This window comes from Eulemur rufifrons, chromosome 19 (genome assembly GCF_041146395.1).
Source record: "Eulemur rufifrons isolate Redbay chromosome 19, OSU_ERuf_1, whole genome shotgun sequence".
Classification (NCBI taxonomy): Eukaryota; Metazoa; Chordata; class Mammalia; order Primates; family Lemuridae; genus Eulemur; species Eulemur rufifrons.
The window spans coordinates 46,228,537-46,299,017 of NC_091001.1; the positions used below are offsets into that span (position 1 = coordinate 46,228,537).

The 70,481-nt window shown below is 47.8% G+C and overlaps 3 protein-coding genes across 3 annotated transcripts; all 3 read left to right on the forward strand.

Moving 5' to 3' along the window:
* Positions 1-5,165: 5,165 nt before the first annotated feature.
* IL36RN (interleukin 36 receptor antagonist) lies at positions 5,166-8,551 on the forward strand. Its single transcript, XM_069495013.1, has 4 exons — positions 5,166-5,194; positions 6,553-6,638; positions 7,989-8,116; positions 8,327-8,551. Exons 1-4 carry the CDS (start codon positions 5,166-5,168, stop codon positions 8,549-8,551), a joined length of 468 nt encoding a protein of 155 aa, XP_069351114.1.
* Positions 8,552-18,292: 9,741 nt separating this feature from the next.
* Positions 18,293-20,833, forward strand: IL1F10 (interleukin 1 family member 10). The gene is made up of 4 exons (XM_069495105.1): positions 18,293-18,324; positions 19,902-19,987; positions 20,188-20,315; positions 20,621-20,833. The coding sequence occupies exons 1-4, from the start codon at positions 18,293-18,295 to the stop codon at positions 20,831-20,833; spliced, it is 459 nt and encodes a 152-aa protein (XP_069351206.1).
* A 40,218-nt stretch (positions 20,834-61,051) lies between these two features.
* IL1RN (interleukin 1 receptor antagonist) lies at positions 61,052-66,925 on the forward strand. Its single transcript, XM_069494297.1, has 4 exons — positions 61,052-61,382; positions 63,148-63,236; positions 64,329-64,441; positions 65,565-66,925. The coding sequence occupies exons 1-4, from the start codon at positions 61,267-61,269 to the stop codon at positions 65,778-65,780; spliced, it is 534 nt and encodes a 177-aa protein (XP_069350398.1). The 5' UTR covers positions 61,052-61,266; the 3' UTR covers positions 65,781-66,925.
* Positions 66,926-70,481: the final 3,556 nt, after the last annotated feature.

Here is a 70,481-nt window from a genome sequence, read left to right on the forward strand (position 1 = left end):
TGTCTTCTCAGTGTCCTCCTTACATAACCAGGAAAGGAGCAGGAGAGGAGGAAAGACAGTGGGGGCAGGAACAGGTGATTGTGGGTTTGTGCTCGGTGCTGACACAGCTCTTCACAGCCCGTCTCATCCAGTCCTCACAACACCCCAGTGACAGGGGTGTTACTTTCCTCTTTAAAGAGAAACAAAATGAGTTGGGATGAAACATCAAATCAGAGATGAAGCAAATTTACCAAGGCCACAAAGATGATGATGGTGGTGGTGGTGATGATGATGAAGCTAACATTGAAGCACCTACTATGTGTCAGATACTGTTCTAAATGCTACACATATATTAACTCATTTAATCCTAACAACAGTAAGTACTATTTTTATCCCCATTTTGTAGGTGAAAGCTCCAAAACACAGAAAAGTTAAATAACTTGACCAGAGATACATGCTAGTAAGTAACATGCTTAGGACTTGAACCAAGACTGTCTTGACCAGAGTTCAGCAACTTTTTTCTATAAATGGTCATGTAGTAAATATTTTAGGCTTTGCAGACTGTACAGTCGCTGTCACAAATAATCAGCTCTGCCATTGTAGTGCAAAAGCAGCCATAGAAAATATGTAAACAAATGAGCATGGCTGTGTTCCAATAAAACTTTATTTAGGAAAGCAGTGGGCCAGTCTTGATCCATAGGCCACCTGGCCAGCCCACAGTCTTAACGTCTACATCAAGAGAATGAGAACCCCAAATCAAAGCTCTCTGAGAAATAAAATATTAATCATGAACGAACTGTTGGACGATTCCCTGGACTTTCTTATGTGATATAGTGTACAATTAATTCAGTGTTATTGCAACATCTATTTATTGAAGACACACTGTATACAAGGTACCACCCTAAGTGTTTGGGATACACCAGTCAACAAACTAGACAGGAAACACCTCCCCTTGTGTGAATATATCCTCCAGCAGCACTGGTGGAGGAATCCAGTAATAAAAAAGTAGTACATGGATGAATTATACAGTGTGCTGAAAGGTGGTGAGTGCCATGGAAAGAGATGGAGCATGGTAAGGGAAATGTGAGAGCAGGAGAGGGAAGTGTGGATTGGTGTATGTGGGCCTCATGGAGAAGAGGGCATTGCAGCAAAGCCCAAAGGGAGGAAAGGGAGTGAGTCATGCTGACATCTTGGTGAAGAGTTACCCGGGCAGGGAGAAGACTGGTACGGAGGCCCCAAGGCATGAGTGAGGCGTGAGCATGCTGGGCGAGTTGAACACGTTGGAGGAAGAGGAGGAGGCCAAGGTGGCTCTGGGGGCCGAGCAGGCATCTCAGAGACTCTTGTTAAAGGAAGCAGTGGTGGGGCTCAGCCTGTTGACCAGAGGCATTGGGAAAGCCAGGGGTGTCCCAGCAGGAGCATGCCTGACTTGTCCAAGGAGGAGCAAGAGGTCCATGTGGCTTGAGTGTCCTCCATGGGGCAGTGAAAGGAGGAAGCCGGGAGTTAATGGGAGCCCACTTGTATGGGGCCTTGGAGGCATGGGAAGGTCTTGCCGTCTACTCTCAGAGATGTGGGGACCTGAGGAGTGACATGATCTGACTTAGGTAGTAAAAGGATCACTTGACTGCCATGATGTATCTTGGGGTCAATAGCTTTGGACTCAGACTTTCTGGATTTGATCCTGATTCCAATACTAATTATTAATCCACTATCTGGCAATATAATTAATCTTCCTATGCCTGATTTCCACATTCATAGAACAGAGATAATAATAGTAGTTATCACATAGGGCAGTTAAGAGCCTAAAATGAAAAAATTCAGGTAAACCACAAACATAATTCCAGAGACGTAGTGAGCACCAAATGAATATCAGTTATTTTCATTATTATTCATCTCTGCAGCAAGAATGTATTGTCTTACTATAATAAGCTGTTCATTCTTATACACTCACACAGGTGAATTTACCTGCACTGTTAAGTCCTCATCCCTAAAGCAAGAACAGGGTCACATGTACCTCTGGGGTACTGCCATTCTCACAAAGGTGCTGATAAGTTACCATGGAGAACATTGCCTCTCTGCAGGCTGTGACACTTTCTGGGGTATATAAAGTCCACAGGGAATTGAGATGTTTTCTGAGAAGGGAGGGTACCCACTGAAGATGATGAACAATGAAAAAACAACAGGAGCAGAAACTGCCAACAGTGATGACAAGGTGTATTCGTTACCTATTGCTGTGTAATCAACTATTTGCAAACCTAACAGCTGAAAATAAGAAACATTTACTGTTTCACAAAGGCTCTGATAATCAGGAATCAGAAAACTGGCTTTGCTGGGTGGTCTGGCTGAGGGTTTCTCATTGGGTTGTAGGTGAGGTGTCAAACGGGGCTGCAGCCAAGGTATCAAATGGGGCTGCAGCCATCTGAAGGCTCGACTGGGGCTGGAGGATCTGCTTCCAAGATGGCTTACTCTTAGGCTATTGGCAGGAAACTGCAGTTTCTCACCACGTGGGCCTCTCCACAGAGCTGCTTTAGTGTCCTTATCACATGGCAGCTGGCTTCCTCCATGGGAGTGATCCAAGAAAGAGCAAGAAAGATACTGCAATACCTTTTATGACCTGGCCTCAGAAGCGACACACTGCCACTTCCACCATGTCACACGTTCACTGGAAACAAGTCACTAAGTCCAGTCCCTACTCAGCGAAGGGCAATTAAGCTCCACCTCTTAAAGGATGAAGTATCCAAGAACTTGTGGACATATTTTAAAACCACCACATATGGTGTGTAAATTTGATGCATTGTCCTTAGGAAGTGCCAGAGTTTACTTTTCAAAAGTCCAAAACTTGACTGTCATATAAACATACAGTGAGCATTGTCAAAGATTTACTATTACTAATAAGCAAGGGACTCAGCAAGATGATCAAGATAATTCAAGGAGTGGAGGTCTACAGGATCAATCAAGAAAGAAATGCTGGAATTGATTGTGTTACATTTTTAAAAACTGCTTTATGACTTGCAAGGCAATAAAACTTCACCCTTTGCAGTTATCTTTTGCAATTTATCAATCTTCTCTTAGTTCACATCTAACTTCAGAGTCTGGGGCCTAATTAGTTAAGTCAAACGAAGGGTTATGCTCCCCAGGGAACTTATTGTTGGTGGGGCCTGTTTCTCATTGAAAGCACTCATGGTCATAGTTTTGTCTTATTTGAAGTCTGGAGAATTTTTCTTAACCAAAGTTTGTTTTATTTTTCTCACTCTCACCTGCTTAGCTCATTCATGCATCCGTCCATTCATTCATCCTGTGTTGAGCCATCTCCCTGTTCCTTCAGCAAGCTTACTGCATCTCTGGGGGCCCAGCCACATGCAGGCATCATTTCCTATTAGGCAGAACGTGAAAAGAGCTTTATTAGCCCCACAGAAGTGTCCTGTGGGCCCACGGCTGCAATTCACTGGGGTCAGGGGATCAAGGAAGGCAGCCTGGGTAGGTGGCATTTAGCTTTTTTAGGTGAAACAATAACCACTTCTCCTACAATCACTTTGCAAATCAAAGCCTGTTTGCTTAAAACCATTTTGCCTTTAGGCCAACTCTTTCTGGAGTTTTGTTTTATTTTTTTGCAACTGTTTCAGTGTCATTTCTATTTGGTCAATTTATAGTCAATTTAATAATTTTGCATAAGGCAGCGTCTACATTAATTTTATTTTTCTGAAAGGTGTTTGTCATATTAGTGGCCTGTAAATCGTGGGTTATTTTCTTTCTTTTGACCAACTTGATATTTATTCTTGAACATTTGAAAGGCTTTTTGGCCCATATGTCTGAATGCTCTTTATTTAAAATTTATGTTTTAACAATAAATATTTATCGATGGTACTCAAGACATATTTAAGTTGTTTGTTATGCACTGACCTTTCTTTTAATTCAAATCCATGACAGAGAGTGCATGGAGATATTAAAACTGCCTTAATTGTTTTACCATCACATATTGTTTTATCAATTACGTATTTAAGAAAGGTCAAGTATGGAATCACAGACAGCATAAACTAGATTTTATTTCTTAAGGAAATAATCACACACATGAGCAAAGATGTTGATACAAAGATGTTTATCATGACATGGTTATCAAAAGCAAAAAGAAAAAAAAAAGAGAAGAAAACAATAAAAAGGACCAATGATAATAGATTGGTATAAATGATGTTGTAGCTATACAATGAAATACTATATAACTATTCAAACTTATGATGTCAATATTCATATGTGGTATGGAAAGATATCCTGCTATTTTGCTACGTTAAAAAAAGCAGGTTGGAAGGAGTGTAGGTTCTATGAAGCAGCTGTATGAGAATCTGTCCATTGTCACATGTATATAGGCATGTGCAGGAAAATCTGTTGTCATTGGCTTTCTGGTGATGCACTCACAGAAAACAGGTGCTCATGGGTTTCCTTTTGCCCATCTGGATTTTCAGGTTTTTCTACAATGAACGTGTAGCCTAAACATTCCCTAAGCAGGAGAGCCCCACCTCCAGCGTCTTCCACAGGCCTGGCAAGGGCAGAAGAAAGGAGGGACAGAAACAAGGAACGAAGAGGGAGGGACGGAGGAAGGGAGGGAAGGAAAGTGGGAGAGAAGGAAAGACGGGAGGGAGGGAGGAAAGAAGGTTATTCTGAAATCTGTTTTCCTTGTGCTGCTATCTGCACCGACTGCCTCGGGTCTGGAAGCCTCTAGGGTATAAGAGCTGAGTGCTCATAAATAGCTAGAAAGCCCCACAGGAAGTTCTTCAGAATTGCTGGAAGGAAACTGCCTCCAGAAGCTTCCCTCCCCCAGAGAGGTAATGAGCAGCAGGTGTTTCTGGAGGCTTGGGGTGGTGTGAAATCACCCCGGGAAACCGCTCCTCCCCGGGCTGTGGCAGTTTCAGGGCGCCTCCCTAAGTGCCTTACTTAAAAGACTGAGGCATCCTTGGAGGAGCCAGCAGACTCCGCAGTTTCCCCCAGGAGAAAGCAGCATTCCCAGGTATCCTTTCCGGCACTGGCAGGACTGGCGCTCTCTCCTGACCCCACGTCCAGAATCTCCTGCTCTGTGGAGGCTCTTCACACGCGGGCAGCTCAGGAGGCTGCTCAGGTGGGACTCGACCTCTGTCCCCACCTTAAATTTTCTGTTATTCGTTTCAAAATAGGGGCATCTACACACTGTGGAGCTCAAGATGGTCCTGAGTGGGGCTCTGTGCTTCCGGTGAGTATATGAGGCTCTGGTTTGGCGGAGACCCATGGGGGAAGTGAGTTCTGGGTAGACCTGTTTTCCAGCTGTTTGAGAAGTTGTGACCGGTCCCTCACTGCCAGGAGAGAGGTTCTTCCAGCCTTCTTCAGATTGGGCAGGACTGGGGCAGGCCGCCTCAGGAGGGGTCCCTGATGCTAAGGGGGGCAAGTGAATCACTCAGTCTAGAGCTGCAGCCTGGTCTGTCTGTAGCAAGGAAGGGAGTCAGGGGAGCTGCTCAGATCTCCGCTGTTGCCACCCAGCATGGTGAATTGATGTCAGCCCACCCACTCTGGGCCCCTACCTCCTTGCTGCTCATTGGGGGAGAAAAACAAAACAAAAGCCACTATTCAGTCAGTCCGTCCATCCACTCGCATGTCCTAAGCAGACACTCTGCATCGCCCTGGACTTTACAGCAGTGGATGAGAATGGCCCTTTCTCTGAGTCTAGGATGACATCTTTCCCAAAGTGTATTCCAAGGGACTCCAATCCTAGGAGATGCTTTAGCTGTGGAGCTTTCTGATCAAGTAAATGCGGGGAACGCAGCTTTCCATGTCCTCTTGTGAGAGAACCACTGCGCAACTCGGCGTGTCAGTGACTCTGAGGCTTTCTGAAGTCATGCAATTTGTTCAGTCTTGTTTGGCCACACATAAAACAAATTTTTACACTACATACTTTTCTCCCATATAATACCTGCAGAAACCCGCTGTAGGATACATCTTCCACCTCACAGGATGTCAGAAAATCAACTGAGATCATAGATGAGAAATAACTTTGAAAAGTAAAATAAAAGAATTTTAAATTTACAGAAATTCCTCACTTAGTAGGGAATATATGGCCAAGTGGAAGCACATGTACCTTGAAGTCTTCAGTAATAAAGACTTGAAGAATCAGATTTTAATCTGGAAGGGGCCTGGGTACTACCTCTCCCATGGTCTGAGTCCAGCCGTGGGGAGGCTCAGGCCCAGAGAGGGTGAGGGGGCTGTCCGCTGTGACTCAGCAACCACGGACTCAGCAACCACGGAGGCAGCGCCGGCATGGGAACCAGGGCTCTGACTACCAGTCCAGATTTCTTCCAGCAGCACACGGAGGAGACTGGTTGGGGTAGAAAAGGTTGAATAGGTGAAGGAGTAAACCCCAGACTTAGATGGGATGGAATTTGAGAGAGGCTGGGAGAGTTTGAGCAGGGCTGGGAGAGAAGGTTGTGCTATTACTTCCAGCACAGTTGGGAAGAGAGGGGGACAACGTGCCTGAGATGAGGGGGTTCTCTGGAGCCAGGGCACATTGGGGTGCCCACTCCTCCCCTAATGGAGTCTCACCCCTTCCCTATGTTTCAGAATGAAGGATTCAGCATTGAAGGTGCTTTATCTGCATGATAACCAGCTCCTAGCTGGAGGGCTGCATGCAGGGAAGGTCATTAAAGGTTGGTGGCAAAATGTGACCCGACTTGCCTGGGTCTCTACACACTCTGAGGGGAGGGGGCCTGAAGAGGGCTTGGAACAGTCATGGGAATTCTCACAGACCTATGGCCCCCGTCCCTGAGGCGTTAGTTAGGGTGCTGTAATCCGGGCTCCCAGCAAGGACAAATAAAATACTACACCTCCCAGCGAAGTGGAGATAAAGCCTGGTGCCACCTAAAGCTTCTGTGCAGAGGTGGGAATGTTTTCTAAGAGAAATGGTTCGTCATTCCCTCACAGGTAGACTTGGGTCAAACGTTCCACTTTCCTGGGAGCTAGTGCTGAGGAGAGAACTAGAGCAGGTTCTCTACTTTTATTCCCATATGGGGGCAGGTTTCTGTCTCCACCCTGGGTCCCCTCTGATCTCTGAGAGTCTCCAGTCACTCAGAGTAACAGAGAACAGGTGGCACTATCGGGCCTCTTGCTTACTCACTCTGTCCCCAACATTACAACAGGCCCTTTGCTCTGAAGCAGTGCTCACCTGTCCACCCGGGGCACCCTTACTGAGCACAGAGGCCAGGCAGGCCCCTCTGCTAGGCCATGTGTGCGCATGTGTGTACATGCAGGCATGTATGTGTGAGCATGTGCACACGTGTGCACCTATGTGTATGTGTGTGCACGCACAGGTATGTTTGTATGAGTGTGTGCATGTATGTATATTTGGGTGTGCATGCAGGCAGGTATATATAAGCACGTGTCTCTGTGTATGTATATATGTCCATATGTATCTTTGTGTATAAGCATGCACATGTGTGCGCAAGTATGCATGTGTGAGCATGTGCACATGTGTGCATGGATGTGTATGTATGGTATGTGTGCATGTGTGTATCTATGTGTGTATTTCCATGTGCATGTGTGCATGTATGTGTATGAATGTATGTGGAGGGGATGTCCAGAGAGGACTGAGGTCCGCTTCTGCTCTCAGGAATCCCTCAGGGGTAGAAGGATGTCCAAACAACTCTAATGGGAGGCTTATCGAGACAAGTTGCAAAAAAGAGGCCTGAAGCCAGGGGCATTGAAGGAGGGGTTGAATCCACCTTGGGGTTTAGAGAGGACTTGAAGGTTTGACCCTGAACAAGGGGTTGGGATGGGAGGTAGTACAATGGGCTACAATGTGGTACAATGTGACTCAATGTCCACTCTGGGCCAGCTGGCAGGAGACCACCCTTCCTTCCCCTTATGACAGCCACCAATAGGCATTCCTTCTGCACGGCTGGGGGCAGGACAGCTCCCACTGGTTCTGCACCCCAGGGTCCAGGATGGAGGGAAGGGGAGAGAGGTAGCCAGGGTCCCTGCATCTGGCCTCCTTTCTGTAGGTGAGGAGATCAGCGTTGTCCCCAATCGATGGCTGGATGCCAGGCTATCCCCAGTCATCCTGGGCGTCCAGGGAGGGAGCCAGTGCCTGTCGTGTGGGATGGGGCAGGAACCAACCCTGACATTACAGGTGAGTCCAGTTGGGGCATCCTTGCCATCTGGCAGCTAAGCCAACAGACGAGGAATGCACTGGGGCTGGGCATCCTGCACCTCTCAGGGACGCCCTGGCAGGCTTCTCTTGATGGCAGCTCTGCCTCCCCCCTGATGGCCCTGCCCTGGCCCAGCCCTGCCCTCCTGCTCCCCCTCCTGCCCCTCACCTGCCCTGCCCCTCTGCTGGCAGCCAGTGAACATCATGGAGCTCTACCTCGGTGCCAAGGAATCCAAGAGCTTCACCTTCTACCGGCGGGACAGGGGGCTCACCTCCAGCTTCGAGTCGGCCACCTACCCGGGCTGGTTCCTCTGCACGGCGCCTGAAGCCGACCAGCCTGTCAGCCTCACCCAGCTTCCCGAGAATGCCGGCTGGGATGCTCCCATCACGGACTTCTACTTCCAGCAGTGTGACTAGGGCTTCGTGCCCCCCAGAATCCCCTAAGCGGAGCCAGCTCGGGCAGGAGGTTGGTGGAGGAGGAGACCCGTGGGCGACCACCCCTCTGCTCTCAGGGCCCCTACCTCAGGCTTACTGGGTACCGGCCACTCTCTCTTCTCCTGGTTCCTAGTTTGGGTAAATTCTGAGATTTGAGCCTCAGTCTGCAGTTACCTCCCCCATTGGGTGGTGCTACTGGTGTGGAAACTTGTAAAAACTACATGGGATAAGCTGGGAGAAACGTAAAAAGATTTGAAGGGGGTGGGGTGGGGGAGTGGTGGGAGTTATTCATGCCCAGTGGCAACTAACCCAGTGCCCCCAGGCCCCGCAGGCCAGCCCAGCCCCGGTTGAGCCTCACAGGACCACCAGCCCCCACGATGAGGTCCTGTCATTCATTGCTGTGCAGGAGAGGGAGGTGGTCACAGAGTTAGGGACCCACGGTCCTCAGCCCAGCCCCTCCCCCGTCCGTCTCTTTAGTCCTGCTGCCGTCAGCATCATGTGCTACCTTTTCCACCTCTACCTTCCTCCTCTTCCCGCGGGCATGAGAGACTGCTGGTGTCAGAGGAAGTGGCTCCAGCTCAGAAGACAGAAGAAGGGCAGGACATGCCATCCCTCACTAAAACCCAAGGTGCAATAAAAATCCCAGAGGCCTGTCCCTATTGACATGAAAAGGTGCTCATGACATACTAAGTGAGAAGAGCAAGTTTTAAAATAGTGTAAATAGTGTATCTTGCAATTTCACTTTCATTTAAAAAAAAATACCTATCTCTATTATTCTGCATAGGAAAAAGTCTAGAAGAGTTTACTTCAGTTGCGGCATTGTCGGGGTGGTGGCAGTATAGGTGATTTTTTGCTTTGTTCTTTTTATTTATCTGCATTTCCTAATTTTCCTACAATGAAGATGGATTACTTGTGTAACAACAAGAAAAGAAATTAACCTTGGGGTAAGCAGAGCAGACATGGTTTCTGGTCGTCCTTGGCCTCCACTTCCCTAGAGTGAAATGCAAATTGAATCGCGCTCTGCTGCTCTGGTTGGTAGCAGCAGGGATCAGGAAACAGATCTCAGCAAAGCCAGTGAGAAGAAGCATGTGATGGGCTTGTGTGGCTGGAATCTCCTAGGTAAGGAATTTACAGGAGAAAAAAAATCAACCTGTAATTCTTTCCTGGGATGGAAAGCCCTTTAAGAGGGCTGCTGTACTGGTTGAATAGTGTTCCCCCAAATTTACATGCTTCCTGAAACCTCAGAGTGTGATCTTATTTGGAGACAGGCTTTTGCAGGTACAATCAGTTAAAACAGGGTCACGCTGGATTAGAGTGGACCTAAATCCAATATGTGGAGAGGACACAGAGACGCAGAGCAGACATAGAGAAGAAGCCTACATGATGACAAAGGCAGAGATTGGAGTCACGCTGCCCCAAGCCAAGGAGCACCGAGAACTGTGGCAACACCAGAAGCTGGGGAGAGGAAGGATTCTTCCGCAGAGTTTTCAGAGAGATCGTGGCCCTACTGACACCTGGTTTCAGACTTCTAGCCTCCTAAACCAAAGGAGAATAAATGCCTGTTGTTTTAAGACACCAAGTGTCCGGCAAATGGTTACAGAAGCTCTAGGAACTTAATACAGCTGCCAACAGTCCCCGCCTCCTGGTGTTCACGTCCTGTGCATCCCTCCCATGTTGTACCAGAGTTGTCTCTGTGACCAGCAGAATATGCAGCTTCCAAGATTAGGTTATAAAAGACACTGTGGCTTCTACTTGAGCCCTCGTTCTCTCTCTCTCTCTTCTCCCTCCCCCTCAGTTTCTTGGCCACCCGCCATGCTGTGAGCACCCCATAGAGAAACCCTTGTGGTGAGAAATGAAGCCCCCTGCCGACAGCCACATGGGTGAGCCTAGGAGTGGATCCTCCAGCCCCATCAGGCCTTCTGCCACGTGCTGCAGCCCAGCTCACAGCTGGACTATAGCCTCAGGAGAGACTGAAGCAGAACCGCCCAGCTGGGCTGTGCCAGGTTCCTGCCTCTCAGATTCTGTGAGATAATGACTGTTTGTTGTTTTAAGCTGCTCAGTTTTGAGCTACCTTGTTACGCAGCAATGGATAACTAATATGCAGGGAAACAGAAATAAATGCATTTGTTTTATTATGATTGTAATTGTCTCCAATATTTTTATTTTCCCTCCTCAAGTGAACAATGCTTTTATTTACCCAAATGTTCTATTTAAAAGCTGATCATACTTACTAGCTCTGTGAACTTTGGCAAAAAAGAGAGAAAGATTAAAAAAAGGTGATCATATGAAATTTGTTGAATATTCTCTGTTTCGCAAGGTTTAGATCTTCCTTGGCTGCCTTTGCACCTCTAGTCCTACGTGCCAGGGACTGGCTCCAGTATCCACACCTAAACCCTGAGGGATGAGAGCAGAAGCCAGAGGAGGGGCCTCTATCTGAGTCTTAGGTATCCTATCTGCACCTCACCTGTTGGACCAGCCTGGCAGGTTCAAAGTCTGCTGAGGGACTGGAAAGGAGGTGGCCAGGACATAAGGGGCTGCCTCTATGGGCCTCAGCAGCTCCAGCCCAGATGCAGTTGAAGTCCTTGGGCAACAGGCAGCATAGCTCCTATGCCGGGCCTCTCAGGGCTGCCAAGAACATGGGCTCCAGGTGCCGGGCTGTGTTTCAGACCCTGTTGATACTCATTCTCTCTGTCCATGGGCCCAAACACAGTCTCATGTTGCTCTGTCTAATTTTGCACTCTCCACCCATCCCCTCTGCCTAAAGAAATCCTTCGTCTTTCAATACCCTGCTAAGATGTCACCTCTGCCAAGAAGCCTTTGCTGAGTTAAGATCCCAGGTCACCTGCTCTGGCAATGCTTTGTGCACACTTCCCTGCATTGTAGTAACTTGACTTGGAGTGTGTGGTCCCTGGGTTGACCTTAAGGTTAGGGCTGCATCAGTTTGTTTCTGAGCACTTAGTGTGAGGCATGGCACAGAACTGGAGCCCAGTGAATACAGAATGTGGAAATTATTCCTCCACCCTGGAATATGCTCTCCCTCTCCTCCACCCATCTAAACAGGTCCACCCTTAAGGGAGCAGCTTAATTTCCACCTCATCCTTGAAGGTTTCTCCAGCCTGAAGTGATTATTTCCTCATTCGTAGGACAGAATACAAAAGTGCTTATCTAGGATGAGTTGACACAAGTCGATAGTATAGGGAGGAATATAAAATGCTACCTTTAGGAACGTACAAGCTGGACCCTGGCATCATGACTGTTCAAGAGAAAAAGATCTAGTGGTTTTAGATTTCTGCAACTTTGGTATAAACCAGGGGCCTGGGCCTATATTTACAGAGGTGCAATGCCCACATCATGTGCAGGCTGTACCAGTTGCAGACATTGAGGAGCAGAGAATGTCCCAAGCCAGGTCATAAGGGAAGGGGCTGAGGCACTGAGGGTCTTTATCCCAAAGGAGCAATATGCAGGGAGCCCCCTTCCAGCACTCGAAGGCCTGCCGAGTGGAAGAATATGCTTGCTCTGTGTAATTCCAGAAAGCTCACGCAGGACCAATGGGTAGAAATTATGTGGAAGCTCTTTTTCCTATAGGACCCCCAAATTTTAATCACAAGGACCACAAACACTGTTATTGCTTCCTCAAGAAGTTGTGAAGTCCTGACGCTGGGGGTGTTGAGGCAGAGCCTAATCAACCTATTTCTCAGGGGTGCTATAGCATGGATCTCTCCCTTTGGAGGGAGACTAGGATGTCATGCATACAGTCCTTTCAATTCTAAGGATTTTTTTTTTTTTTTTTTTTTTTTGCCCAAGAAGTTTCTCTAGCACTGTTGTCCCCAACATACCCTTGGCCCACAGCTTAGAAAGTCTGGTCTTCTTAATTACCATTTCAAGTGTGTGTGACTTCCCTCCCTAGCTGGACTGTAAAGCCACTTAACAGCAGGGGCTGTGTAGTCAATGTCTTTGTCACACAGCAGTGTGGATGCTTGGTAAACACTCATTGATTGTCTGATATAATAACCCACGCTTTGGGCCTTCCCACAGAGGGGAGAGAGACTGGGAGAGGGGTGAGGAATGATCACTGGCCTTAGAAAGCAGAAATCTGGTCTCATTTCTGCCTGGCCTTTCTCATTCTCATTCTGTAGGCATCTGGGTCTTATCCTGACCCCTCCCACTTCCTCAGCAGGTCCTTTGTGAAACTTCACAAATGACCTGAGAGGGAGAATTACTATAAGGCTGCTGGTCTCCAGACAACATTACACCCAAGCTTCTCTGCCTCTTGTAATAGGTGGATGAATGGATGGATGGACAGATGGGTGGATGGATAGATGGATGCACTGAGTTAAGTAATGTCAGTTAGAGAGCTGAGTGTTCTGTACCCTTGCCCTATTCACACTGTCATATTTCCTAGTAGTCAAGGGGGCATGATGCTTGCCCAGTCCCAGGACGAGTCCAAGGGCAATGTCTTCTGCCACTGGAATTCCTTAGATGTTCTGTGTTATCAGGCTGATACCAACTAAATAAACCTACTGAAAAACAGAGATTCCCTTTTCATCTTTCCAAACAGGGCCATACTCACAATGCTATCAGCCCCTGCTCTCACTGTGGCTCTCTGGCCACAGCCTGGCTTCAGCCATCAGAGGTTGCTCTGTCCATGGGGCCACCAGACATACTCTCTCTTGCATTCACCACCACTCCAAGTCTAGGATAGAGTCCCGTGGGGCACCAGAGATGCCTGACCCAGGACTGTTTATCTGGCTGTGAAACCACTAATAACATAGGCAATGACAGTAGCTACAGAACAGGGGGCCAGTGTCTGGCCTCTGCCAAGGCTTTATGGGTGACTCTCTCCCCCTTCAACAAACACTCATTAATGTCCCCACCTTCTTATTATCCATACTGCACCAAAGACATTGTGAAATCTCTAGGCTCTTCTTCCTCCCTGTCCTGCAGCCAATAATAGAGATTGCTGCAGGCGTGACCCACTCTGACCAGACAGTATAAACACAGCGCAGATGCCCCGGAGAGACCAGTCAGAGGCTCCAGGCATCAGGGTCCCGGGCACCCAGGATCTACAGGTCAGTGGTGGATAAGTAGTATTCTCTCTCTCCTTCTCTTTTCTTCTCCTTTCTGTCAATATCGCTGATTCACCCCCTGCCCCTTCCCCTCTTGTCAAGCTCTCCAGGTAACAGGGTATCCCCCCCACAGAACAGGGTGGGATGCTAAACAAGTCCAGGAGCACAGAGAGAGATTTTGAGAAGGAATAGATTCAGTCAAATCAAGATTTGTAAATATTTAGAACCATGGGTTTTAGAAAGTAATCGCAGAAGAAATCATCTAGGCCAGTGGTATTCAAACCACGTTTGGTGAAACTTGAGTGTTCCTTAGTTCCTTGTGAGTTCCCCAGTGCCTGCTTCATAGGCAAGAGGAATGCTAGCATGGTTCTAGTGTCGCCATTGCTTTCTGTGTCAAAAAAAGCACGGGTCCCCTTTATCCATTTTACATTCATTAGGTTTCTGCGTAAACTTCCATTGTGAAACTTAAAACAATTTTGAAAGATACTGACCTTGCCCAACCTCTTACTCCAGTGATGATAAATTGGAGGCCCAGGGACTACAGGCAGCAGGACAAATTGCCAGCAGAGCTGAGTCTGGAAGCCAGCCTCGCAATTCAAAATCTGCTGTGTGTGTTTCTAGGTCCTGCTTGAGAGCACCCAGCTGTGTCAGTTAGGGTGGTTGGGGAGAGCTTCCAGTGAGCTGTAAGCCGTGCTCCATGACTTCCAGATCATATTAACTTTTATAAGGGAAACAAATGTCTTTATGTACAATAATAAACGATATAGTAAAATTTAATAGGAGTTCAGAATAGGGTTACAACAGTAAGGGAAAGATTCATTAAATTCTGAGTCATGGAATTGTCTACAGTTTGACCTAAAAAGAACCTTAATAACCACATATTCTAATCCCATGCATTTATAGATGCTGAAACTGAGGATTGGAGGTGAAGTGGCATAACCCTGTATGTCTGAGCTGTGACCCTGAGCTGATCACTGATTTGGCAGAACTAGATACTGAGCCCGTGTACACTGATACCATGTCCAGTGATCTTCATACCCAAAGATCTGAATGGGCAGTGATGGGGACGGATGATTTTTGAGGCAGGGAAGTCAGAGATAACTGTGTAGATGCCCACTGAGAAGACAAGAAAGAAGTCATGCTGCCTGGAGGGGCCGGTTAGTGTCCACGGAGAAGTGAGACACTATCAGACAAGCGAATCGGGGCCAGATGGTGGTGACACAGGCAGTCACTGCAGACTCCAGATCTGTCCTCAGAATGTGGGTCCAGGGACCTCACATAGGTTGGGCTGGGTTGAAGGTAGATAACCCAGGAATACAAGCACGGCTGTAATGGTGATTAAGAACACGAAGTTATATTTTAAAGGAACAATGTATCAGAACTTGTTGATAAATCAAATAATCAAGTCAGGAGAAGTGGGAGATATTGTCAATGATTCTCAGGTTTTGAACATGGCTGATGAGGAATATTATGGCAGTGAGAGAAATGAAATTGGAAGGAATAAGAGGGCTGGGAGGAAGAGAAGACAATTAACTTGACCTTAGATATATTTGGTTGGCTCTCAGCGGATATCCAAGGTGGGGTGGTGTCCTATAGACTGCTGGGGTAAAGTAGGGTGTTCAGTCTGGGTTTGGGGGGCATTAGACCAAGACGATCATTGCAGCCATAGAAATCGCTGAGTTGCCACTACACGGGGTATGAAATAGGATTGCTTATGACTGTCTCTTGTGACTCTCAGCATTAGGAACATCCCTAGAAGGAAGCAATATCTACGACAGGCCTGAGAAGCAGAGAAAGAGAGGTGTGAGGGTGTCACCAATGTCAAGGCTTCCAAAGGGGCAGCAAGCAAACATCAAAGGAACCAAAAAAGAGACTTTGGATTTGGCTCCACAGAGGTTAACATTTGGTCTTGGAGAGAACACCCCACATAGACATGTGCAGGAGAATGAAGAGAGGAGAGGACAGGCGGGATGTGCAAAAGGACATGGAGAAAGCCCACTGCTATTCGGTGGTGGTATTTGATCCAGGACAGGTGAATTGAGGAGGTCTGAGACAGCCAGAGGCCATGTCCAGGGAGAAATGAGAGGAAGGAAAGTGGGATACAGGCCAAAGTCCAGTGAAAAGTCACCTGGGGACAACAGGAAAGGGAAAGCTTTGGGGATGGAGCGTGTGGCACATTGGGAAGGCCAGGGCAGAGGGCTGGAAGCCAGCTTCCCACTCCTACTCACCCCATCACGATGCAGGCAGGGGGGCCTGATATGGGAGCCTTCAGGAGAGACATTGGAGTTTTTGGCTGTGCCAGGATGGGAGGTTTCTAGGGCCCAGGGGATCCAGCTGGACGGGACCAGCACTGAATTCCTGCCAGCTCTTAGAGCTGTCGCTGACCAAGAGTGCAGGTCATCAGCCCACTTCCCACAAGGCCCTCCACGTGGCCTGCCCCACTTAAACCCGGCACAGCTACCAGGATGCCCTCCATCCTGCTGCCACCACCAGAGGAGCCCTGGTGGTTTGGCCGAGAGAGCACGTCATCAGGTGGGCTCGCACGGAGGCTGTGCAGCTGTTGGGTGCTCTGTGGGGGGGCTCGTCTGTCCTCCACCACTCCCACCGCCGTCCTGGGACCAACAGCGTTAGTATCACCTGGCTGCACGTTTGGAATGTAAGTCTCAGGCCCCACTCCAGAACCTATGGACCAGAGTCTGTATTTTAATAAGGCTGCAGGTGATTTGTATGTTTATTAAACAGTGAGAAGAACTGAGCTAGTCTACCTGTTCCCCAGCCCACTGGTCTCTGGCACCACTTGAAGCCTTACCAAATCAGGACCTCAGCCCAGACAGCAGTACTTATAAAGAGTCCCCCATGTGATTAGATGGCCAGGCATGTATGAATACTTTACTTAAAAAATATTTAAACTTATTTTATACTACAAAGGAAATTCATGTTCAGTATAGGAAAAAATGTTGGGATGTTTTAAAAAAAAATTGTCCATAATCCTGTTAGCCATGGATAAGTGCTATAACAAGACCACAGTCTGTTTCTATGTATGTGTGCCTCTATATGTGTGTGGATTTAAATGGATTTATAATGTACATGTGATTTATAACCTGCATTTTTCACTTAATAATTTTGAAGGTTTTATTTAATAAAACAGACTTCTACAATATCATCTTTAACAAACACTTTCTTCTTTATTGAATTTGCCATAATTTTTTAGCCAATCACCTGTTATTGAACATTTAGATTATTTCCAACTTCTCACTATTGTAAAAAATAATACAGTGAGCATCTTTGTAACTAAACATTAGGGAAATCCATTATTTTTCCTTAGAATAAGGGCAACACATGCGATCACAAATGCTTGAAGACTTTAATTCACAGAACCAACGTCTCTCCAGAATTGCACCCTATCAGTCTGTATTATCCTTCACTGTCACTAACTCTTAAGTCCCACCCCAAGACCCAGGGACAGAAAATGACTTGTTCACAGTGACAGAGTGGCAGATCCAGTACTAAAAGCCACCTCACTTCTGCCCCATTCCTTCTAAAGTCAGGCCACGGAGCTCAGGTGCTCAGATGTTCGGAAGCCTGGCCCCCAGCACACACTTTCCCTCCCTGCCGCCTTACCTGCCTCCCCAAATGTCCCTCGGTGTCACTCTGTCCCTCTCTTAGCCCCACTCCTTTCCCCCAACCTTCTTTCTTTCTCAGCTTTTCTTATTTTCTTATGTATTCTTCTTCTCTTTTTTCTTCTTACTTGGTGAGAATCGGATCCCCTCGGTAAACCTCAGCCCTGGTATCCTCGCATTTACTTTTCTGGGCCAATTTCCAACTCCACATTGGCGCTGGGTTTCTTTCCATGCTGGATTCTGGACTGGCCTTGCCAAAGGGCGGTCATTTTAGGGAAGAGCTCTAGGTCAGGATAATCCACGGGGAAGGAGCAGAGTTCACAGGATGCCGTGTGGCCTGGTGTTTATAACAGGGGCACTATCTTCATTTCAGATTTTTCATCCTCAAAAACACCAGTGCTGTTTTCCATCTGGGGCAGGGGGCTTGGATGGACTGTCTTTGACAGTCTTGGCCAAGCCATTCCAGTCGCTGGGAGGGACGCTTTCCTACTCTCTGGGGAGGCCCCCCCTGCTCCACTGGGCTGGAGACGACTCCTTGCTGTGCCCTCCTCCTCCGCTCTGGGCCCTGGGTACTAACCCCTTGCTGAGTAGCAAGTGGAAGTGTGGTGACCCTAGGGCTGGCTGGGCAGTGGGACTGGGTTTGAGCTGGGCTCATGCACCAACTGTGAGGCTAGAGTACATCCCACCCCATTCTCAGGCCTGGGAAGTATCCTAGCTCAGCTATTTGGAGGAACCTGTCGTCGGGTTTTCCAGAACCAGCACCTGGGCACAGGTCCCAGGCTCACACCCCTGCCTGCTGGACCTGCTCCCAAATGACCCCAGTGAGGGAGGCAGAGCTGCCTGGGGCTTGCTGGGCTGGCAGGACCTTGGTGCATTCCTGCAGGCCAGTTGTTGATAAGCAGCCTGGGGGACCTTTGCAGCCTGTGGCTGAGTGGCTCTGAGCCTCAGCATGTCTGCCCCCGGCTCTACCCACCTCCTTCTCTAACAGCCCTTCTCTCCTCCTTTGCAGTGAGGACCATACACCCCTGATTGCAGGAATGTGCTCCCTCCCCATGGCAAGATACTACACGTAAGTCGTCCTGGCGCCATCCCACTTTCCCACCCAAGGGCTCTGGGGATCATGTGGGAAGAGGGAAGGAAGGCTGAGTCAGAGGATGAGGCTCTTTCTCACCTTAGAACTCTCAGGTAGTTAAGCATCATCCTCACCAAAGTGGCAACAGTCTCTTTCTGAATGTCTGCAGGACACCAGCCATTCTACTGCCTCAACTGTCCTAAGAAGTCTATAAGGGGAGTCTATACTAACCCCATTTTACAGATATGTAAACTGAAGCTCAAATAAGTTAAATAACATCGCCTGTGTCACCCAGCTACCAAAAGGCAGAGCCAGGGATCAGTCGCCACATCGTCTGTGCTGCTCCACCTGCCTCTCTGAAAGCTCAGAGACAATTTTGAATCTCAATGACAGCATCTTTATGGTGGCCTCTGTGGATTTTATTCCCAATCTGGGCTCCAGCTCTTATTCGCATTTTACCTCCTTCAAGATTTGCACCCTTTCTTATAGTTTACTACTTTGTTGTTTGTGATTTTGTCAAGTCCTTTGGGGAAGAGACAGGGCATAACAGAAAGAAAATAGGATTGACCTCTGGCAGGCATTTCATCTCCAGAGGACCTCAGCTCCTCTCCTGGGCCCTGTACCGTCCTGGACAAGGTGTGGGGGCAGGGAAGGGGAGGAGTGCTGGCCTCCTGGAGGTGACAGCCTGGCTTGGAAGGCAAGATGCATATGCAGGAAATAAGCGAATGACAAAATATAAGTCAACACTTCAGTGCATCTAGCTCTAGTCCTGCTCTCCAAGTAGGATGTTGCTGGCAGGTGAGTTGCCAGGTCCCCTTATCAAGGTTGGAGGGGGAATGAGTGTTGATAAACCTAGGGTCTTTCCAGACCTTTATTTTTATTGTACGAATAAACCTACTTCAAACATGTAGTCATTCGCTAAGGATATTACAATATAATCAGCTGCTATTGAGAGAGAAAGATCTGGAGGGGGTGGCATTGGTCCAGAGGTTCTGCCCTGACAGGTGATGGAAGAGAGCTCCCCAGGCCCTGAGAGCAGCTGACAGGCATCTTTAAAACCAGCCAGGCAACTGAGCTAATAACCTGCCTGACTTTAAAGTCTTTAAAACATGTGAAAAGCAAATTACACTTCAGTATACACTCAATCAATCCTTTTATTAAAGAGAATAAATATTTATGAAAGACTGGGGCAGGCCCAGAAAATCTAGGATAAGGCTCCCCATAACCCAAAGACATCTGAGCCTCCCTAGGAAGTTTCTCAGGAAGCCGGGGAAAGGTTCACTCCTCCTTGAGAAGGCACTGGCTCCCCACACTGCCCCGAGGGCCTGGGGGTTGCCCAAGCTGGGTGAAGGCAGGAAGTGCAGCTTCTAAAAGCGCCAGCCAAGAGGCCTTCCTTGCTTTAAGACCGACCTGGACTTTACCTGCTCTTGGGAGTAGTGCCCCATTTCATACCTGCGGAGGAGAGAAAATCCCCCAAATGTCCAGGGTGGTGATTCAGAGCATGGGGGTGGAAGGGCGTGGGCGCGAGTGGTGTCTCAAGGGAGTGGGCCACTGGCACTGTCACACTGTTCCAGAATGAAAGATGCAGATCAGAAGGCTCTGTACATGAGAGACGGCCAGCTCCTGGTGGGAGATCCTGTGGCAGACAACTGCTGTGCAGGTGAGCGTCTGTGGCCTCCACCAGCAGGTGACAGTGAGGGGTCATGACCCTTGCAGGAGTCCCCGCTAACCCTGAAGCCTGCAGGCAGAGCCAGACCAAATGTGTCCAGGCCCAGGTCCTTCCCGCCCTAGCCTTTGCCTGCCAAGGGCCTGCAACCTGGGGTCCCCCATCCCTTGACTTTCTTCTCTCTTCCCTACCAGAGAAGATCTGTGTACTTCCCAACAGAGGCCTGGACCGCACCAAGGTCCCCATCTTCCTGGGGATCCAGGGAGGGAGTCGCTGCCTGGCATGTGTGGAGACGAGAGAGGGTCCTTCCCTGCAGCTGGAGGTGAGACCCCTCCCCATTCTGAGGGACGCTGCAGACCCGGTCTGGCCTCCAGGATGCTCTGGCATCTCTGTGCCCCTCTGTGGATCCCCTGCTAGGTCCAGGTCCACACGTCCCCCTCCCTCAGGTTTCCCCCATCTCCCTCTGCACCCAGCACCAAGACCCTAGCCCTCTGGGACCTGCAGAAGGCAGCTCCCTGGGCAAAGGCCCACCCTGTCAGGTCCCTCTTTGGCCAAGCCTTGGGAGCCTCTACGGCTAATACCTAGATTGGCACCCTCATCCTGCAGCCGGCCACTTTGCCCCCACAGGATGTGAACATTGAGGACCTCTACAAGGGTGGTGAAGAGACCAAGCGCTTCACTTTCTTCCAGAGCAGCTCGGGCTCCGCCTTCAGGCTTGAGGCAGCTGCCTGGCCTGGCTGGTTCCTCTGTGGTCCAGCCGAGCCCCAGCAGCCAGTACGGCTTGCCAAGGAGAGTGAGCCCTCGGCCTGCACCGAGTTCTACTTTGAACAGAGCCGGTAGGGAGGCGGGAGGCTGAGTTCCAGCCTGGTGCCTCCAGACCAAGCTCATCCTGCTCAGAGTCTGTGGTAGGCAGAATAATGGCCCCAAACAGCGAAATCCCCAGAACCTGTGCATATGTTACCTCATGGGCAAAAGGGGCTTTGCAGATGTGAATATGTTAGGGATCTTGGGATGGGAAGACCATCTGGGCACATGCTGAGTTTAAGGTGGGCCCAATGTAAGCACAAGGGTCTAGTCAGAGGGGGGCAGGAGGGGACAGTCAGAGAGGGATTTGAAGATGCTAAACCAGGGGCCCTGAGCCAACAAATGCAGGTAGTTCCTAGAAGCTGGAAAGGCAAGGGCATGGGTTCTTCTCTAGAGGTTCCAGAAGGAGCACAGCCCTGCTGATACCTGGATTTAGTCCACTGACACCCATTTCAGACTTATGACCTCCAGAACTGTAAAATAATAAACTTGGGTTGTTGTAAGCCACTCGGTTTGTGGTAATTTGTCACAGCAGCCATAGGAAACTACTGCAGGGCCTCAGTCTACCTGTGTGCAGTGCCGGAGGCAGGGGGCTTGGTAGCTTGGTGAGTTCTTCTTGGAAGGCTGCCCACAGTCTCTCCTCCAGTCCATGCTCCGGAGCCTCTAGAAACAACCAAGAAGCTCCAAGCAGAATCCAGTCTCCTCCTCTGTGCAGGGACAAAGCCTTGGCCTGCTTTGCAATTTCAGCTCTTGCTCAAGTGCTGTGATTTTTCTACCAGACATTTCACAGTGAATCAGTTATTCAACCGACTGATCGTACTGTCAGCTGCCCGCTGGTTTTGGTGTGTGAGGAGCCAGCAGTACTAGTGAGGGGCAGGCAATGAGTGTTCCTGGACACGCTGAGTGTAAGGTTGTAATGGAGCCCCTAACTTGAGGTGACTTGGCATGGCCAGGAATACAGGAACTCAGCTGAGAGTTTGCAACTGGAACTCACATGCATCCTCAGAGCCTGAATGCGGCTCCATTTCATAGAGTATCTAGTGGTCAGCTCAACCTCAAGCAGAGAGCCTGCGGTCTCAGTCTCAGGGCTCAGAGAAGGCGTGGGCTGCTGGCGCTCTCCCTCTGTGTGTGAACTGCTCCGCATCCACCTAGCATATTCTGAGTTCCAACCAGGGGTCAGGAAAAAAAGGCTGTCATTGTCCTCAGAATGACCCTGCAAGGCAAGCATTTCCCCCTCCGTTTGACAGATGAGGAAACTGAACTAAGAGAAGTGAAATAACTTGCTGAGGGTCACAGGGGCTATACATGTCAGAGCTCAAGAGAAAACCTGGTCCATTTGACCCCAATGTCACTCCACAAATTTTTATTCCACTCCAGGAACCAGGGATAGAACTGTGAATAAAACCAAACTTCCTTGGAGCTGATAACTGAGTGGGAGAAACACTAAACAAGCAAATTAACAAATAGGAAAACACATAAGGGCACTTTTCATGATTAGAAGGTAAGGGTAGCAGGTATTCAATGAAAACATTGGATAGGGTGGTCAGGGGAGGTGACTTTTTGAAGAAGTGACATTTGAGCTGAGGCTGAAGGACAGGGAGGAGCTGGGACTGGGAATGATCCAGGCAGAGGAGTAGCAAATGCATCTGCCCTGCGACAGAAAGGAGCGCTATGTTCCAATGACAGCAGTAGGGGGGGTGGGAGTGGGGCCAGAGCCCAGAGAGGAGGGAGGGGTAGGGGGTGAGCAAGACCCACAGGTGAGCTCACAGGATTATGCGCAAAAGGAAACTGCAGAAAGCTTTGAGCAGAGACTAGACGTGATGGGCTCCACAGCTCCCGTACACTTAGGTTCTTTCCCTGGGCTGCTTCTCCATAACCTGTGTGTGCCCCAGTTACTTTATCACCTGGCTACCCCATTGTCACCATGTGTTTACCTGCTGGGACTCTGTGCTGTCTGAGCACATGCTCTGTATAATTTTGTGTCACCTGTGGCCAGAAGAGCTGCTAGTACATAGAAGGCACTGAATACGTGCAAAATCTTGAATGAATTGGTGGGTGATCCCTTGGTTCTTGCTGGATGTTCATGATACCATGTGAGGACAGCTGTGATGCAAGGGACAGATGCCCCTGAGCTGGCAGGGAGGGTTGGGCAGGGTTTAACAGAAGAAAGAGCATTTAATCTGGGCCTCAAAAAAAAAAAAAAAAAAAAAAAGTAGGAGTTTTCCAGGCAGAGAACTTGGGGATGGGCATCCTAGGCAGGAAAAACAGCTCAGGAAGGTGCCATGGAGGAGAGCTCCCAGCACGTCCAGGGTGCGGTGAGTTGGCGAAGTGGCTGGGACCCAGGGCCTGTGGCTGAGGAGTTGCTGAACATTCAGGTGGCAAGATGGGTGGGGCCCGATTGCAAATGCCTTGCGAAGGAGTTTTATCTGGGAGGCCCCGAGGAATCATCCAAGTATTACACGCAGGACCCAGATTTTAATCCTGGGCACGTGAGATCTATGTGAGACTGACCCAGAAACTGCTAGGGCCTCAAAGAGGGCCTCGGCTCTTCTCAGCTTCCTCCTCCCTCTTGTCTGCCCACCTGCCTGCTGTTTGGCACAGCCCTGGGGTCAGCTCTGGTACTCTGGTCCACCTTCACCTGACATCTGCTTCATTTTTGCTTGGTCAGCTGGTCTCTTTCATGCATGTGTTGAAAGGTAAACTTAGCTACATTGAAATTTTAAAGAGTTTACTTGAGCAGAGAGCAATTCATGAATTGGACAGCACCAAACTGCCAGCAGTTCAGGGCTCACCAAGGGAGCATGGGGAAAACTTTGATAAGGTGTTCGGGAAGCAAGAGTAAGAAAAAATGTGATTGGTTAAAGTGGACAGTTCCTACTTGGAGGGTTACTTGGCGGTTCCTGATTGGTTAAGTTTCATTTTCTTAGGCTATGACCATTCATCCTGGGTCGAATTTCAGTTTGCTTAGTAGGAACCCAGGGTGCTGGAGCCACCTCAGCCTAATAGCCTCCCAGTTAATTATGTTAACACAGGGTAACCCATTTCTACTGGCCCTTCCCTTGCGAACTGTGCCCACAACGGGCCACCCAGGCAAACCCAGGCCTCCTCCTACTAGTGGACCCTGCCCCAAGTTGGATGATGTTCTCTATATAAGTAAAAAATATTTCAAGCATCTAATAATATATGCCAATTCTACATCAGTGCTTAGAAGAGGAAGAGGAAACAAAGACTTAGAAGACATGGTCCCTACTCTTCAAGGACACACAGTACAGGCAGGAAGACCAGACTTTATGAATCAAAGCTAATGCTTGTTGACTGCTTTTTGTGAATGACTAGAAGACACTCCAAACAGCACTCAGGGGGGCTCAGATTCAAATTCTGTAGGACTCTGGTAGAAATAGTGATGGGATGTTCTTGCACTGGGGATTTAAAACTAAGAAATGGACACAGCTTTTGACAGGTGCAGTTCAGGGATGCCAAGAATATTCTTCCCCCACACCCCAAGGCTTGTCCCTTAAGTTCCTTCTTCCTGGAGACCACACCAAAGTCTTCACAACCAGGCTATGAGAGTTATTGTGCGAATGCGAGGGAGAGGCACACCCGTAGGTCTTAACCAATATTTACAACTTAGGGTGAACTGGTAGGTCCGGAGACAGATAGCCAGGCGATTGGAGGATTCTGCCAAAACAAAGAGTCTATCTTCTATCTACCCCACAGCAAACTCCAGTCTCCGCTCTAAAAAGCACAGACCCCAAGCAGCCGGGGGCGGGATCTCCGAGCGCATTGCTGAAGCCGGAAGCCTGCAGTGTGGCCTTTGGGCTGCAGATGGCGACAGAGATCAATCTTGGCACCACCTTTTGTGGGCTGGGAGCTGTGTGGGCCCTTAAATTTAAGTCAAGTACTAGGTAGCTACTGCGTGTCAGCCCCAGTGCTTCAAATCTCTGTCTCACTTACCGTAGGTGCATCCTTCTCAAACAACGTGCCAGTGCAGACCTGGGCCACGTGAAGACTTCGCAGAGCTCTGTGTGCTCCTTCCTTCTGATAACAGTTTTTTTTAGCCCCTCCTTGACCAGAGGGACACGGTCCCTGCCCTCTAGGTGCTTAGAGCCTGAGAGGCAAGATAGATATCAAACATCCACTCACTTTTACAGTTTTGCACGTAGGTGAAGGAGCACAGATGCAGGCTTAATCCCTTTTCCCTGTGACAGACGCTGCCGTGAAGCGTTCTCCTGTACGCACATTCCCTCCAACTCCCTTGGGTGGCCCTTGCCCAGGCCCAGCTCACAGAATCAGAGTGACAAAGGAGGCTGGGACCCTTGAGTTCTAGCACAGGCTCTCTACACTGGAATATTTCTCACAGACATGCTCTGAGTGTCCGTAGCCATAGGACCCAAGGTATAAAAAATAGCACTGATCACGTAAGCTTGTCTACATAAAGGACCACAGACTCAGGCACCTCCTAGCTAAGCGTTGTTCAGACTGGTTCCAGGGAATACTATTCCAGTGAATGCTTATAGGTTTCTGGGAAAAGTGGGTTACCTCTGCCTCTCCCATGCTCTCTGCTTCAGTCACACTGGTCTCCTCATTTCTCTGAAGACAAACACTCCAGGCCCGATGCCACCTCAGGGCCTTTGCACTGGGCTTCTGTTGGGAAGGCTCATTCCCTAATTATCTGCATGGCTCACTTCCTCAGTGAGGCCTAGCCTGGTGACTCCATTTAAAATTACAATACGCACTCCTTCAAATCTCAGCACTCCTAGATCACCTGTGGTACTATCACATTATGATAGACTCTATAATTTATTTTCTATTTATTTTAGGTTTTTCCCTCACTCTCTGCTAGAATGCAAGATTCACAGGGCACAGGTTTTAGTCTGTTTTGTTCGTTTATATAACACCAGCATGCATGAGCATCTGTGGCATGGGTCAGGCACTCAGCGACAATTCCTGAATGCATAAAAAAATAATGCACAGGGAGTTGGGAGAAACGTGGTTAGTCAGGTCTCCAAGGGCATCCATCCTAGGAAGCCCAAGCAGGGTTTCCAAAAGAGTCCAACTTAGAGGCCAGGCTCTATGGAGGATAGCACCAGGACCCCTGTCCAGATTTGTCAGGAAGAACTGTGGCAATGGGCAGGTGGGAGGAGTGGAGAAAGGGTCTAGTCCCCAGATGGAGGGCTAGTGAGGGGTGGATGGGGCCTCAGGGCTCCCACCCAATGTCTGAAGCACTTTGCATGGTGTCTCGTTTTTCCATTGCAACGTAACAAACCAACCCAAAACGTAGCGACTTACTATTTCTCCTGATTCTGCGGGTTGGCTGGCTGTGTCCTCTGCTGGTCCTGCCTAGGCTCCCACACATTCAGCTGGGGGTGCGGCTGGGCTGGAAGGTCCAGGGTGGTCCCACCCACGTCTGGTTGTTGGTGCTGGCTGTCGGTGGGGGGCCTTGGCTTTCCTCCATGTCTCCTCCCATCCTCCAGCAGACGAGAGTGAACCTCCTTAGCTGGCAATCTTCGTGCCGTTTTTCACAAAGGGAAAGGTGGAAGCTGCAAATCCTCTGGAGGCCTGGGCTCCAGAACTCACACACTCACTCCTGGCATATCCTGTTGGTCAAAACAAGTCACTCAGGGGATTATAGGTAGAGAAACAGACTCTACCTCTTGAAGGAGGCACTGCAAAGAATTTGTGCCCAAAGTCACTATGAGTGAATGGAAGAGGAGAGGGTTAAGCACACGCTGACTGGTTCCTGAATGTCCGCTCCTGCCCATCATGTTAGCTGCCTCCACAAGGAACTCTGAGGTGGGCTGTGCAGGCAGGTAAGCTCTTCATTCATTCCTTCCCTCATGTGTCAGACGTTCCTGAGTGCCCATGATGTTCAAGTGCAGTGCTGGGCATGAAGGAGGCAGAACTGAGTGGGGCCCGGTACTTGGTGCTCCCAAGGAAGATGGGAAAGCCAGCCCCACCCCACCCAAGCTCTTGTGTGTTCTTCATCTTGCTCCGTGGTCTGAATGCTAACTGGGAAGCCAAGGGAGAGGGTCGGCCCTTGGAAGGACTTCCAGAGGGACGTGAAGCCCAGCTGGAACCCCAGTGCGTGGCAGGTAGACTGGAGAAACAGGGCCAAGTCGCTAAGATGGAGGGGCACAGACACAAGCAATGTGGAGGAGGAACACCAGAAAGCAGAGGATCTGTGGTGGAGAACTGGGTTCTGAAGTGGAAAAATCCCTTCTGCCTCAGAGCAACTAACCTCTGGTGCCCCTGGCAGTATCATCATGATAAAGGGACTTGTGCTATTTTTCCAAGGGCTCCTTCCTTTTTTTTTTCCTTCCTTTCCTCCCTCCCATGTGTATTTACTGGATCCTACTTTAGCTTCTGTGCCAGGAGCTCCGTGTGAGGTCTGACTTCCCAGCCTTCTCCAATCCACACACTGCCCCATGCTCTTTCTTGCACTCCCGAGCCCTGAGTTCAATGCTGAGCACACAGTGAGAGCTTCATCGGTGGCTTTGAGTGATTCTGAGCCACAGATGCGACCTGCAAGGAAGATCAAAGACTGTTTCCACAGATGTTCTCAAGAGTAGCCTGATCCTTATCCGAGGCTGTCTCCACGGCTTGCCCCTTTACACCAACTCTGAGGAAGCCCTTGACATTGTATGATGTTTCCTATGTTAAATAATAATTTGCCCTCAGGGCACCAGAGGGTCTCAAATTCTCTTGACCAGCATCCAAATTCTCAGGATCAGCTGAAATGCTGGTTACAAATGAAGATTCCTAGGCCCCCACCTCTAACCGGCTCATACAAAGTTGTAGGGCTGAGCCCAGCAACCTGAATTTCCAGAAAGCCTCCCTCCAGAATGAGAATGATGATTCTTGGGAAAAGTCTGAGGATCCCCAACGCCTACTGAATGTCACCTCTTCCATGACCATTTCTGCCACTGATGCCTAATAGACAGAATTTCTCCTTCCCAACACCAGCTTTTTTTTTTCTTTTCTTTTCTTTCTTTCTTTCTTTTTTTTTTTTTTTTTGAGACAGTCTTGCTCTGTCGCCTGGGCCAGAGTGCAGTGGTGTCATCATAGCTCACTGCAACCTCAAACTCCTGGGCTCTAGTGATCCTCCTGCCTCTGCCTACCTAGTAGCTGGGACTACAGCACTTGCTACTGCGCCCGGCTAAGTTTTTCTCTTTTTAGTAGAGACAGGGATCTGCTCTTGCTCAGGCTGGTCTTGAACTCCTGACCTCAGGCGATCCTCCCACCTCAGCCTCCCAGAGTGCTAGGATTACAGGTGTGAACCACCACGCCTGGCCTACCCACCAGCTTTAAGATGTCACATGAGTTAAAAATAAAGCCACCTGTCATAGATCACAAGTCGGCCCCACAGAAGCTAGATCCCAGTCAGGGTTCATGACGCTCGGTATGCGCATGTTGCCATGACAAAAAGGGAATAATTAAAACAGGAAGTTGAAAATCAAAACAGAACTCTCCTATATAGAAGCATGTGCCACAGCTGTGACCCAACATGTCACCCAATGCTCATGCTCTTTAGTCATAGAAGATCATGGAAAATCATTCTCATTATGACAGGCTGCTCCTCAGTCATTACTCCCCACACACCCAGCCAGGGAGGCAGAGGAGATGACCCGGTACGGAAACTCAGGGAAGTGTGGTTCTGAGAATTCACATCCCTTCCCAACAAAAGAGACAGGAACACTGAGGGTTTGGACTCCACTAGGGGCGGGAGGTGCTTTGCCCAGGGCTGGCTGGCGTGGAGCCGGGAGTATGGTTTTTTGGGTAAGTGCTCAAGGTTGGTGCTGCCTCTGTCCCTGTTCTAGAGGCTGGGTCTCTCTCCTTACTGTGTAGTCGCTGGGTACAGCTTTGTTTTACCTTATAGACAGCACTCCCCGGGCCTGGCCAATCGCTTGACCAAAAGGATGGGCGCTCTTGCTCTGAAGAGATCCTGACAAGAGAATATGGGTGGGGAAGAGCCCATTCCCACTTCCCACATAACCCTGCTGGCAGTGGGTGGGCATAAACCCTTTTATCAATGTTCTTATTATATGGCACCAGACGGTGAGCTCCTAAGGGGCAGCGGCTTTGACATTTTTATTTCTGTATACAGTCACATGTCTTTTAATGACAGGGATATGTTCTGACAAATGCATTGTTAGACAATATCGTCTTTGTATGAACATCGGAGTGTACTTACCCAAATCTAGATGGCATAGCCTAGTACATGCCTAGGCTACACAGTAAGGCCTGTTGGTCCTAGGCTGCAAAGCTGTACAGCATATTACTGTACTGAAGACTGTAGGCAACTGTAACACAATGGTAAGGATTTGTGTGTCTAAATATATCTAAGCATTGAAAAGGTACAGCAAAAATATGGTCTTATAATCTCATGGAACCACCATTATACATGTGGTTCCTTATTGACCAAAACATCGTTATATGGTGCGTGACTGTACTCACATGAACATGAAGCTGTTAGGCCACTTCATATAGATGTTCAGGTTTTACACCGTGTAACTCTAGAGGGCACCACCCCTATTCTGATATCATAGACTTGAATATTTATTATGACAATGTAATAACGTTGGCTATAAGCTACCTTGTACTAAAAAAGCCAGCATTTCTAATGACTTTCTAGCTGATGGGAATAAAATGAGAAAAGGAAGCCTTTTGCTAATTCACTCCAAGGAGCCAAAAGCAGTTTGAGCAAAGCATACAATCAGATCATGAAATTCACTGAGGTTTGCTAAATGCCTGGTCTTTATCAGGAGGGCATTATGGAGTCACCACAGATGATTTCGAGCAGGGGAATGACATGATCAGATTCGCCTCCTAAAATAATTGCTTCTGGCTGCTGACTGGGAAGTGGGTTGTTGGCACAGCCTCCCAGGTGTTTCCCTGCCCCAGTGTTGCTCCTCTCCACTCCAGCGGAGAGATGATGAGTGCCTAACTATCGTTGCAGGAAGCTGGAGAGAAGTGAATGGATTTAAGGCCTGATCAGGAGGTAGAGTTGACAGACTTTGGTGATTTATTTTATGCAAAGTGAAGGACTCATTGTTGAGGTGTTTCTAGTTTTGGTGTCTATTGATAGATGTTTCTACTAACGGGTGGTGATTCTATTGATGAGGGTGATTCTATTCACTGAATAGGAATGATGGGGAAGAAAGTGGCAGTTTGCAGGGAAAGATGATAAGCTCTGCTTTTGACTGTGTTGAGTTTTGAGGTGTATGTAAACCTCCAGGTAGAGACATTCAGTGCACAGTTATGTGTGCAGATCTGGAGTCCACGAGAGAAATTTTGGAGTTTTCATCATAAAAAAAATAATTCAACTTATGGGGTAAATGAATGGGGAGAGAGATCAGTTTAAGAGAGAAGATGGCCCAGGAGAAAGAGATACTTGAGAGGCAGGCAGAAGATGAAGCAACTTCAGAGGCAGAAGGAAAACCAGGAGACATGGAGTTATGGAACCTAGATAAGAGAAGGTGCTGCTCAGAGCAAGGGTCTACAGAGTCAAACAGTGGATCAAATCTGGTAAAGTCTGAAAAGTGTTCATTGAATCTAGGAGGTAAGAGACCCTAGAGCACTTTCGGGAGAGTGGTTCAGTGAAAGCTAAGATGAAAGGTCTTCAGGAGTGAGTGGAAAGTGAGAACATAGTGACAGTTCTCACAGAGATAGTTCTTTTAATAAATTCAACTGTGAAGGGGAGGAGAGAGAGAGGGGTGTAGCTAGAGGGAGACATGGGGCTAAGGGTAGAAATTGCCAAGATGTGACATATTTAAACAAGTGTAAAAGCTGATAGGAAGGACCCAGTGGAGAAGAACAAGTTGGGGAAAACAGAGTGGGGTGCCGGATGGGATGGGTTAGGGGGTGAGTGCACGGGCTCTGGAGTAAACCTGTCTGGATTCAAATTTCTACTGTGCTACGGCTCATTGGGGAAAATGGCATGAAATTGATGTACTCAAGTTTCTTTTAAAATTGTAAATGCAGTAGAGGCACATGCTTTTATCTTTTCCTGATGCATGTGGGAGAAAAGAAAAATGCCAATGACCATTTTTAGACTTAGCAAGAATTCTTTTCAATATTTACACTATTTAAAGATATGGATTTCTCTGACGATTAGAGATGTTGAGCATTTTTTCATACTTTTTTTTTTGGCCATTCTTCTGTCTTCTTTTGAAAAATTTCTGTTCATGCCCTTTGCCCACTTTTTGATAGGGTTGTTTGATTTTTTCTTGCTGATTTTCCTGAGTTCTAAATAGATTCTAGTTATCAGTCCTTCATCGGATGTGTAGCATGCAAGATTTTTTTTCCATTCTGTGAGTTGTCTATGTTTCATGTACCATTTATTGCTGTGGAATAAACCGCCCCCAAAAATTAGTGGTTTAAAAAAAAAAAAAAAGACAGTATTTATTCTGCTTGTGAATCTGTAACTGGGCAGGGCTCAGTGGGGACATCTTGTCTCTGCTTTATCTGTTTATAGCTGAGGGGCTCCAAGGATGAGGACTGCAGTGATCAGAGGGCCCCCTTACTCACAGGCCTGGAGGTCACTGCTGTCTCTCTGCTGGGACCTCAGTGGGACTGGTGGCTAAAACACCTTCACACAGCCTCTTCATGCCACATGGGCTTCTTCACAACATGGCGACTGGGTTCCAAGAGTGAGTGTCTGGAGAGAGAGCGAGAGCCAGGCAGAAAGAAGCTGTATAACTTTTGATGCTCTAGCTTCAGAAGTCATTCAGCGTAACTTCTGCCTCATTCTACTTACTCACTAACACCAGCCCACATTCAGAAGAAGGAAAATCAGAGCCTATCTCTTAATGAGAAGAGTCTCAAAGAATTTGTGGGTGTGTTTTAAAACCACAACAGCAACACATTGCCACGTAAGGCAGAAAATTCAAATTGTGAAGTTTTCTTTATCAGGGTTATTTCTACAGGCCATTACAACAGTTTCTGAAGCTTTCAGTATCTTATAAGTTTCCTTTGTTCAAATACTTGAAAGGGCATATTTATTTTAACTAAGAACAGAAGAATTGGTGATTGTAATGGGTATTTATAATGCACAGGAGAAAAAGTGCTAGTCTGTGGCTGTTCTCAGTTTCATGCCTCTCACATGGATTCTTTGAACAAGTTTTTGTCGTGGAACCGCATTTCTCCTACCAAAGCTGTGAGGGAGCAGGGACGCCTGTCTGTATCCCTGAGAACTTTTTGTTTGGTTGTTAATTACGAAGACTAGCAGCTGTATAAGAAATATTATTTGTATGATAAAGAAAAAAATCAGGCCTTTAGGCTTAAAATTTTCCCAGTAGAAATGAAATAAGTACGAGATAGGATTCTATTTAGTAATAGCGGGATAAAGAGCATAGAGTATTTTTCCTCCACCTGAGTAAGCTTGGGCAGGTGAAGTGAGTGGATACTAATATACGAATATAGGCTTGTGGGGGAAACTGAGTGAGCTTGTCGAGTGTGCATGCCAAGCCCTCAGCATGGCACACAAGGGGTGCTCTCTAAGTGACTGGGTGAGACTGGTGATGGGAGTGCTGTGAGGAGGCTTAGTGAGACCCAGAGCAAAAGTGCAGAGACTGGCTTGGGTAAGTGTGGGCTCCTGCCTCTCCTGGATGAGGGAGAACAGGAACAATAATAAGTGAAGCTTCAACAGGTTTTAATGCAGGCTGATGGGGAACCAAGAAAGTCTCCTTCTAGTAGCTTCTGTTATTTTGCTAGAAACGAGGGAAGAGTGGAGAAGTTTTAAAATATTTTCTGTGGAGATGAGACAGCCAGTTAATTACAGAAACATGAAAGGGTTGCCAACAGCCACAGGCCAGTTGGTTTGGGATGTCATCGATGCGCGTGGGGAGCGTCTACCACGAGCTGCTGAGGGGCTCAGGGGCTCTGGGGTGGGATCCGAGAGGGCAGAGCTTGGGCAGATCCAGAGCTGTGTCCCGCAGTGCAGGGGGAGGGCAGAGGAGCCAAGCGGTGGAGAATATCGACAAGAGAATGGTCCAAGTGAGCGACTGAGAGGAAGTGGAGACCTCCAGGGAGGAGGCGTTAGAGCAAAGCGGAGCAGTCAGAAGACTGGCGGTCTCGGTGTGGTGGAAGCGCATGAGCAGTGGGAATGATGGACGCGGGGAGGGAACAGGCTGCACAGACTACCTGCTGTCCGTTGTGGTCAGAGGTAGGATGCTTGGATTTGAACTTTTTAGAGGCGAAGAGGTTGTGAGTGATGCCGAGGCACGTGATGTGACTCTGGCAGTGGATATGCGGAGGTAGCAGAGGTGAAAGGCACTGGAAGTGAGCAATCAAGGGATGGAGAGGTCCCAGCGTCGGGCATCCAAATAGACATCAGGGTCCCTTGAGGTTTAGCACAAAGAGGAGGACTCGGTTCCAGGTCCCAAATATTTAATAAATAGAGGGGAATGACCAGGAGGTCAGTAGCCAAAAGCGACAAAGAGAAGTGTTCAAAGGACTGGGGATTTTGTGTTGTAAGAGCTAGAAAAGTCATGATCCAAAAATGTCAGTGAAGAGACGACCCCGTGCTGGCCCCAACTCCTGGCCCTGAGACATCTGGGTGGCAGGGGCGTGAGCTTTCTCCTGGAGAAAGCTGTGGGGAAGCACGGTCTCAGGGGACAGCCAGGCCCCAGCCTAGGCAAGAGTTGGGAAAATAGAAAAGATAATAGATAGACTCATTTATTTAAGGAATAACTATTGAGCGCCTGCTATGCATGTGACACTGTTTGGGGCATTGAGATCCATCTGTGAATAAAACATAGTACGAAATTTATATTGTGGGGACAGGCAATAAACACCTGAGCAAACACATACTGATCTAATTTCAGATAGTAACACAGGCTGTGCAGAAAAAAATAGCACTACTTGATGGAAAGCGAAGGATGTGCGGAGGAAGTGGGGGTTTGTAACAAATTGTGTCTTCTAAAGGGAATGGAGGGTGCTGTGGGAGTTGTGTTGATGGCAAGCCTAGATACACGTTATTGGATTAATGCTTGCCGGAATAAACAGCTTTACTGAATAGCAGATGGAGGAAAGCGCTTCAGGATTTGCAAATCATCACTATGAGACATGTGATTTTGCAGAATAACTGCTGGAGTTCTCACAGCAATTCAATCCCACTGAGGCCCTCTGGGGGAAGCTGTGGTCAGTGCAATCTCTCTCCCACCTGCTTCATCTCAAGACTGATGACAGACAATTGCAACCCCTGCCCACAGCCCCAGAGATCACAGAACCACCGCAAGCAGAGCAGACGCTGCTGTGTGGGGACGAGGGCAGCCTCTGAGGCGGTTTGCACGCAGCTCAGGAAGCAACGGCATTCTCAGAGCTGAGCAAAGGGAAGTGGCTAGCACTTCAGACATGGCACTTATTAAGGCTTGGAGGAGATTTTTTTAGGGCTAAGAAAAGGAAGTTTTACTTCACCAGAGGTTAGTAAACATAGGAAAGTTATATTCTTAACAGATCTCTAAATAAGTTAGAGGAAGACCAGGAGCAATACCTGGGGGATAGACTATAACTGACTGGGGGACACTCTGGAGGTGCCCTCATTCCAGGTGGTCCCCCCGGCAGCAGCCCTCGGGGGCCCCTGTGATCCTCTCTGGTGCCATGATTGGCCAGGGCATGGGAAATGCCACTCGGGGTCGGATCGGTGCCTCCCTTGTCTGATTGTCCTTTGTCATGAGTCTACTGCCCTCTTTCCTGATCTCTCTTAACCTTGGCCTCTTCCTAAGATCATGACGAAGGTACTTTTTTTTTTTTTTAGCTATAGTTAAAGACTTTCCCTTTAAAAATGACCTAATTAATTCATTATTGCCTCATGTATTCCCACTTTCTGAGCTCTTATTGTAATACATTCAAGATACTATCGTAGAAAATAGGGACCTAAAGGTAAAAATGTTATAACCCAGCAGGGAGAACAGACATGTTTTTTTTTTTTTGGATAGCATTACAAAATAATGTAAACGTTGGTTTTCCCTTCACCCCACACTTTTCTCTTTCAGGAATCTCCAAGACTTCAACCATCTCTTACAAATCTTTATCTTCAGTCTTCTCTTCCAACTTCCAGCTTCATACGTCCAGCTGGACACCTCCATTTGGTGTCACCTGAATCTCAAGCACAACACAGCTCAGACTGAATTAACATCTCCCCTCACTATCCTCAGAGACAATCTGTCCTCCCTCTTCTCAGATCATCTTTCTCAATGAATGGTGCTACTGCCCCCAAATAAGAAAATCCTTGTTTCCTACTCTCCATCCACATTCAATAGTCACCTCCTGCATTCAGTAGTCACCAATTCCCATTGACTGCACCTCCTAAATATTTCTGGGTCTTCTCTCCACCTGATGGTCAGCACCACTGTTTATACCTTCGTCTCCCTTTCTGTGGGTTACGGAGGCAACTTCCCGGCCAGTCTCCTTACCACGAGGTTTCACCTTGTTCTAAACCTCGGTCCACACTGCTGCATCTGGGTGCTACCCTGCCTCTTCCTCCATGGCTCCCACATGCTTTTAGCTCAGACAAGGCCCCTCAGATTCTGGGCCCTGCCGACCCCCCAGGTCCTTTCTCCATTGCCCTCACAGCTCCTTGGCTGTGTGGCATATTTAATAACTGCCATTGCGAGCTTCTCGCAGGTTCCCCAGGACCCTGTGGTCTCTCGCAAGTTCTGTCTTTGCATTTGCCGCTCCTTTTGTTTAGAAAATCATTCTTCTCCCATGTCCCTGGCTAATTTTACTCATATTTTAGAGCTCAGCTAAGGACTCAACCCTTCTGGGAAACCATGTGCAGCCCTGCGGCCTGGATCACCCCCAGCACAGCACTTGCTAAACTGCATGTGAATCGGGAGCTTCTTCCACTAACCTGTAGGCAGCTCAAGGACAGGGACATGCCCTGTGTGTTCATATCTGCGGTGACTACATTGTAGTAGGTACTTGATACATGTGTGATAAGTGAATAAATGAAAAAAAAGGAAGAAAGAATGAAAGGAAGGGAGGAAGGGAAGAGCAAGAGGGAAAAGGAGAGAAATGTAGAGTGCACAGGGATGAAGAGGAGCAATGACTAACTCATGCGGGAGACAGGCAGTAAAGGCCTCAAGGAACAGGCAATGTTTGGGCCCAGTGTTGAGGGAGCGGGAGCAGTTATCCAGGCAGAGTCAGGGCAAGAGGGTTTTTATACAGAGCTGAAGTATGCAGGTAAGAAAAGTGGTGAAATGTTGGTTTATCTGTCAGGATTCAGTTACAGATGATAGCAAGTACTCTAGCTGGTTTAATTGGGAAATGTTTTCATTATAGAGAATTAGGCACTTACAGAATCACATGGGGGACCAGAGGAATGGGCTTTAGACTGGACATCCAAGAATAATTCCCAGAGGAACACTGCGGAGCTGGCTTGCTGGGGAGCCATCATCTCTGTCACAGTTGGGAAGATGCTGTTACATTGCTGGCTCCAGCTTCACAGCACGAGAACCCAGTGCATGGATCATGCAGCTGTTGGCTCCAGAAGCATGTGTCTAGAGATCAGAAAGATACCCCAGAAGCATGCTGTGCTTGCTAAAATCTAAACTACAAAAATGGATGGCTCTCCCCCAAATAATGCATTTCAAATTTAGGCCTTCCAAGAATGTGTCTGCTTGGCAGAACTGAAGTCACATCTGGAACTCTAGCTGCAAGGGAGTCTGAGAAATATGGCTTCTACTTTCCCGGCTCTGCAGGGACAAGCTGGAAGAATGCTAAAAGAGATGTGAGGAGGCAGGCTACCATCTGCAGTGCCTCTTCCCACATCTGCTGAATTGTAGTAACCATAAATGGCCTGGGAATGACAGCAGCAATAAGCCAAAGCTTTCTGTTATTTCTCCTCCTGCTCCATAGGCCCTGTGGGGCTGTGCAGTTTGCTTACCTTATGCCTGGGGTAGAAAGTTGAGCCAGCACTCTCACATTTTTCTCAGTGAAGCCATGATCCTTTCCTGGTTTTCACCTTGCAGCTTAGAGCCCAGCATCAGCATGTCTGGCCTGGTGCTCATGTGGTGGCTGAGTCACAGTGACACGTCTGCTATTCTCCTGTGTGGGAGCGTAGAGGGCACAGCCCAGCACTGGGAGGACAAGGTCTTGTCCCACTATGAACCCTACTCCTCAACAGCTGTGTGACCCTGGACAAAGTACTTCAATATCCTGAATCTCATGGATATTCTTAACATCAAAATGCTCACCCATAAAGTGAGGGATCGAGCTGGCATCTGCTGCTCCACCACCACAGATGACTCAATGCTTTCTGTGTCTTTGTGTCACTCTCTCAAATTCAAAGTCTTCAGGAGAAGTATCCATGTGGTCTGTCTTTGCCCATGTGCCCAAACTCTCCTCACTATCCAGGGAGGAGGAAGGGAGTGTTTGGTTCTTTCTGGTTATGAAATGGAAGGCAGAGCCCTATCTCCTGCCAAGACATGACCCATGGAAGGTTAATCCCCAAATGGAAAGCACGTTTAGTTGATGGATAGAAAATGCAACAGGCACTAACTGTGAACACTTGTATAATTTTATACATCTTTGAATAGGGATTGCCTACTTTGGCCTCCTCTTGGGCACTGATATCCATGAAATCACAAGTTTAATATGCTAACTGTATTTATTTCTATTGCATCTTAAAACAAACACATAATTATACTATTAAAATATAAACATATTCTAGGATCTGAAATTACTTCATGTACCACTAGCGATATAGTAATACTAATATATCACACACTTTGGAAACACAAATGTAAATGGCATGTGAAGTGTTGACAAGATTAGCATAGCATGTTGATTGTGTGCATCAGTCAGCTTTCTGTGGATAAGCAATGGAAATGGACTCAGACTAATTTAAACATAAATTGATTGAAAATTTTTTGAAAAAAATGTATTGCAATCTGTTGAAAAAATTATCAGGTCTGTTCCCAGAATCAATGGGAAGCTGGAGAATTGGCTCAGAAAATGGACAGAAATCAAGGCCGGTTCTTTTGTAGAGGGTGGGGAAAAAGCCAAGGAAGATAGAGGGAGAGGGGCCATTCAGAGAAGGAGTATTCTGCCCTAATGTTCTGTTCTTTCTTAAAAGCTGGAAAACTGGAGATTATTTTGAGGTTAGATGCACTCGTGTTCAGGCCAACAGGTACTAATTGAGTCTGGTGCTAGTCACAAGAAAAGCCACAAATGACAAGATGAAGACAAGAGCATGTCAGGCCAAGCGCTGGCCACTGAGGGAGACACAGAAGGATAGGCGTTGGGACTCCCATCTGTGAAGTTGGCCTGGTGGCCACCCTTGCAGGCGCTGTGCAACTGTGTGTCCTACAGCACCGAGGAGGCACTTTCATCACCCATCACACAGGTGAAGAAACTGAGGCTCAGAGAAGTTAAGTAACTTATCCCAGTTAGTAAGTGGGGCAGACAAGAATCAAACTCAGACCTTTGTGACAGAAAGCTGCGTTTGTAATCACGGCATATTCATGCTCCTTCTTAGCAGAGGGTATCTAACAAGCTCAAACAAGCCGAGATTTAAATGCCACAGGGAAGTTCCAAACAGCCTGTGAGGAGGGAGAGATTGCAAATGCCTAGGAGATCAGGAAGGATTTGTAAGGGAGGAAAAATAATCTTTTCCTTAGTCCTCGTAAGTTCTTAGTTGGAACGGACCCCTGTAACAAAAGACAGATTAGCAAGAGGAAAACAAATGGACGTTTGTTAACATGTGTATTTCATATATTCATGGAGGACACTCGGGGACTGGGTAGTTATCAAAGAGGTGGCTTTGAATTCCAGCTTATAGAGGATCTCAATAAAGAGCAGTTTTCAGAGAAGTGACAAGACAAAGGAAGAGGACTTTGAGTCTCCAGGGACAGCGACTTGTGGGAAGGCAAGGAAATATATTAAAATAAAGGCTAGTTTGTAAAGCTTGCTCATGTGAATTCCTCGGGTGCCATCTCCAGACTGCTGAGTCTAAAGCCATATTCAGTGGGAAACCTTTGCACTCCCTGGTAGAAGGGCCAGGAGAGCAGGACACGTGCAGTCTTCGGGAACGTGTGTTCTGCTGTTGGGCACATGGAGGGAGGGCAGAGGGCTTTCCAGCCTCTGCTTCTCATTAGCTGCCTGCAGCTCAGAACAATCCTTATGCAAAAGGAGCACATTTTGGGGGACATATTCTGGTTTCCCACAAGTTTGTGAAGGAAACAGGGTTGGATATGGGCCTTGGGGGCTGTCCAGGGTTTCAATGGGTAAATATGTGGGAGTTGGAGAGAGCAAAGGAGGCCCAAGAAAGCCGGGGGTTAGAGCCAGTGGGAAGGCAGGGAGGGATGAAGGCGCGATGGCGATGAGGGGCATGAGAAGGGGTCTCCCTTGCCTGCAAAAGGAGGCATTTGCATTTTAAGGTTGGGATAGGAGTCCTGATCTGATCAGAGCTATGCTTTAAAACAGCTATTCGTAGATATTTTAATAGCTCATTTCAGGAATCTTTTTTTAAATGTGGGAAACCAACTTTCCATTTTTAAAAGGACATTAATAAAAATAACAAGTTGCACCTACGATAACCATTATTAAAAGAAAGGCTGTTTTTACATTTCCTCATTTGCTCCATGAGACCTCTCAGAAGAAATGACAGCTCTTCTCAAGAAAGCAGAGGTGACAACAACACCCTGATATATTTAATTATCAAGCACTGGGCTCTCAATTTTCTCGTTTCATTTGGCTCATTCTTAAACCTGGCACTGGTCCAAGCACCGCCATGTAGAAAGCACTGCTCTGAGAGGTCCGGCAATGGTGTAGAAGGCTGACTAGAGCTGGGCTGCACCACAGGGAGAGGACAGATTTCAGTCTTAGCTCTGGCTGCCATAATGAAATACCACAGGCTGGGGTTGGGACACCAGGAATGTGTTTGCTCACACTTCTGGAGGCCGGAAGTCCCAGATCAAGGTATGACCGGGTTCAGTTTCTGGGGAGGGCCCATTTCCTGGCTGGCAGACAGCTGCCTTCTCCCTGTGGCCTTTCCTTGGTGTTTGTGTGGGGACAGAGACAGTGCCAGCCCAGCCCTCTGGTGTCTCTCTGTCTTCTATAAGGACACTAATTCTATCCCATCTGGTCCCCATCCTTATGACCTCATTTAACCTTAATTACTACCTTATAGGCCCTATCTTCAAATTAGCCACACTGGGGGTCAGGGCTTCCATGTATGAATTGTGGACAGAGCTATTGCAATTGTCTGGACAAAGAGCTCTAACTGAGGAAAGGGAGGCCTCCAGGCAGGGGAAGGAGAGGTCAGATCAGGACCCGGGATGGAGATGCACAGTACTCATGCTGTGTACACGAGTCATTCCATGACCACAGCAGACAAGGTGAGTTGATCAGACCAGTCTTTCCTGGGATCAGAGACTCACGATTCTCAGCACTATACTCTAGGAAGCCTGTACCGGCAGATCAGAGTGGGCAATGACCAGAAACCTCTTTGCTATCGCTACACCCTGTGAAGAGATGTGGGACTGGAATGGAGAAGGAAGAGTACAGATGGTCCTGCTGTCACAGGCCTGGGAGTTTTGGAGAAGTGTGGCACATAGAATTATGGCCCCCAAAGATATCTATGTCCTAATGCCTGGAACCCATCAACGTGTCATCTTACATAGAAAAAGGGGACTTTGCAGGTGGGATTAAACTAAGGATCTGGGGATGGGGAGATTATCCTGGATTATCCAGGTGGGCCCAGTGTAACCTTGGGATCCTCATGATAGGGAGAAGACAGGGGGTGAGCCTGTGAAGGAGACACAATGATAAAAGGAGAGATCAGAGTGATGCGGCCATGAGCCAGGGAATGTGGGTGGCCTCTAGCAGCTGGAAAAGGGGAGGAAATAGATTCTCCCCTAGAGTCCAGAAGAAACACAGCCCTGCTGACACCTTGATTTTAGCCTACTGTCACCTGTGTCAGACTTCTAACCTACAGAACTGCAAGATGATAAATTTGTGTTTTAAGCCAGTAAGTTTGTGGGGATTTGTTACAGCAGCAATAAGAAACTAATACAAGAAGGGTTATGCCAGCAACAGAAATAGAGCATCCAGAAGGAAGATGAGGCTTTTGAGGGAGATCTTCAGGCAGAGTGGCAAGCTGATGGATTCTTTTTTGGACATTCTGAATGTCAGATCCATATTTTGGGGGAAATGTCCATCAATAGCTGGAACTTCAGGGATAGAAAGGAAGGAGAAGTGGGCAACAATATTTGTTGAGTACCTATAAGGTTTTTGGTTATTTCACCATTATTTTATTTAATACTCATGACATCTAGGAGTTTTTAACCAGTTTTTCTGAAATAAGTGGCCCAGGTAAGTGGTGAGGGATTAAGAGATGTGACCAAGATTACTCAGCTAATAATAGACAGAATCCAGATTCACATCTGGGGCCAATTTGATTCTAGATGAAGTGATTTTTTATCATTACATGGTGCTATGTATGGTTCTACTGCAGCACTGAGGAAGGAAGTCAAGGGAGTTCCTGACAGATGTCACGAATCTTCTCAGTAACACAAAGGTGAGGTAGTGTCCGGATTAGTGTGTCACTTGCGGAGTGAGAGTTAAATAAAGTTCAGAGCAATGGCATTGGCAGAGGAGATGAAGCTTTGGTAACCTGGAGGAGATGCTTCTCAGAAAGAAAATTTCTTCACATCATGAGATCACCGGCTCCAGGACCAGTGGGTGTTCCGGCTGAAGTGAGCAGTGACTCACTGTCTGATGAGGGAGGGAGGAGAGGCTGGGCAGTGGTCAGAGGATCTGACTCCTCCTGCCCCCACAGTGTCTATTCCTAGGCCTTCTCATTTCAGGGGAAAAAGGTGTGCCAAGGAATTTCCCCAACATCAGATGGCTTCAAGGAGACAGGAAAAGTAACTGCTGATTTCCAGACTTGGAGTCTTGCTCGCTTAAGGAGCTGGGGTTCTGGGCTTTGTGCACCTCCCCCTGGTCCCTAAGGTGTGGCGCTGAGCTGGGAGTCAAAAGACTGTGGTCTTGGTCTACTCCAGTGGCTCACAAGACTAAGTACATAGCTAACATTTAGTGGACACTTAGTATGTGCCAAGTAGCCTTATGAAACAGGTTCTCTTTGACTGCCATTAGACTGATGAAGAAACAGAAGTTCAGAAAGGCCCAATAACTTGACCAAGGTCTCATACCTAGTAAGTGATGCAGCTGAAATTTAAAACTAGATTTATCCAACTCCAAATCCCACATTTGATACATTTTTCTATGAATTAAATGTGGTTCTGATTTTGAGAAACTCCCAGTCCCCGTGGGAAAACAGATGGAATCACAAGTTACCATAAAACAGTATAGCAAGGTAGAAATAAAAGTAAAGGCACAGGAACCCTGGGACGAAGCTCTAATGCTGATGGGGGATGCATGAGGCAGGCTTCTCAGAGGACGTGGCCTTACAGCTGGGCTCAAGGGTGGATGAGTTTCTGGCTAGAAGGCATTGTAGGTAGAGGGAGGACCTATGCAAAGGCATGAAGATGGTGGATGAATTTGGGAAGAGTGAGTAGGCTGACAAACATGACAATGAGTCAGGAAATTACGACGTCAGGGGCTACTGTTGGCATCATGGATGACTGAAGATTCTGTGAAAAGAAAACCCTAACGTTTCCAGCTAAGTCCTAGAGCCATGCTGATTCTACACTGTCTCTCATGGGAACCATGAACGTTTGGGCTTACTTATCATCCTGCTCAGTAATCATTATGTTGCTCATTCAGTGCGTCAGGGCAAATTTTGGGTGAGAATTGTTTGATCAGACCTGTAAACTCTGGACATGGAGTCACAGGTTTCCCAGTTTGCCACTCATGTAATATCCGATCATGAGGCATAACCATCTGCTCAGAACTTTCTTTAAATAGGAGGAGATTTTCATCCTAGTTCTGTATCTTCTGAGAACTGTGCACCTCAGAAATCTCCTTCCTTTTTTTGATTCTCAGTTGGGTGAGATGACACTAAGAATATCATAAACATTTTTCGTGTTTACTACCCAGTCTTCAAAATTAAACATTTCAAATAGCTGCATAATTTTCCATAAATGTAGCATTATTAATTTTTCCTTCATGCACATTGAGGTTTCTTCCAATGTTTTGCTATTTTCATCTATGCTGAAATAATCATATGGTTTTTATTCTTTGAATTATTTTATATTGAAATATTCCCTGAAATGGTATTAATGGATCAAAGATTAGTAGTATTTTTATGGCTTTTGATACATGTCACTCAATCGCCTTCTGAAAGAGTCACTGGAGTCAAATTTCACTGCAATCTCACCAATGTTGGAAAATGTGCTTTTCCTATTGCTAATTGATTAGATGTAAATGCCTTATTTTAGCTCTGATTCCCTTGTTAATGATGAAAGTTAAGCATTTCCTATATTTTTAGTCTACTTTTTGCACATTTTCCTTTGCTAACTGATCTACTGGAATTTTATGTATAATATTTTTCTTTTTAATTTGTATGACTCTAAAATCACATGTGATGAAATAAGTGAAGGGTCTTTGTTGGAAGCTAAATGAAGGAATAGGCTAAGAATAAGAACAGCAAAGGGATAGTGAATAAAGATAGAAAATAATAACTTAGAGTTTGTTTTTATATTTGAAGCTTTCCCAGAGTAGTAATTATTAAGATTTTTGAGATTATATATTCTTTTGAGATATGGATCCTTATCCCCCAAATGAGCCTGACCTAGAATATAAAATTTAAATGAGTTCCTAGACCCCCTGAAGTATATCCACAAACCCTCTCATGTTAAGAACCTTTGCTTTATAATAACTGCTTTAACCAAAATGTTTGTTTAATTATTGCTTATGTTTACCTGTCTTAACACAGAGCTATATTATTATATTTTGTGTTAGAAGGTTAATATTACAAATAATTTAATGTGACCTTAATTTCTTTTCCTTTTTTTTTTTTTTTTTTTGATCGTTTTGAGGTTATCACTAAGTGGGGTTCAAAGTCTCAGTTGGGAATTTGACTTCACCACTGAAATCTCCAACTTCAGACATGAAATGGTCCCGGTAATGGGGGAATCTCAGAGTCTGAAACAAAACTAACAAACTGAGGCTCTCAGAAACCAGGTCTATCAGAGATTCAGAATTGAAAATAACTATCTTTGAAATATTTAAAGTAAAAAACTGAATTAAAAAATGAGCAAGAGACAAGAATTAAAACTTAGCTGGTAGATTTGAGAAAGAATTAAATTGAGCTTTTAGAAATAATAAATAGAGTTGTTGAACTAAAAACTCAAGTGGCTAGGCTTAAACAGCAGGATGAATATAGTTATAGGACAACTATTGCACTGGAAGTGTCCAAAAAAAAAATTACACAGAATGTAGAACATTAAAGCAATGCATTTCAATATATGACAAACATGTTAAGACATTGTGAGGATAAAATAAGACCATACATATCACAGCCTCTCAGGGGAAAATAGAGAGATGGAGAGAAAACAATATAGAAGAGTTAATGTCTGAGAATATTTCAGAACTGGTAAATGGATGAATCCACAGATACTGGAAACATTATACCAAGAAAGATAAATAAACAAAAATTCACACATAGATGCATTGTAATGAATATGTAATCACCAAATCTAAAGAAATTATTTCTCAGGTAGAATGACAGCTGATTTCTCAAAAATAATGGAAGCAAGGAGACAGTTGAATGACATCTTCAAAATGCTGAGAGAAAAAATAACTGTTAGTATAGAATTGTGCACCTATCAAAACTATCTTTCGATACACTATAAAGACATTTCCAGATAAGCAACGAATGAGTTTACCTCTTAAAAAAGCACTTAAAGGATATTTCAAAATGCAGGAGAATGATCCCCAAAGGAGGAGGGGCATATGAGTTTCTCATTAGCTGCTATAACAGATTACCACAGACTGAGTGGCTTAAAACAACACAAGATTATTGTCTTCCTCGTCTTACTGGGCTAAAATTGATGTGTCAGTGGGGCTGCTGCTGGAACCTTTGGGAGATAATCTGCTTCCTTGCTTTTTCTACCTTCTAGAGCCTTCTGCATTCCTTGGCTGTGGTCCGTCCTCCATCTTCAAAGGCAACAGTGGCAGTTGAGTCCTTTTCACATCTCATTACTGTGATGGCTTCTGCGGCCCTCTTCCACTTTTAAGGACACTTGTGATTAGATTGGGTCCACCTAGATAAGCCAGGATAATCTTCTTATTTTAAGGCCAGTTGATTAGCAACCTTAATTCCATCTGGAACCTTAATTCTTTCTTTGCCATATAGTCAGGTATGGACATTTTGGGGGGAGGAGCATTGTTCTGCTTACCGCAGGAGATCTGGGGTAAAAGTAAGAATAGCCATCCAAGAAATCAGTGAACATGTATTGCCTCCACTCCAGGAGTCCACATCCTCTTGGGTGGGCTGCCTCTGGTTTCTGTTGTGCCATCAGAGCCATACTAAGTCCCTGTGTTGGACATGGATCCTAGGAACTGTAATAATTTCTGGATGGATTTCTGCCTACTAACTTCCCTGATACTTACCTCTGTCTCTCTGTTTACCAAACAGAGATGTCTGCATTTGGCCTCTGCCAGTTGGAGTAACCAAAAAGCTAAGCATCCTGACCACCCATAGACATTTTGGGGAGGTCTTATGCTGCCATCTCTTAGACCACATACTGCCTTTCATGTGTGATAAGAATTCTATCTTACATTTGCCTAGGGATTAGCAGTTCAGAAAGCACACCCACACCTACATATACAGGCTTGTTTCTAATTGATTTTGGCAGCAATTCTATAAGAGAAGTAAAAGGTAGCTCAAACATTATAATCTTCATTTTAGAGCTGGGAAAATTAAATCTCAGAGAGGTTCAAAGACTTGTCTAAGGGACAGTGTATGGATAAACGAGAAGTTAAGGTTTTCTGAACTGACATTTCCTGACTACATATCTAGTGCTTTATTCATAAAGGAAGCACTATGATGGTTAAGTGTCTCAGAGTCAAACAGCTCTGTGCCCCAGTTTCTTCATCTGTAAAATGAAGATAATAATACATTCTGAAGACTGTTGTGAAAATCCAATTGGATAGTTCCTGTGATGGCATGACAGCTGTCATTGGTACTGCAGTAGATGCTGTAGTAAGCTGCATGGATTCCCACCCCCACCCACACCCATGGCATGTAGCTGAAGAGGTCATATTCATTCCCCAAGGGAAGCCTGCATCCAGTGACTAGTCAATGTGGGTATACAAAGGCCTGGGTCCCTTGTCAGGGCCACTGCAGCTCCAGAATCCTGAGGAATGGGCTGAGGCCTCTGTTGTAACTGCATTGCAGCTCAACTCCTCTTTCTGCTCAATCTTTCTTCTTCCACATCCGCACAGGTGTGGATCCTTCCATAACTCCCCAGCAAATGCCCTGCAGGCTAACCTCCATTGTATGCTAGGCTCTGTGTGCATACATGAAAACCATCCTCTGTCAGTCAGGCCTCCTACTTGGAGTGGCAGAGAGGCCAGTCTGGATTAGACGTGCACCCTATGTTTTTGCTGCAGAACAAGACAGGCCCTCTTAGATATAAGTCCATGAACCTGGCCTCCAGCCCTGGAACCCAGCCAACTGAGGCAGCCTCTAGGTCTGAGGCAACCCTAGACTTCGGGTTGCTCTGTTTCTGGGCACAGCCTCCTTTCCCCAGTGATGCAATCCTTTGTAACAGCCCACAGGTTAATTGCACGTTCCAGTTACCGAGCACAGAGAGGCTTGAGCTTGGTCTCTCCAGGAATTCTGACGCACTCCAAGATCCCATGGTCTGAATGCTTCTACTTTCCCTATGAGAGCCGCTGGCCTCAGAAAAGGAAGCTAGTTCAGGTCAGCAACATCTGAGGCAGGACTTCCCTGGGCCCAGCCATGGTGTTACATGAAACAATCAATAGAGATACTCATCAGCACTCCATGTTCCTTTTGCCTGAACAAGCAAACAGTGTGAGGGGAAATGGAAATTGAAGAGCTGCTACCCCTTCCCCCACTTCCAACCAGATTGTCACCCTAAATCTCCTTTGTTGGATGTTTTGGAGCCCCCAAGTCTGCCTCAAGTCCAAGGGCGTTGACAAGGTGAACAGATATGAGTCAGGAGGCCAGGAGCCCCTGCTACCCTGTAGGCTCCTCCCACTGCTTTTCCCCTTGAACGTTATGTTTCAGCTCTGACGACTGACTTACTTAGCATTCACTGAATCCCCCAGCCATTCTTTCTCTTACTTTGGGGGCTCTCTTCCTTCCTCTTCCCCCATTTTCCTCCCCTGGCCCCACTTCCAAGCCTGGGTTGGGTACCCCTCCTCTGTGCTCCCACAAAGCCCTGTGCTTCCTTCATTCTTGCATAAATTATGCTGTGATGTTTTCTGGAGGTGTGAAGACTATGACTCCTGTGAGGACAAATACACATCTACCTCTGTGTCCTCAGGATCTAACATTGGACCTGGCACGCAATGGGGAGGAAGCATTCATGGGCAAATGCACATCAAGAAGGACTCTTTTGTTAGGGTTACTGGTTGTTGCAAGTGACAAAATCCCACCTTGAACTAGCTGACAGCTCTACCATCTCATGTTTTGCAGTTTTGCCACTGTGAAAGGAAGAGGAACTGCTCCTCTTCCTTCAGTTTCAGCTTGAACAATATCAGGAAGATTCGTATTGATCTGACTTGGGTCACATGCCCCAGGTTCTGTGGCTGAGGACACGGTAAGGTTGTTGGTGCTTGCAGCAATAGCCAAGATATGAAATCAACCTAAATGTCCATGGACAGATTGATGGATAAAGAAATTGTGGTATATGCACACAGTGGAATATTATTCAGCCTTAAAAAAGAAGGAAGCCAGGTGGGGTGGCTCACACATGTAAACCCAACATTTTGGGAGGCTGAGGCAGGAGGATTGCTTGAGGCCAGGAGTTCAAGACCAGCCTGGGCAACATAGTGAGATTCCTATTTCTATAAAAAACAGAAAAATTAGGCAGGCGTGGTGGTGCGTGCCTGTAGTCCCAGCTACTCAGGAGGCTGAGGCAGGAGGATTGCTTGAGCCCAGGAGTTTGAGGTTGCAGTGAGCTATGATGATGCCACTGCACTCCAGCTGGGGTGACAGAATGAGACTATGTCTCACATGAGACCATAAATAAATAAAAGAAGGAAATTGTGCTATTTGGGACAACATGAATGAACATAGAGGACATTGTGCTAAGTGAAATAAGACAGACATAAAAAGACATATAATGCATGATCTCACTCATATATGGAGTCTAAAATAGTCAAACTCATAGAAGAAGAAAATAGAATGGTGGTTTCCAGGGGCTGGGGAAAAAAGGAAAGGGAGGAGCATGGTTAAGGGTACAACGTTCCAGTTATGCAAGATGCATAAGTTCTGGAGATCTACTCTATCGCATGGTGTCTATTACTAACAATACTGTATTGTATAATAAAATTGCTAGGAGGGTAGGTCTTATGTTAAGTGTTCTTACCAATAATAATAATAATACTAGTAATAATAAAAGGGTAAGAGGAATCTTTGGTTGGTGACAGATATGTTTACGGCCTCGATGGTATTGATGATTTCATAGGTGTGTTCTTCTTATACCCAAACTAATGGAGATGTATTCATTAAATATGGACAGCTTTTTATTCCTCAATAAAGGAGTTTAAGGAATGTTGGGAGGGAAAAACAGAGAAGCTGCTCACCAACGTGAGGCCGGGTGCTGAGCAGACAAAACTTCAGACAAGTGCCACTGAACAGAGTCCTGTCAATGAGCCTTTTGACTGCAAAGGTACTACGCCAGCGCGGCAAAGGATCCCTCACTCTTGTCAGCCTGTGCCTTACTGGGTTCCTGCCTTCTGTGCTTTCGTTTTTATTGACTCCTCAGTTCCCTATGTGTTGCCTGTTGGCTTTTGCAGAATTACTTAAGCAAGGTTGGGTTGCAGGGGACAGACGTGCTTGAGCTAGCGTCGGCGGTAACGGGGAGCTTGCGAGACATGACACAGTGGTAGGAAGTGCAGCTGGACCTCGTGAGAGACGCGCACTGGGAACGGGAAAGTCATGAGAAATCCAGGCAGCCGTAATTGTCTCCCCATCCGAGGCCACAGCGTTCTCATTTCTGCATCTACCTGTTTTGTTCTTCTCTCTCTGCAGAACGGCTCTCTGCTTCTCTGAGCACCTGTGGTAGGGGGCCACCCTAAAGCTTATGGATTTAGGAGTCCTCAGTTTGAGAGCAGTTACACACCACCTGGCCTTTGTGAGTTCCAGTTCCTTATTCCTGGCAGTGGATCCATTTGAAGCAGCTGCCCACCACAGGCTCAATCAGCCATGGCCCAGGGACAAGGTCAGGCACCTGTGTACCTGACTGGCCCTGTGAGTGGTGGTGCTGGTGATGGGGGCGGTTCTCAGGTGAGCAGATCAGGGATTAAGCAAAGTCTGCCTATCTTGACCTCAGCTGATGTGAACTTGTGCGTATCAATGTGCAGCCACTTGGGAAGTTATGCTCAGGAGCCTCATTCATCTATATTGAATGTACGAGCACTTGTGTGCGAGAGAGAGTGCGAGCATGTAGGGGGCGGTTTCCCATTCATTTCTCTATGAGCTTAGTCCTGTGCTATGAGCTGGGGATATAACGGTGAACAAAACAGACACAGTCCTTGCTGTGACCTGCCCAAGGAGGCAGATATTGCACAGAAGGATCACACAGATGAAGTGTCTGAGCCGAGGTCTGAAGGGTAACAATAGCTGACTAGTCAGTGGGGCAGGGGAGGAAAGGGTGTTCCATGCAGAGGACGAGGCTATGCTAAGGTCCTGAGGCAGGAGGAAGAGGTGAATTTGAGGAACCAAAAGAAGGATGGTGTGGCTGGAATTCAGAGAACAAAACGGGTTGTTTTACAAACTGAGTCTGGAGCCAGGCCTGGCAGGCTCTTATGGACTCTGTAAGGATTTTAGGTTTATCTATGACCATGGCAAACAACTCAAGGGTTTACAGTCATCGGAACTATAAAACCAATCCCATTTCTTTTCAAACCTCAGATTCATTACATTGGCTTCATGCGCCTAAACCAGCAGGAAGCAGGATGCACCTCTCCCCCTGGCTGTTGGTCTCCCCACAGCACGCAGGGGCTCCGACATTGAGCCCAGCTATGGTCCTATGGTCCGGACTTCCGTTCTCACAGTATGACTTCCCTTTGGGACCCTTGGGGGGGTCTCTCCTGCCAGGAGACATTACCTGGGACTGTCTCAGCCCAAGATAGGGGTTCTAATAGCATTCAAACTCGGAACCTTGCTCTCCTTTCCTGATGCCCCCACCCTTCCTTCTCCCCTTCCTTCCTCTCCTTCTTCCCCATGTCTCGGGCTGGCAGGTCAGTGAGTGGTCAGTCACTGTCATTGGAGTTGGGGCTCCTCAGGGTTCTTGAGGACCTCCTTCCCATGGCCAATGGTCCCCAGCCACCTGGAATTCCCAAGCCCCCCAAGGACAGCTTTCCCTCCTATTTGCAGTCATCATCTCTGGGACATTGGGCATCAGGCTTCTCAGAAGCTCTGAGTAGCCTAGGCCAAGCCATTAGTCCCTTCACAGCCTTGCAGCCTAGGAGGAGAGGTGGGCAGGCCTGGAGACGAGAGTTCTGGGTTGGGCCAGTCACTAGGGGGTTAGAGATGCCCATAAATGGTCCTTTTATCCTGGACATGCCTAGGGAACCCCCAGCCATGAGCACAGATCAACTTTTAATCCTCTGTCCCTCACTACAAGCCTAGATTCTACTTTGCTCTCTCATGACTGACCCAAGACTAGCCAGGCCCCTAGGTCCCCAGGGAAGAAATCAAACCCATACTCTGTGACAATAACGGCTAATACTTAAATAATACTGACTATGTTCCAGGAACCTTACCTTTTTCAGCTCAGTCCTCACTACAAGCCCATGAGGCAATAGTCTTACCCTCATTTTACAGATGTTGCCAAGAGCACGCAGCTGTAGCTCATGAAGCCAGATTTTGAACCTCTGTCCACCAGAGCTCACCTCACCAAGTTGTCCTCTTGCTGTCATAACAAATAAGCATAGCACCGTGGTGACATGATGGGCTTCCCCAGCAGGTTCCCAGGCTGCCCCAAAACCCAGCTTTCTAGGTTTACAAAGTTGACATTTACAAAAGTTTCCAGGTTTACAAATTTAGTTCCTGATTCTTTAGCCGACAGGCATTTCTCTACAAAAGCTGCTTCAAAAATTCCCAGCTAAGCCTTAGAGACCTTGGCATTCTAGCTCGGTGAGCCAAGGCGGAAGAGAGAAGGAAGTGAGGGCCCCGCGGGAAGTCCCTGCATTCCGGAGCACCCAGCAGGGAGCCTGTCTTGTCAGGGGCTCCCTGCACCTCCCAGCCCCATTCAGGCCCGGTGGGTTGAATGGAGAGACCCTGGGAACAAGTCCAGGCCTCTATGGATTTAGGAGAAAGTGAAGGGCCCTGACCAGACCTCTTCTGAGAAGTTTGTGAATTAGGAGCCCTTCTGCAAGCAAGGGTAGATGCTCCTTCCCATCAGAAGTGACAGATTGAAGGTGGCAGGATCAGAGGCAGCAGTAGGCTGGTCTGCCCCTTACTCTCTCCTTCGCTTGCGTATTAAGGCATTGCCTGCAGCAAGGCCCAGTTTAAATGCATGCAATTTATAAAGCATTTCGTAGTCTGTGTGTCACTCCTTCCAGCGAGCCCCAAGTCTAACTGAGGTAGGGCAGGGAGCATTAGGCCCAGGTGGTTGTAAGCACTAGTGAGTCGTCTGCTCTCTGATGGCAGGGTGCAGAGGCATGAAGCTAGAGCGGGCAAATGGCAAAGAGGAGAAGTGTTCAGAGCATCAGCTGCTTCCAGAGAAAGTGGGGAGAGAGCATCTGGCCTGGTGGACAGCGCCACAGCAGCGGCTGCGTATGGAGCCTGAGGGTAACTGGAAGAGGTACAGACACCCCACTGCTCCCTAAGCCACCGCCTCCACATGGTGCTCAAACAAACCATGAGGATCCCCATCCAAGGGCCTTTGCCCTTGTGTTCCCTCCACCTAGAATATGCTCCCCCTTCCTGAAATCATTCAGGTCTCTGCTCCAGTATCACCTTCTCAGAGAGGCCTTCCATGGCCACTTTTTCTAAAACAGCCACGTACCTCTAGGTCCCTCAAAAGCACATCATGCTTCTGATCTCCCCAATAGCGCTTACCACCCCATGATGTTCATATATTTGTTAACTCATCTCTTGTCTGCCTTCCTCCACTGGGGCAGGGGACCTTGTCTGGCTTGTTTCCAATGCCTGGAGGGGTGCCCGGCAAACATTTATTTTGGATGAATACGTACATGCATGCATGAGATGATGGCAGTCAGGGTTGGGGTGGGCACAAAGGTACAACTCAGTTCCCCACATGTGACCTTCAGTTTTATGCAGGTAAGAACCAGTTTGGTTTCTGTTAGCCTGAGTCACCCTTCTGGAAGCTGGGCCTGGCTTGGTGTCATGTCAGTTGTCAGCCCTCCCACCTCCTGGGGCTGCCCGGCCCTGTGTGGGTGTGTGGAAAGGGAGGCTGGGCTGCTCCTGCTACTCTCCTAGGTGCTCAGGAAGGAGGGGTAGCTCCACCCTGGGAGGGACTATGGCCCAGGTGCTGCCCAGACGCTTCTTTATATGCAGTAGCTCAGTCTGGAGCCAGAGGCTGGAAGACCTCGGAAGACCTCGTATCCTGTCAGGCCCTCCCCATGGCTTTAGGTAAGCCCCTTCCACTCTTATTATTCCATCTGAAAAATGGGAGAGGAAAATGTCTACCACTAGCTTACCAAATACTCTCAAACTCTACTGAGCAAGCTCCCAGGGAAATGTCACATGGAGCTGCAGGCCTGTTGAGAGGCCACGCAGACACTCTGAGGTAGGGACTGCAAGCCCAGTGCCTGCCAGGCCAGCAAGTGAGCAGAGGGGTGCACCTGCTGTGAAAAGTCATGGAGTTCTTGGAGTCTGTTGGTCATTTTCCACTGTCAGTGGAAACAGGGAAATTGGAGACACACCTCTGTAAAACAAGGGAAAGAGCAGTGTGAGCTCAAGGAGAAATACTGACAGAATCTGGCATTGAGCCACAAAGTCTGAGGGCTGATAGGGCAGGGTGGGGACTATAGAGAATTAAGGGCTTGCCATAGTCAGTTCCAGCAAATGGTTGTCACAAGAGAACAGAGGCCCGGCAAAACTCATTTTTCAAGAAGAGCCAAATATTTTGATTTCATTATGTGTAATATTCTGATTAAGCAAAACACTATAAATAAGCAAATAAAATATTCAATCCTCCAGGCATGGTGGCTCATGCCTGTAGTCACAGGACTTTGAGAGACCAAGGCAGGAGGATAGCTTGAGGCCAGGAGTTCGAGGTTACAGTGAGTTTTGATCACTCCAAGGCACTGCAGTCTGGGCAGCAGAACAAGACCCTGTCTAAAAAAAAAAAAAATTAATCTATGGCATCTGTGGCTACTGGTTTGCACCCTCTGGATGGTATATGAGTGGAACAAAGAAAGAAAATCATAGGATCATTGGTCTGAAGACCCAGTTTCTAATTTGAAGTTGGCCCCTAATGAGAAGACCATTTCTCCTTTCTGGGGCCCACTTGCCTTGCTGTCAAGAGGATGCTGGAAAACTTTGAAGAGTTCGCAGACACACTAATAGCTGATACTTCCACAGTGCTTACTACAAGCCAGGTGCTCTGCTGAGCGCTTTACATGGTTTCTCACGTTTAATCCTCTCAACCCTATGAGGAAGGACCATTATTGCTCACATTTTCAGAAGAGGAAATGGGCATAGAGAGATTAAGTAACTTGCCCATGGCCAGACAGCCAGTATCAGGGGAGGAGCTGGGGTTGACTGCAGACAGTCTGCCTCCAGAGCCCCACACTGTGCCATGGGGGCAGGGAGACTGCATGAGATCATGGGGAGGGAATTGTTTTGTAAACCACAAGCAGTTATTCAAAGGGCAGCTGATCCTCCCCTTTCCCCTAGTGGGTACAGTGGTCCCTATGTGTTAGCACGTTAGCCCCTGGTCTTATGTATTTTTCCAATGTGAAAAGTAGGATGCTGGAACCACTCCCAGAACCAGACAGTGATATATTGTGAAGAAATCACTATGCTTAAACACAGTTCATTCCAAAATGTTTTGAACTGGCTCACATGAGGTGATAAATTAATGTGTGCGTACTTGAATCAGACTGAATTCAGGAAACAAGTATAAGTAAGCCCAGTGAAGACACCACGCTCCCTGGGAGGAAGTACCACATTCTTCATCTGAGGCCAGGAGTACGGACATATCAAGGGTTGTCACGCACAGAGAAGTTAGAGGAATGGATGGTTTGACTGGGGACTTAGGAGAGTAAGAACAGAGGGTCCAGGACGGACACGGGCCACCTGCACACACTCTGTGTTACCGTGGAGCAGTTGTTCACCTCTGCAGAGAGCATCCTCTCTAGGCAATGGGTCCCACCACTTACAACTGACGTGTGCGGAAAGAGGGAGGAGGAGGAGGAAGAAGACGAGGAGAAGGTAAAGGCAATGATGACGGAAAGTGTAAATCCTTTTCAGAACCCAAGTTTGTAAACAATTTTCTACTACTAAGTGCTGACAATATCTTGATTTTGTAGTTGGAGGAAATTAAAGATGAATGGCTTAATTAGAAATTAACTTCATCAGAATGAAAGTGATTGGTTACTATTGTGTCTGCTGTGGTCTCTTTCCCTGAGTGGCAAACTCACTAAGGTTTTTAGATGCTCTTGTATGATCTATTTATCTATCTATCCATCTATCTATCTATCTGATAAAATGCATCATATATCTTCCAATAAAAGCAGGTTAAACTAGCTAGGTACAAAGATTAACCGTTAACTGTGCCCTCAATTTGCAGTACCAGCCACTAGAGGTGTCAGTGCCTTTTAAGGGTTTATATGAGTAACCAACTAGCCCACTTTTTCAGGGACTCGAGGGTTTGCAGGGATGTGGGATTTTCAGTAATAAAACCAGGAAAGTCCTGGGCAAACCAGGGCAATCGGTCACCTCAGTCATAACCAGGTAAAGAGCTTTCCCTGTAACCTATGTAAGGTTTGAGAATCATTCTTTCTTTATTACTAAAAACCTCCCGGAATTTTCAAGTAATTATAAACTAAATAGTTGCTCTATGAGATGTGAGTTCAAACCAAAATAAACATCATAAGAACAAACATAATTCTTGCTTCTGTTAATCATGCAATGAAGCAGAGAGGGTAAAAGTCAGCTGTCTCTTTAGCAGGACTGAAGTATGGGGAGGAACAACAAAACTGGGTTTAAATCCTGGCTCAGCCAGGGCCCGAGACAAGTGATTTAATCTTTCTGAGCGTTGAGTTCCTCTATGAAGTGATCATGAGTATGTACCTATCTTGAAAGTGGTTGTCCATATGTGCACCTTGCACAGCTGTTATGAGGACCAAAGGAGATCTGTATGAGAGTGTGACACCAGCCTAAAACATAGCAGGTAAGCAATGTACGTGTCCCTTCTTCAGAGCTCCTGTCCCTCTCCCTCTCCTACTGCCTGCAGGGGCATTATAAAGCTAATCATTGAAGCCAGGAAAGCAAGAGCAAACATGTACCTCTGAAAGCACAAGATAACTAGGAAAGGAATGAGGAATGGGTCCATAGAGATTCATATCAAACCCATAAACAGCTGGAACAAAACCCATCTTGAAAGACTCTGAACCACAGAAAGGACTTGCAGTTGTTTATCATTTAGATCTGGGAGCAGAGCAAGCTTCTTGTAAAGCAGGGATAGATAACAGTTGGCCTATACACTGTCTCCTGACTGCCCTGCACTAGTCAGGACAGTGGACGTGGCCATTCTGATGGCAGCAAGGCCAAAGCGCTGCTGAGATGCCCAGAGATGCCCAGAAGGACAGCTGCCTTCCAACCTGACCTGCCGTCATAGGGAGCTTCCAAGAAGCTGCAGGATTTGGTTAAAATTAACTTGGCTACTTGGCAGGGCTGGGTATATAGAGACTGACAAAAGAAGACACTGGCTTATTCTATGGGGGGTTGTATTTAATATTAATATTTGTTGTCCTTTTTCCTCCTCTTTGTTCTAACATATTTAGCTGTGACTCAGAAAGAGCAACTGAAGTATTTGTACCATTATCTTAGTGAAAACTAAGATTTGGACCACAGTACTGCCTGTATTGTGTGGTGTGTGCTGTGACACTAAGGATTCAAGAGTTGGCAGAAGACTCTAAATATGCGATTAAGCCATTACAAATGCAGGGTGCACATCTGTCCCCCCAAAGCTGGATGCCTGAATTTTACAAGTGGTGCTTGGGTGACACAAGTGCAGCTCTAGGAGACACAGCTGAAAATGCTTGCATTCATTCATCAAGTTTTCCTGATAAACTGGGTTGGTCAGTAGGATTGTTTTCTACAGGGGGAATGGGACTTGTGGGGTGAACCATCTGGGCTGAGGGGGAGGGAAGTTGGAATTGGAAAATGTGGGGATGATTTGTCTCTAGAAAGACAGAAGAACAACCAAATCCCCCTCCTTTGTGGGTGCTGGAGCCAGCAAGATCTGACTGTGCCCGTCCCTCCCAACTCCCCATTCAGTGATCTTGTGTTGGTAGCTTGAGATCATCCATGGTAGAGTATTTACACCACAGAAATTGGCAAACCCTAAAAGCTGAATTTCTGTTTTTGGAGAACCAGTTGTTAAACACTTACCAGCACACCACTGCCTTTCCTTCAGGCTCAATTACCCTGTCCAAGTCTAATCCATCTGTCCACTGTTCCCAATGTGATCTTAACAAAATAGATCTGGCAACATTGCCCTCTGACTCAATTTTCATTAAGATACACCCTCAGTTCCTTGGGGTGGCATTGAAGAACATTCCTCCTCTGGCTGCCATACAACTTTTCTTATTTATTCATTTAAGAGAAAGATTTTCTCTCTGTTGTCCAGGCTGGAGTGTAATGGCATGATCATAGCTCATTGTAGCCTTGAACTCCTGGGCTCAAGCAATCCTCCTGCCTCAGCCTCCCAAGTAGCTGGCACTACAGACACTCAGCTAATTTTTAAATTTTTTGTAGAGATAGGTATTACTATGGTGCCCAGGCTGGTCTTGAACTCCTGGCCTCAGGTAATCCTCCTGCCTAAGCCTTCCAAAGTGCTGGGATTACAGGCATGAACCACCATGCCCAGCCCCACCCAACTTTTCAGTCATTTCTGCCCTTACACCCAAATGCCACTCAAACTCCAGCCATCCTGAACAATAAGACTTTTAAAAAGTAGATAATATCAGCTTCCACCTCTGGCCTAGGTAGTTTAGGACCAACCCCACTGCTGCGAATAACTAGAAAAGCTAGATAAAATGTATTTCTAAAAGATCTGTTTGAAGGCATCAGAGAATGGCCAAGGCTGTAAGTGACTGCTGGGACCCAGAGAAGTGGAGCCCAGCAGTGAGACCCTTTACCCCTGGGGCCATTTGCTGGTTTCAAACACTATAGCTGAGATTTGGAGGACTCATAGGACTTGGTGAGAGAGATAAAATTTGTACTTTACAATTGGGCGTGGTGGCTCACACCTGTAATTCTAGCACTCTGGGAGGCCAAGGCAGGAGGATTGCTTGAGGTCAGGAGGTTGAGACCAGCCTGAGCAAGAGCAAGACCCAGTCTCCACTAAAAACAGAAGAAATTAGCTGGAAATGATGGTGCGTGCCTATAGTCCCAGCTACTCAGAAGGCTGAGGCAGCAGGATCACTTGAGCCCAGGAGTTTGAGGTTGTCGTGAGCTACAATGGCACCACTGTACTCTACCCAGGGTGACAGAATGAGTCTCTGTCTCAAAAAAAAAAAAAAAAAAAAAAAAAATGGTACTTTACATGCTTGCTAGAAAGAGGGGCCCTGATAAACCCCACCAGTTTGGAAATGTGGAGCTGCCCTCACAGGTACTGTAGCCCACCTCCGAATGCTCTCGAGTCTTGTTTGGGTGGAGGTCACCTCGGGCTGCAGTGCTCCCGGCCCACCTGCCCAGCAGGAGCAAAAGTGCATTGTCTTGGGACAAAGATAACATCTCCCAGAGCCTTGAACGATCTCTACAGTTTTTGATGCACTGTGTCCAGCAGTCAGTAAAGAGTAATCAGCTGTATGTAAGATGACATGCGCACTAGGGAAAGCAGACAACAAAAGGAGAGCCAGCAGGGGTTCAAGTCAATGCAGTAGTCAGGTGCAGCCTTTAAAAGAACCAGGGAGAATATGCTCAAAGATTTAAAAAAACAAGGTTGGAAAGTTTGGCAGAGAACTAGAAACTGTACAGAAAAGGAACCAAGTGTAAATCCTAGAACTGAAAGATGCAATTAACTGAAATTGAGAAACAGCCAACATTTATTGAGCACTTCCTACGTGGACGGCACGTGCTCCATAATTTACAGGCACCAACACAAAACGTGTCTTTCTGCAGCCATGTAGTATGGCTCCTCAGACACAGACAGCCTGGTTGCTCTATCTCCCTGTTTCGCCAAGGCCCCTTTAACAGGATCTTGGACACTTCTGTCCTCACCAGTGTCTAGTGGTGGGCACAGGCTCAGCATGTAGGAGGCAACTGTTTACAACTGTGATGACAGGAAGCCTGGAGGGAATTGCAAAGGAAGAGTCCACGGTGTGCTGTGGTCCCTGAGCTTCATTTGGGAAGCAGAGTAGGGGGCTGAGTACCCAGAACTGAGAATAAGTTTAGTCAGAGATTTCCTGTGGGCAGAAATCCCAGGAACACCAACTGTTTTGATGAGGAAAGACGGAACCAAGAGTGGAATTGCGGCGAGACGCGTGAGGAGGGGAAGAGCGCTTCCCTTCTCCCTTTTCCTCTGTCCCCCACCCCAGAGTGAGCCAGAGCCCCCTCCTCTGGAGTCAGAGCCCCCTCCTCTGGGCTGGGAGAGGGGTGTGGGCCAGCACACAGAGCAGGGAGGTCGGGTACAGAGCGAGGGTGATGGGGTTCGGGGTGCCATGACTGAGCACCCCACTTTACCTGGGGTAAAGAAGCATATGCAATAGCTGCCATTTGAGTACTTCCCATGTGCCAGGGTCACAGCACGACACATCACGTGCAATATTTCATTTGACCTTTATAGCAACTCATGACGTGGCTTCTATTATTAGCCTATCTAACAGATAATGAAACTGAGACCGAGACAGCTCCGCACACTGTGTGGGGTGGCCCAGCTCCTAAGTGACATGGGAGGATTCAGATCCAGGTTGGGCTGACTTCACAGCCAAGGACCCCCCGCCCCCACATACCAGGAAAGGCCGTGCTGGGCCACTTCTCAGGGCACGTGGGAAAAGGACACTGACTAGGGAAGTTCCGGGAGCCCAGAGTGTCTGTTCTCCAGGAGAAAGCTCTCTCTCTCTCTCTCTCTGAATTCGGACTGAAAAAACATTTACCCAGGAGCCTCACTGTAGGTGGGACATTGACTTGGAATTCCATGTGAGGACGGTGGCCAGGATGGAACCCCTCCATCCCACCTTAGCAAGCCAATTCTCTTCTTCAATCTTCAGGCACAGTTTTTGAAAGAATGCTGATTTAAAAATTCAGGAGGGCTTTAGAAGTAGCATAAGAAAGACAAGGAGGAGAGAACCTATCACAGTTGGGCACCAGCTGCCTTCTCTTTCAGCAGGTGTAATGACAAAGTTATGCACCTGATGACTAATAAATGTTCCAGAAAATTTAAGCCCTAATGGAACGAATTTTGAAAGTAGCAAATAACCAGGCTGGTTTGTATACATCATCTCCTTCATCCAGCCCTCACTAAAACAAACAAATAGATGAACAAACAAAATGTCCTCTTGGATAGGCCATTTCCCTATCCAAAGGGAGATACTATTTCTTGAGTATGTTTCAGAGAGGGTGAGCGACTCACTCCAGGTCACACAGCTTGTGAGGACAGTGCAGGAATATGGACATGCCATTTGCTGGTCAAAGCCTTCACCCAGGGAGATGATCCAATTTCTGTAGAAATGTTCCATGTGCTCTGAAAGAGGAGCTCTTGAAAGATTTGGGAAATTCATTTGTAGCCTTCCTTGTTTGAAGAATGTAACCCTCATTTGGACACAGATTCTGATTCGTTAGTTGAAAACAAAGTCAGATTCATCAAGATCCACTGCAGTAATAGGATGACCTGAGGCTGGGAGCCAGGAGACCTGGATTTCCAGGCACATCTTTGCTATTGACAAGCTGCGTGACCTTGCCCATATCCCTTCCTTTTTCTGGGTCTTTCTGAGTCTTCTATAGAACAATGCTAGGGTGGGATACAAGGGTAGCTAAGCCTCCATCCAGTTCTAAGACACTACAGTCTGTGTCCTGGGCTAGCATTACCCATCACGTAGATCATGTAGAAAACATCGTCAGCTTTTTCTATCAATAGAATAGGAGCATGTTTACCTTTTTCCTAACTGTCTAGAATATTATGAGGAAGGAAGTTAATGTTTATTAGTGTCTACTAAGGAGCAGAAGCTTTCTTCTTTCTTCCTCCCCTCTTCCTCCCTCCCTCCCTCTTTTCCTTCCTGTCTTCCTTCCTTTTTGCCACCTGTGAGGAAAACAAGATCATCCTCTTTCTGAGAATGAGGAGGCAGAGGCTCAACAAGTGAAGCGACTTATTCAAGGTCACACAGGTGGCATGTGGCAAGTGGCAGAGGTTGTATTTGGACCCGTTTTTGTCCAAGTGCTGAGTTCACCTCACTTTCCTGAGACCATAACTTTAAAGATATGGGATCACGGGAAGAGAGTTGCTTTAAAAGCAGTTCTCAGGCGGGACTCACTTTTCCCTCGAGCAGGGTCAGCTGACTTCAAATCCAGGCTACCCCCTGATTTTGTAAATAAAGTTGTATTGGAACAGTTAGGCCTATTGATTTACAGAGTGTCTACGACTGCTTGGTGAAATGACAGCTGAGTTGAGTAATCATGACAGAGACTGCGTGGCCCACAAAGCATAAAATATTTGCTATCTGGTCCTCTACAGAATGTTTGCAATCCATAGTCCGGAGTCCAAGGCTGTCTCTCCTTCAATGTGCACAAAGTGACATGAGACTCTCCCGTGTGCTGAGAGCGCTATTACTTGGCTTAATGTATTATGACAGGGGTGTATTTCTCTGCTCAAATCTGTTTTTATAAAAAGTCAACAAACAGTATCTGTCAGGCAAATGAGGGAGTTTGGGTTTCATTGTGCTCTTCTTCCCAGGAACTCAATGAAGGGGAAACAGAAATCTCAATTTTGGGGAAATTGCACAGGGGAAAAAGGGGAGGAAATCGGTTTCAACACCCCATTGCGACACTCGGCAGGGTTGAAAGTGACAACAGCAAGGGTTTCTGTTTTTGGAAATGTGAGGAGGGTATTTCCGTTTTTCCGAGTGGGACGGGGTGGCAGCAGCCTGGCTTCAGTGAGTGACTATTTCTTTATAAGCAGCAACTCTGAGCCCACAATGGCAGTCCGGTGCCTTGGGGCGGCCACAGGATGGATATCTGCAGGGGCCTCTGCGGTCACTTACTCTCTCTCCTCCTCTTCCTGTTCTATTCAGAGACAGCCTGCCGCCCCCCTGGGAGAAGATCCTGCAAGATGCAAGCCTTCAGGTAAGGCTGCCCGAGGAGGTGGGGGTGGACCAGCTGGAGAAGGGGGTCACATCACAGCCTTCTGGGGCTGCCAGGCCTTGCGGGGCCTGAGAACTGGATTTGGGCTGAAGAGGGAGGTCTATTATTCAAGAAAGAGGCTGCTACCTGCACAGGCTTTAGTTAGGGCTTGTGTTTCAAAATATCCCGGATGTGCCTGGCAGCTCAGTGAGTGACAGACACAAGCCAAGGAATGAGGCTGGGACTCGGGCCTGGCAGAGAGTGCTGGCAGACAAGCGGAGAGGGGCACCGTGGGCAGGATGCAGCCCAAAGGCCCAGGCTGGCTGTTAGCAACGCCTGTCTGTTTTGTCACGTTGGGGATCCCACTCTCCCAGGGCTTGTTTTTCTCCATCTGTGACATGAGGTCCATCCTAACTCCCAGTGGGCCTTACAGGGCGGTCGTGAAGATTAAATGTGCAGATAATAGTGTAACCATGTTCTGTGAACTGTAAAGTGCTCAGAAACCATTGTGATGTTTAAAATCAAATCTGGGGCTTTGTGAGACGTCACCATCACTGCTGTAAAAATGACAGTCTGTGATGCTGGTAGAAATGAGAGTGCCATCTATGCACGCCCTCTGCCCTGTGACACTCCGGCAGTGAAGCCTTGTTGGAGTGACTCTCCCTGACTGCTGTGATTTTCTGGCCTGAAAGGTCTGCTGCAGGTTGGGACTCTAAGTGTGTGAGTGACAAGTCCCTTCCTTCCCAGATTGCTTCACGTGGTTTGCCTGGGCCTCCTCTGATCAGCTAGGAGCACTAGGAGATGCCCTCGGAGGCCTCCAGCAGGCAATGTACAGACTGAGCAACTAGTCATCTAGAAGCCAGGATAATCACAAAAGGGCCAATGCTCACACATGTAAAGCACCTTGGTTTGCCCGCCACCCTCACTGACCTCATGGAGGTTGCCTGATGAAGTTGTGTAGTTAGCGCACTTCGCAGATGAGGAGATGCGGCACAGATCCCAGGTCACCTGGGCAGAGCTCTGTCTGCCACATCCCACAGCTCTGAGCCCTGCTGTCAACCAGAGAGGTCCTTTACCAAGAAGAAAGGATTGGGAACCACAAACAGGTCAATGGATGAGCGAGGAGAGGAGGCTGACTTGTTCCTGGAGGCAGCTGTTCCTTTGGGGCCAGAGCAGGTCGCTGGCTGATGGAGGGAAGGCTCTGTGGACAGATCCTCCCAGTGCAAGGCTGGGAGTGAGTTAGCTGCAAGGTGCTCTGTCCCTTGAAACTTCTAACTCTGTGCTGTGGTAGCCGCCAGTCTCAGGTGACTATTTAAATGAATGAACATACAAGAAAATTAAACATTCAGATCCTTGGTCTCACCACCCACATTTCAAGAACTCAACAGCCACATGTGGCTAGTGGCTACCATGTTGGACAGTGCAGATATAGAACATTTCTGCATTCCAGAAAGTTCTATTGGAGGGTGCTGCTCTGAGCATGCTTTGCTGAAGCAGAGGGTGCCTGTCCTGGGAATCTGAGGTAAGGAGCAAGCTGAGGAGAGGAATAGAATGTGGGCTCACCACTCACCAGCTGTGTGAGTGGGGCCCATCTCCTAACCACTGTCAGCCTCAGTCTTCTCACCTGTGCCATGGGTATACTACAATACCACAGCCCCAGCAGAGTTGGATGCAGATTCCGTGAGCTCTGGGGGACGTGAGAAGGTGCTGAGCACAGGGCCAGGCACACAGTGGCTGTCCACTCCAGCTGGGTCCTTTTGCTTTTCAGGATCTGGGATATAAACCAGAAGACCTTCTACCTGAGGAACAACCAACTAGTTGCTGGATATTTGCAAGGACAAAATACTAAATTAGAAGGTGAGTGGTTGCCAGAAAAGCCAACGTTGTGTGGGCATCAGGTCCCTCTGCCCCTGGGGTGTGCCGCATCACAGTCTGCACCCACAAATCTTAGGTGTGAGGTTCTAATCCCTGTTGGGTCTTTGTACCTGAGTTTGAAGCTGAGGAGGCCTGACCGCCAAAGGGCACATATGAGGGCAGTGTCTAGGTCAGGAGCCACCACCTACAGGCACAGTGTCCCAGGGCCACGGCCAGGAGGGATGGAGCCCAGAAGGCAAAACTGACCCTTCCCTTCCCCTGTGCCTATTAAGCCTCCCATGCTCCTGTGTTCTTCAAACCCTAAGCCCACCCCAAATTAATACACCACATATAAGGCTGGGCTATGTCCCTTATTCCTGGACCCCATACTCAGTCATATTCTGGCCCATGCTCTAAACAAGCTGGATGAACTTGGACAAGCTCCACCCACTCTGTTCCTCACTTTTCTCTTTAGTAAGATGAGGGCTTTTGGGTGATGGGATGTGTGATTCTTTCTGCACTGACCTTTTGGGTGTTTTCACTTCCCTGTTCGGTAAAGTGGGATGACATTAGGTCGATCTCTCCACCCACCCTGCTCCCTTGCTCTCTCCCCCTCTCCTTGCTCTGAAAGAGCACGAGACCTACCTTTCCTGCCTTTCTGGTGGTTCTCATCATGAGCGTTCAGAAGCACAGAGAGGCTGACAATTTTACTGCTACGTGAGGGCAGAGACCTAAAGAGGGAGAGGTGGTTCAAAGTCCCCTGGGCTTCCGTGGAGCCCCGCTTATGACCTCATGTGCTATTTCCCTGCCTCTCAGCAGCACACCTGTTGCCCTGGAGCACAGGTATCCTGGGGAAAGCGAGGGAGAGGAGAGACCACATGGAGCAGAATCTAGAATGCCAGTCCTTTAGGAGTAACTAGACCATGTGCTTGGTTTGATCTTCTGTTTGGATGCAGACCAGGAAGATGGGAGCTTTCTGTCCTTCTGACCTTGGGGCTTTAGTTGGGGAGAGACAGAAAAATACCCAGGGTCTCTTCACCATCTCTACCTTTCCTTCTCCCTGTTAACCTGACCCTCCCCTCTGCTCTTCCCCAGAAAAGATAGATGTGGTGCCCATCAGGCCTCATGCTATGTTCCTGGGGATCCAAGGAGGCAAGCTGTGCCTGTCCTGCATCAGGTCTGGCGACGAGATCAGACTCCAGTTGGAGGTAAGGACCTGTTTTGGATATCAAACCACCTCCAAACCCAGTGGCTTAAAACAACCATGATTTGTTCTTACGGTTCTGTGGATTAGCCAGGATCAACTGGGCAGTTCTGGTCCAGATGGAGGAATGTGCTGGGTTACTCCGGAGGCTGCATTCAGCAGGGCCCTTGGCTGGTGCTGGGGCAGCCAAGATGATTTCTCACCCTCCAGGCTCTCTTTCCACATGGCCTCTCTGGTTCAGTAGTCAGCTTGAGCTTCCTTACAGCATGGTGGCTGGCTTCCGAGAGGGACTTTTCCAAATAGACAAGCCTCAATGTGCAGGCACTTATTAAACTTCTGCTTGCATCACGTCAGTCATGTGGCCAGGTCCAGACTCACATGGAAGGGACTTCCCGGGGATGTGAACACTGAGCAGTGTGGTCATTGGGCACCACTCCCATGGCAGTCTACCACGGGGCCTGAATCTCTGTGTGCTACTCTCGTGCTCAAGGGCCCCCTGCCCTCTTCTAACAAAGCCAACCTTCAGGACCTCTCTTCCACTCCTCATCTACTCACATTGACTAGTCAGTGTCCCATCCAGGGCCCTGCACTCCATGACCCCATGCCCAGCCCTGCAGAAAATGGCTTTGTCTCAGGGGCTTGTTGGACATGCTCTTAACCCCAGTGTTCATGGCCATGACCATGGTGCTGTCACGTCCCTCCACCAGTGTACAGAGACACTGTTCTGGAGGGCGACTGCCTGTTCTGTGTGGAGTAGGGGTGACCAAGATATTGTGTGTAACACGTTGAGTGAGCTGCAAGACTCTCCACCCCTCCCTCTCCTTGGAGGCTCAGACCTGACAAAGCATGAGCCTCCACAAGCCTTGGTCTCTGCTGATGGTGCCATGTGTTTACCAGACTTACTGCTCTGTGGCCAGAGTGTCTGGATTTCCCAAAATCAAGGTGTGACAATAGGACACCACTTTGTGTCAGTGCTGTCCTATGAAACCTTGGACCTGGGGTCTCCTGCCAGTGGTCTCCAGTCCCGCATTTCCCCAGCACTTACTCTGCATGGTGAGGGGTGGAGAGGTAGGCAGTGCAGGACTTCCCAGGCCTCAGTTCTCACCTGCCCATCTCTTGACTTCCAGGCAGTTAACATCACTGACCTGAGTGCGAACAGACAGCAGGACAAGCGGTTCACCTTCATCCGCTCAGACAGCGGCCCCACCACCACCTTCGAGTCGGCAGCCTGCCCGGGCTGGTTCCTCTGCACAGCATTGGAAGCCGACCAGCCTGTCAGCCTCACCAACACTCCTGAAGAGCCCATCACGGTTACCAAGTTCTACTTCCAGCAGGACCAGTAGTACTGACCAGGCCTGCCCTTCCCCATTCCTGTCACATCATGACTCCAGGGACTGCCTCTCCTTCCTGCCCTGGGGCTCCTGGCCGTAGGGGCACTGAGGAGTGGCCTTGGCAGGGTGAACCCTCAGAAGGAGGCATAAGAGCCCTGGTAACAGGACTCTGTCTCCAGCCTCTCAACTGACCCAACCTCCATGCTGCCTCCAGAATGGTCTTTCTAACGTCCAAATCGGACCACAGCAGCCCCCGCTCAAAGCTCTTCCATGTCATCTCTGCATTCAGAATAAAATCCAGGCCACCTGCTTAGCCTGGACTCTCTCTGCTCTCCTCTCCCCGCCTCCTCCTCCCTTGCCCCACACGTCCATGCCCCAGATCCATTAGGCCACTCGAGTGACCCCCCACCAACTGGCTCCCACACCCTGATTTACAAACTGATGCCAGTCCATGGGGAACTTCTTAAGGGCTTATGGAAAATGGAAATTGAGGATTTCATGATTTTTAAAATTAAGCCAACTGTATTCAATGTGAAGGAGAGTCCTTCATTTGGAGATTATGTCCTTTCTTGAAGGGGATGGGGGATTTAAAATGTTCCTTCATTTGTGAAACGATGGTAAAAGTAGATGGTAGCTTTTCCTTTTTTCCCCTTCTTTTTGTAATATCCCAACTTGTACAAATTAAAAGTGTACTATATTGGCCCCGTAACTTTTTCCCTTTTTGAGATGGTCTTGCACTGTGGGTCCCTGTGCCCAGACCCCTCTACCCCGCCCTGAGCTCCATCTCCACTCCAGATCTACAGCTGCCTGCAGCACTTTGCCTCCCGTGGAAAGTTCCCGAGCTCCCAAGGGACTATGCAAACATGGCTCCCAGGAGTCCTTTCCTCCTCTACCTGGAGGAACAAATCGCTTCCTGACCACTGTGGCACTGCTGCTGATTCTCTGAGACTTGTATGAGAGATCGCTGTGCCTCTGTCTGTCTCCTGACCAGGCTGTGAGCCCAGAGAATGGGGAGCCTGGCGTGTATGTGTCTCAGGTCCCTGCAGGACCCAGCACCTGGCCTGGCTCCTAGCAGGTACTCAGTGAATGTGTGTTGTATGTGTTGGGTGCAAAGTTCCCCACTTGCTGTGACTTTAGCTCTGTTTTACAATAAAACCTTGAAAACACCTACTTTGTTGACTGTGTCCTTGGCCTTGCCAGGCTTGGGGCATACCGTGCTGATGGGGAAGCCAACAGGTCTTTCTCACCCCAGGGGTTGGGGCCTAGCTGCCTCACCTCTAAGAGTCCTTGTCCTCCTTGGGGCTCACTGTCCCTGGATAACATGAGAGCAAATCTCCCTGCCAGGAAGGTGTGGAGCAGCATTGCCCACAATAACCTTCCCTGGAAACAACCCAAACGCCCATTATAGACGGATGAATATATGAATTGTGTATCTGCACATAATGCAATGTTTGAGAGCAAAGAAAATGAATGAACCACAGCCAGCTTGTACCCAAGAAAACGGATGAATCTCACAAACATAATCTGCGTACGAGAATTACAAAGCCATGCGTAGAGGGTGATTCCATTTCTATAAAGTTCAAAACAGGCAACAGTGAGCTGTTGTGTGGGGGGATGTAGAGACAGGTGGTGCCGAGAGAAACAAGGATATGTCCCCCCGAAAGCTGATGGGGGGTGGCTCCTGGAAGGTGGAAGGGCAGACAGGAGCACCTGGGGACTTTTAGGGTCCAGGCAACATCCTGTTTCCTGGCATGGATGTGGTTAGGCAGTTTTCTCTTGGGTTCCCCATTTCCAGGGATCTTGGAGAAAGGGGTCCAGGGAGCTCTGTTTGGAAAACCCCCATCCAAGCCAACACTCTCCTTGAACAAATGAAGAATAGGCCCCAAGGAGGGAGGTGATTTGGCTAAAATGAAACAGCAGGCTCATGTTTTATTTCATAATTTCAAAATGCCTAAAAAATAAAAAGACTTGACCCCCTGGGGTGTGAGGAAAGGAGCCTCTGTGGGATTATGAGATTAACCAGTGGGTGCTGAATTTGGCCCCAAAAGGTGAGAGTGCATGACCAGAAAAGCAATCACTTAGCAAACATACCTCGGCTGACAGAGTTGGGCGAGTGGGGAATGGGCTCCTTCCTCCTGCACAGGTTCTGTTGGGTCTGTTCTGGACTTGGTCTTTGGAGTTTGAGAGTCAGGCTCCAGCTGGGCCATGAACTTCTTGGACCCCTGTCTCCAAGTTCCCCGGAAATGGGGAGCCCAAGAGAAGGAAGGCTGAGCAGGCCAGGCTCCATCCCTTGAACTTGTTCCCACCACAGCCCTCTGCTTTTCTCTGCTTTACAACCTGGGCTTTCCACAGGACTTTGTTTGAAGAGGAGATTTCATTGCTAAAAACAAACCAAACTAGGCAGGTTCAAAGGCAAAGAACTGGAGAAAATGTTTAAGGTCTTCTCTAGATCACAGATCCTATGACCATGATGAGGTCACCCAACACCTCTGAGCTTTGTCTTCCTGATGTACAAAACAGGAGTTGCCACACCTGCCCACATGGATGACGCAGGGCTGGAATGCAATGACATAGGTGAAATGCTATGTGAGTGATGAAAGCACCTGTGGCTGATACATTTTCAATCCTGGTAAAAGGAGGAGGTTTAAGGCAGAACCCCATCAAGGCTAATGGCAACAATAGCAGCTAACAGGTGTGGGGCTCTGTGTGCATCTTCCCATGATGTTACAGAAGTGAAGCCCGAGGCCCAGAACCTTCATGCAGACTAGGTCAAGCAGCAGGTTATAGGTTAGTAAAAGGCAAGGCAGCAAACAGTCTTGCCAGCGAGCTCTGGGACTCTGGAGTCACATTCTGGCTCTCCTGTTTGCCATGTGTGCTCATGGATGAGATAGTTAACATCTCAGAGCTCAGTTTCCTCATCTCTAAATGCAGATAGTAGCTAATGCAGACGGCTGAGTTACCTTATTTAATCTTTGCAACAGCCCTCAGTGGTAAGTGGTATATCATTATTACCATTACTAGTCCTGGAAGAATCAATGTGCAAAGGAATCTGCTTTAAAGCCTGTTGCTTCAAGTGTGGTCCATGGATCAGCAGCATGAGCAGCATTTGGGGGTTAAAATGCAGCCTCCCAGGCCTCACCCCAGACTCACTGACTTATGATCTTCATCTTAACCAGGTCTGCAGGGGATCACATGCACGTTTGAGTTTAAGAAGCACGGCTTCTCCTGCTCTAAAATGCAGCACTCATGCAGTGTGTAAGCTCTGCATATTTATTAAGGGGATTCTCATATTACAAAACCTGCCCACATCCTTACTCTTCGTCCTACTGGCTCATTGACAATACTGAAAACTCCCCTCTTAACACTTCCTTATTTGGATTAAAGTGTTCAGTAAAATATCCCTAAGAGGATAGCATTAAACCCTCATCATCCTACTAGAATGTCAGTCCAACCCATGCAGGGACATTCATGTTTGTTCTACTATGTATCCCAAGTGCAGAGACCAATGCTTGGCATATACTGAGTGCTTAGTGAATATGTGGTGAATAAATGAATTGGCTGCTGATATATCAATAGGGGTTAGTTTGTTAGATTGGCCAGCAAATTCGAGAAGACTAGGAACTCAGACCAGGAAGTTTTGAAGGAAGCCTGGAAATGAGGAAACAGGGAAAAGTCCAGGGTGTAAAGGCTTCCAGGGACTTGGGGGCTGAGCCAGGAAAAGATATGACCACAAGGTGGCAGTAGCACACACAAGCTTTAGGGGTGAAGCTTTGACCAGTTTGCAGTGGGGGGTAGGTCTCTCATGCCAGGAGTCTATTCAGACGCTACAGAGTGGAGTTGGGGTCCTAGCCAGGAGGGGAGGAGGACAAGGGGACTCCCAGGGGAGAAGGGAACTGGATGGGGGGCTTATGTGTCCAGGTGATGTCTCCCGGCAGCACAGAAGGGAGTCTCTGGGTCAAAGAGCTCCAAAGGGCAGCAGTGGCTTTGGGTTTTCACAGCTGGGGCTTATCGTTGGCTGGCAAACATGGGTACAGTTTCATAGGGTGTGCAAAGCAAGCAGGCTCTAAATGGCTAAAATTCTGCTTATTTGGGCTACATTTAAAACAATTAGACGTGCAGATGTTTGAGTTTGGCACCAGGAAGGGTTTTGAGCTGAGGGGTCGGCTCTCGGCCTGCAATGGAGGCATCAGCAAGCGAGGGCCGGCTCGCAGGGGCCGTCTCCGGCTCACACGGCACAGGACCGGGCACTCGGCTCAGGAAGGCCAGGCCCGGGAGCGTGTTCAAGTGAGGCCTTTGTATAATCAGGAGGCAGCGCAGAGTGACCAGGAGGCAGGAGGATCTCCGGTGGGAGAGGAAAACACAGACAGGGAGACAGGCAAGTACCCAAGAGGAGTGTGGCCCTTTCCTGTCACTTCTGGGCCTGACCGACTACAATACCATGGAATCCCAGAACAACTGTTTGAAAATTCAAAACTGAATTCAAGTCTTGAAGGCTTTCACAGGCCAGAGTTTCCCTACCAACCAGTGGGGAGACCTTGGCCAAGTGACCTCCCCTCCCTAGGCCTCGATTTTCTCACCATGAAAGGAGGGGACTGGGCGGCATCTGCATTCTCCTTAGGCTGAACTTCAAGGGCAGAGGTTTTTAGCAAAAATGCCTGGCCTCCCCCCCACCCAGAGATTCTGATTCTCTTGGTCAGGGTTGGCCTGGGGGTG

Bases quoted from the DNA above. Each gene is read 5' to 3' on its own strand.
- IL36RN (XM_069495013.1), top strand. From the start codon at position 5,166: ATGGTCCTGAGTGGGGCTCTGTGCTTCCG. The intron at 5,195-6,552 runs GTGAGTATATGA...CCTATGTTTCAG, and splicing joins AGTGGGGCTCTGTGCTTCCG to AATGAAGGATTCAGCATTGA. The intron at 8,117-8,326 runs GTGAGTCCAGTT...CTCTGCTGGCAG, and splicing joins AACCAACCCTGACATTACAG to CCAGTGAACATCATGGAGCT.
- IL1F10 (XM_069495105.1), top strand. From the start codon at position 18,293: ATGTGCTCCCTCCCCATGGCAAGATACTACAC. The intron at 19,988-20,187 runs GTGAGCGTCTGT...CTTCCCTACCAG, and splicing joins GGCAGACAACTGCTGTGCAG to AGAAGATCTGTGTACTTCCC. The intron at 20,316-20,620 runs GTGAGACCCCTC...TTGCCCCCACAG, and splicing joins GTCCTTCCCTGCAGCTGGAG to GATGTGAACATTGAGGACCT.
- IL1RN (XM_069494297.1), top strand. From the start codon at position 61,267: ATGGATATCTGCAGGGGCCTCTGCGGTCACTTACTCTCTCTCCTCCTC. The intron at 63,237-64,328 runs GTGAGTGGTTGC...GCTCTTCCCCAG, and splicing joins ACAAAATACTAAATTAGAAG to AAAAGATAGATGTGGTGCCC. The intron at 64,442-65,564 runs GTAAGGACCTGT...CTTGACTTCCAG, and splicing joins AGATCAGACTCCAGTTGGAG to GCAGTTAACATCACTGACCT.